General features: G+C 36.6%; 3 protein-coding genes across 5 annotated transcripts; 1 reads left to right on the forward strand and 2 right to left on the reverse strand.

Moving 5' to 3' along the window:
- Positions 1-1,509: 1,509 nt before the first annotated feature.
- On the reverse strand, positions 1,510-7,793 carry pex3 (peroxisomal biogenesis factor 3). Its single transcript, XM_059512395.1, has 12 exons — positions 7,566-7,793; positions 7,067-7,198; positions 6,891-6,972; positions 6,758-6,801; positions 4,190-4,311; positions 4,025-4,091; positions 3,771-3,825; positions 3,473-3,623; positions 3,161-3,231; positions 2,706-2,828; positions 2,414-2,510; positions 1,510-2,321 (listed from the first exon to the last, which is right to left on the reverse strand). Exons 1-12 carry the CDS (start codon positions 7,636-7,638, stop codon positions 2,238-2,240), a joined length of 1,101 nt encoding a protein of 366 aa, XP_059368378.1. The 5' UTR covers positions 7,639-7,793; the 3' UTR covers positions 1,510-2,237.
- Positions 7,794-8,397: 604 nt separating this feature from the next.
- On the forward strand, positions 8,398-11,750 carry adat2 (adenosine deaminase tRNA specific 2). Of its 2 annotated transcripts, none has more exons than XM_059512398.1 (6): positions 8,398-8,555; positions 8,897-9,001; positions 10,337-10,487; positions 10,584-10,690; positions 10,874-10,946; positions 11,033-11,750. In XM_059512398.1, the coding sequence occupies exons 1-6, from the start codon at positions 8,463-8,465 to the stop codon at positions 11,146-11,148; spliced, it is 645 nt and encodes a 214-aa protein (XP_059368381.1). In that variant the 5' UTR covers positions 8,398-8,462; the 3' UTR covers positions 11,149-11,750. The 2 variants fall into 2 exon arrangements, with proteins under 2 accessions (XP_059368381.1, XP_059368382.1); XM_059512399.1 differs by having other exon boundaries at positions 8,897-8,983.
- Positions 11,751-19,907: 8,157 nt separating this feature from the next.
- On the reverse strand, positions 19,908-54,150 carry aig1 (androgen-induced 1 (H. sapiens)). Of its 2 annotated transcripts, XM_059512397.1 has the most exons (7): positions 53,865-54,150; positions 50,468-50,623; positions 43,686-43,787; positions 25,413-25,528; positions 23,500-23,663; positions 22,383-22,440; positions 19,908-20,826 (listed from the first exon to the last, which is right to left on the reverse strand). In XM_059512397.1, exons 1-6 carry the CDS (start codon positions 54,003-54,005, stop codon positions 22,430-22,432), a joined length of 690 nt encoding a protein of 229 aa, XP_059368380.1. In that variant the 5' UTR covers positions 54,006-54,150; the 3' UTR covers positions 19,908-20,826; positions 22,383-22,429. The 2 variants fall into 2 exon arrangements, with proteins under 2 accessions (XP_059368380.1, XP_059368379.1); XM_059512396.1 differs by lacking the exon at positions 22,383-22,440.
- Between the last annotated feature and the right edge of the window lie 17,077 nt (positions 54,151-71,227).

Consider the following 71,227-nt stretch of genomic DNA (forward strand, 5'->3'; position numbering starts at 1 on the left):
GAACATTTCTCAAATTTCCCAAAATTATTTTATGTTCCACAGAAAAAAAAGAAGTCATACAGGTTTGGAATAAAGTAAGGGTGAGAAAATGATGACAGAATTTTTATTTTTGGGTGAACAGTTTCTATAACTGCTTATTAGCTCAGATTCTACCACATCCCTGAAAATCTAGATGACTGTGGAAGTCTTAATTTGACTGACTTTTGCTTTATAAAATAACATTTTCAATAGTGCTGTCAAATCGATTATCATGATTTAATCACATCCAAAAATAAAATTTTGCACTTAAATATAGTGTGTGTGTGTGTTTCTATCTTTATATGTATAAATACACATATACATACATGTAAGATATTTTATATACAGTACATACCTGTATGTGTGTATATTAATACATATAGGGAGTATACACTCATTATGTAATTAAAGACCTTTATTTTGGATGCGATTTACTGTATCGCATTGACATTTCAAATATTATTTATTTAGTACTGCCATTCTGATGAAAAGGTTTATTATTTGTATTATAATTATTTTTAAGAAATAATACTTTTATTATAAAAAGATGCATTTTTTTAAGTGACCATAAAAGACAATTTTATTTGAAAATAAGTGTTGTTTCAAACAGATGATGTTCTTTATATATATATATATATATATATATATATAAGAATACAAAAAAAAAAATGTACAAAAATATTGCGCAGCACAACAGTTTTCAACATTGAATAATACGATTTTCTTTGGAGCGCCGAATCAGCAGATTGATTTCTGAAGGATCATGTGACACTGAAGACTGGAGTAATGGCTGATAAAAATTCACATGAATACATACACATTGATATAAATTTAAATAAAAAAAAAGGTATTTTAAACTGTAATGATATTTCACAGTATTTTTGATTAAATAAATGTGGCCTTGGTGTAAAGCTAATATGAATACATTTCTATTAAAATTAATAAATGAAGACATTCATGATTTCATGGCCATTACATTCTTAAAATTATCCAAATATAATCACAAACTAAACTGTTAAATGTCAATAAGGATTATGCATTATCATGATGTGAACAATTAGCTGTTTATTCTGAATATATTCACTCATTTATTTTCAGTACATTACGTAAAGGGTGGCATATAGTCTTATCCAGTTAAGAGACAAGCTTTTTTTTTTTTTTTTTTTTAGTTATAAAGGAAGTATTGCGTCAATAGGGTTGTGTTTAGTGCAATATCAAACGTCATATGCTACCCACATTTAAGCATCTATTTGGTCAGATATTACTTCATTTCTTCCTGATTTTATTTTTGTACTAAAGTTTATTGTTTGGACCTGATGTGACCTAGTTTGTCAAGTTGCTATGCGCTCAGTTATAGATCTGCGCTGCCCTCTAGAGGAACCCGGGAGAGTTTCAACACAACGAAGACCGACGCCCTCGACGTTTCATTAACTATAAGAAAGCAGTCTTGGTTCAATAATGCTCCATTTTGAAAAGCCAAAACAGCATGCCTTGTTTCCTAATTAAATAATGCACCATTTTAATTAATAGCATTATTACTCACATCATTTATTTACATTCACAGGTCATTTTACAAAAAAGGGGCATACTACAACCTGTAGAGTTTGCAAAACAAAAACGACAGTTCTACAGCTATTCTCATTAATTAGTAGAACCAAGTAAATATAAATGAAAATACCTCTAAATATGTTTTTCTTTTTTTATAACAGTAGCAGTGCAATGATCATGCAATGCTACTGTCCTGGAGGGGAGCATAAATGTGATTTGGTCCTGGAAAATGTCCAGCAGCTGCAACATCAGATTCAGAGATATCCTTTCTGCTATTCACCCTTATAAGTCCATACTGCAGATGTGAATAAGTCATATATATATAATCTTTTATGCTAGCCATGTCGTGGCAGTTATATAAGGAGATTGCTATGCTACAGGAATTAAAATAAATAAATAAGATGCACTAGTTTATAAGAGCATGTAAAAACCTTGGCATGCCTGGCTGGGAATAAGGTAAGGGGGTCACAACATACAGAAAGGACAGCTAGCAGGTCATGAGAAGCTAGCCCATACTGAACACCTGCTAACAACAGAGGACCTGAACACCGATACACACTCGGCTCTCAGAACAGTTTCCCCCGGGTCGATTTTAGGGTGCTGTACATTTCAGTGCTGTACAGCATGAAAGTTTCTTTAAAGTAGATTTGTAAGGAATCTCAGTCCTGTGCTCACTTCTGAAGTTCCTGAGGCGTGCTGAACGTTTCGTACACGTTGGCGGCAAACTCTTTCACCTGGTCTATCAATAAGAGATCCTAAATACAAGAAAACGAGCAAACATTGGTGTGTGGGCAGATTTTATACCACATGCAAGTCAAAATGAGTCGATGCATATGAAGATTCTCACCTGGACAAAGTGACTGGGTATTTCGCTGCATATTGAATGTATCTGTCCGTTGATGATGGGAATGATTTTGGCTAGTGGGAGGCTTACATGTGATAACCTGGAAGAAAAGCATGTGGAAAAACGGCAATGAATATCTTTCCATCACCTATATTGTTCACAAACCTGAAAGGTGATAGAATGTGAAGGGAAGGTGATAAAATGGCTTAATGTGGCTTAATTGGCCAAATACTTTTTGGGGTCACTGTACGTACCTTCCTAAAAAAAAATGAAAAAGAAATGCATTTACACTGACCGGTCAGGTGTGCTGGAGGTGTTGGAGTCTTCCTGTGGGGGTCGGAAAAACTCTGACATGTTGTCTAGGAATCGGATAAAGCCTCGGCTCAAGCAAGTACGGAGTACAGTAGTGAAGTCTGGACTGAAAAATAAAACAAGTTTATCAGCTATCTTCACTTAAATGATCTCTCCTAAACGATTGATTAACCAAATTAGTCTTATCCTATTATTTTTTCTTTTGATAAAAAATGCATTTTGAATCAAGAATCTTTTTTTTTTATACAATAACTCATATAATAATGGATTTCCTTTAAAAATGGCACTTAATGTGTAAAAGAGATAGTTCACCCAAAAATGAAAATTCCATCTGTGGTAACCTGTCCCTTTAAGGTGTTAAGTTCAAACACTTTTGTTTTTTTTTCTTTCTCAATTTTAAAACCTACAGGATTATATAGGTGTTTAGATTTCCCTCACCTTTCAAGCATATCTCTGGTTTCATTTAGCAGCTTTATTGTTGTGACATCATTCTCTGTGAGACCACAAGCCTACATTTTTTTATAAATAAATAAATACAATTAGTAAACAGACACCAAGAAATTAAAAAGTAAATTGTGATGTAATATAAATATGTTTTTTTTCTTATCAAATGTTGATTAAGTTAATACAATTATAGGAATATATAAAAATTATAGTAGTATAATTATAGTAAAAATTTGTAATAAAATTACATTACATATTACATATCTAATTCATAACTAAACAAGAAAATACATGATACATATCTACCTGCGAGGCTAGTGTGTTCTCTTCTTCAGGCATCATGTACCAAGAAAGACTTTTGTGTTTAGAGGAAGCACAGCCCTCCTCCACTAACTGTCTGATCTGACTTAACTGTTGCTCCAACTCTTGAAGGGACAAACTCTGCTTCAGAGACACCCTGAGGAGACATGGACAGCAGTTAGCGATCCTGCTAAATATACAAGAAGACCGACACAACACAATGGCAAACTGCCATGGCAAATAAAGCCACAAATATGGGATGAGTAGATTAAAATTCCTTCATCTAATAAATCACTCAACATACGGTCCAAGAACTTCCTGAACAGCTTTCTTCACCACGGTTATCAGTTCAATGAGCCCTGAAAGGACAAAATTAAGATCACTATCAACTATGGTGGATGTGATCTCATAAACATAGAATTAAACTCTAATACAGATTAGATGCTTTTATTCCACATCAACTCTGGGGACCCACCGGTGGGTCCAATATTGCATATGCCTATTGCCTAATTCTCAAAAAATGGTTAAGTGGTTAAACAGATCTGATACTGTCCTCACCTACTCCAAGAAGGTGTTGGATACTTGACAGATATTGTTGTTGGACATCAGGAGGGGCCAAGGGGGTCTAAAGAAGCAGTATAATAGAAATGAAGTAGAGTTTATGTGCTGTAACATGGTAAAACCAGGTTGCTTTTGCCTTTAGAACACCAAGCCCTGACATACCGTTCCATTCTTTGTCACAGAGTTGTCCAGGTACAAGTAGCCACCAATTATGTTGAGCTGAACTCGGAGTAGCACCACCAGCATGCAAGTGCTGTAAACCGCCACAACGCTGCGGGTAAAACCTGGAGAGTAGAAATCATTGTTTGAGAACAGGAATAGATGAGAGTTTGATTAAATTTCCTCTCAAAAGCCATTTTTACTTCTGTAATGTGACATACAGGTGGATCTCAATAAATTAGAATGTTTGTGAAACTCGTGTATTAAATAAATTCAATGCACACAGACTGAAGTAGTTTAAGTCTTTGGTTCTTTTATTTGTGATGATTTTGGCTCACATTTAACAAAAACCCACCAATTCACAACACATTATCTCAACACATTAGAATATGGTGACATGCCAATTAGCTGATCAACTCAAAACACCAGGCAAAGGTGTCCTGAGCCTTCAAAATGGTCTCTCAGTTTTGTTCACTAGGATACACAATCATGGGGAAGACTGCTGATCTGACAGTTGTCCAGAAGACAATCATTGACACCCTTTACAAGGAGGGTAAGCCACAAACATTCATTGCCAAAGAAGCTGGCTGTTCACAGAGTGCTGTATCTAAGCATGTTAACAGAAAGTTGAGTGGAAGGAAAAAGTGTGGAAGAAAAACATGTACAACCAACCGAGAGAACCGCAGCCTTATGAGGATTGTCAAGCAAACTGGTTTCAAGAATTTGAGTGAACTTCACAAGGAATGGACTGAGGCTGGGGTCAAGGCATCCTTTTCAGATGATAGCAAGTTTTATATTTCATTTGGAAACCAAGGTCCTAGAGTCTGGAGGAAGGGTGGAGAAGCTCATAGCCCAATTTGCTTGAAGTCCAGTGTTAAGTTTCCACAGTCTGTGATGATTTGGGGTGCAATGTCATCTCCTGGTGTTGGTCCATTGTGTTTTTTGAAAACCAAAGTCACCGCACCCGTTTACCAAGAAATTTTGGAGCACTTCATGCTTCCCTCTGCTGACCAGCTTTTTGAAGAAGCTGATTTCATTTTCCAGTAGGATTTGGCACCTCCCCACACTGCCAAAAGCACTAAAAGTTGGTTAAATGACCATGGTGTCGGTGTGCTTGACTGGCCAGCAAACTCACCAGACCTGAACCCCATAGAGAATCTATTGTCAAGAGGAAGATGAGAAACAAGAGACCAGAAAATTCAGATGAGCTAAAGACCGCTGTCAAAGAAACCTGGGCTTCCATACCACCTCAGCAGTGCTACAAACTGATCACCTCCATGTCACGCTGAATTGAGGCAGTAATTAAAGCAAAAGAATCCCCTACCAAGTATTGAGTACATGTACAGTAAATGAACATACTTTCCAGAAGGCCAACAATTCACTAAAAAATTTTTTTTTAATTTTTTTTATTGGTCTTATGAAGTATTCTAATGTGTTGAGATAATGAATTGGTAGGTTTTTGTTAAATGTGAGCCAAAATCATCCCAATTAAAAGAACCAAAGACTTAAACTACTTCAGTCTGTGTGCATTGAACTTATTTAATACACGAGTTTCACAATTTGAGTTGAATTACTGAAAAAAAAAGAACTTTTCCACGACATTCTAATTTATTGAGATGCACCAGTATTGTGAAACAGGACATTCAACTAAAAATATCAGGGCATGAATCAGTTTGATTGTGAAAAGTGGGTGTTCCATTATCCACCAGTATTGAGCCAAAACAATGCCTTATTAACCATTTGGTCATTGCTCAACATTTTCCAATAACCCACAAGACATCAGCAGAAAATAATGATTTATAAAAAAAGTTTGGGGTTGGTAAGATAAAAAAAAAAAGAAGTTTTTAAAAGAACACTGTATTAACAGTAATATTAGGGAAATATTATTGCAATTTAAAAGAGCAGTTTTCTATATTTACATATTTTTAAATATAATTTATTGTTGTAATGGAAAAGTTGTATTGTTTTAGTAGCCATTCTTCCAGTCTACAGTATCACATGATCCTTCAGAAATCATTCTAATATGCTGATTTGGTGCTCAAGAATACTTTTCTTATTATTAAGGCTGAAAACATTTATGCTGCTTAATATGATTGTGGAAACTTTGATTAATTTTTTCAGGATTCAGGATAGAAAGTTCAAAAGAACAGCATTTATATGAAATATAAATATTTGTAATAATGTTATACTATAAAAAATGTAATGTAATAACGTTGTCGGTCTTTACATCCTTGCTGAATAATATTAATTCTTGTAAAAATAAAATAAATAAATACTGACCCCAAACTTTTGAAATGTAGTTTTTAAAAAAAGTGAAATTAAATTGCCATTGCCCTTCCTTAAATTTTAACACACCAAAAACTATAAAAGGCAAAGAAAAATTGTGTAGATTGTTACAGATTGGAAAGACTAACAATTTCTTCCTTTCAAGGACAGATTGAAAGTACACAATAGCACTCAGAATCTGCATTAAGAAAGTAAATAGGGTCCATTTTAATTTCATGTTGACATTAAAGCAAAAAATATGTAATCCTATATATGTAATAATGTAAAGAATCTTATTCAACTCACTAATAATCTTTAGATCCTCCCAGATTTCAAGTTTATTAGCTGGCCTGTGTAGGAAGAAATGATCACTTGTGTCAGTTCTGTTCTTTTATTTTGTAATTCAGATAATCATCTATAATTTACATGAATGACTCACTTAGTCTTCAGCAAAGCGGTGAGGCTCTCTGAGTTCAGGTGATGTATGATTGCCTCTCGAAGAGTGGGGAGCATTGATAACACTACAAAAAAGACAATTACATGTTCTGGGCAGAACAAATATCTCGTTTTCATAACATTTATTAACTGATCATGTCATTCGGTTTTATTTTTTACCTGTCATGTTGCATGTCCTCTGGTTGCTTTCAAAATGAAACTGTCTCCGAGCCTGAGCGATGTATTCGGCTGCCTCTCGCTCCTGCATCTCCTGAATTTTTCTTTGCGCATACTTACTAAGTAGATAGACACCTGGAGTTTGAGAATACATTACAATATAACGTACATGTTAAGAAACTGACATGCAATGTGCCAGCTATATCCAGTGATTTAAAAACTGCATTCTGGGTTAAAATACCCGAGTAAAGATCATATCAACTGTGCCAATAGAAAAACTAGGTGACAGGTGAACTGAGATTGATTAGCTGGATGTGGAAATAAGATCTAATGCTTGGCAACACTGTAATAACATGCTAAACTATATATTATAGCATATTAACAAATTAGAACTACATGTATTAGTATCCAGCTATTAAAACTAGTTAATACACAGTCACACGTAGCTAACACTCTATGAACTATATAAGCATGCAGGTGGTCTAACAGTTGCCCACGTTACCTCCGACAAAAACCCCAGCGAAGATGAATTTCCTCCTATGGCGTTTGATGAAATTCCATGTAGAACTCAACATTTTAAAAACAGACTTTACACTGCAAAAAAAAAACAAACAAACGAAAAACTAGATGGAAAAGCGTGTTTAGACGTAACGCACTAGCTAGCACAATGCTACATGGCAATAACTTCCATTCTCGTGTTAGCAGCACAAAGGCGAACTACAGATAACAGATTGATCAATTGATCGATTCTGCGACAGGTCGACTCGCCGCCCTGAATTGTCCATCCATTATTACGGTCCTCCGTAAACACGTGTGCGTAAGCGAAACGTTACTATTGCAAAAATCTATTAATGCACAGGGGGTGAATAGAAGTAACAGAAGAGAGGAGAGTGTTTTAACCAGGCTAAGGTTTGATCACACAGGATTAAATAAAACATTGGTTTTAATGGGTAAAAGCCAATCTGATGAATGTATAGAATGTAGGTCCAAGGAAGATGTTGAACACGTATTATTGCATTGTAAGAAATATAGGGATGAGAGGATGAGACTAAATCAAAAGATAAGTCAGGTAGGAAGAAAGTGGAATATTGAAGGTTTGTTAGGCACAACAGGAGATGGGGTAAAGGATGCACAGAAAGCAGTTGTACAATATTTGAAAATATAGGAATATATAATAGGATTTAGGTAGTATTTTTTTTTTTTTTTTGATTGATGATATAGTCATGATAATATTTTCTCATGTTACATACTCCTATACAGTAGGTGGCGGTATGCACCTTTATAGTCATGGTTGCAATCTGCCATAAAACAAAAAGAAGAAGAAGAAGAAACGTTACTATTTCCTGATTTATGCTGCTTTGTTTTTACGGTTGTAGATTCGTCGAGGATACTATTGGAGATGCAAGAAGACCGTGTTGAGCTTGAGAAAAGTGATTTTCTGCAGCCATTAGATAGTGAGATACAAACATGGATGTCAAAGGCGTTTGACATGGTAAAACTTCTCTGATGTTTACCGTTTGTTCACAGTATTTACCATGGTAACTGTCGTTTCGTCTCAAATACCGTAGTTACTAAAGTAACGTTGCTGCATTAATTTGACTGTGAAAACTCAATAAAATAAAACGACACTGCCTTTGAAACAAATACGTTATGTATGTATGTATGATTAATATCTAATATCTTCTGAAGATTTTCCACAGTTTTTTTATTTTTAATAATAATTAGTTTTTATTATATTTTGGTTGTCATGGTAAATGTGTATGATGTGTGCCTGCCTACCTGGAAATTTGTGGTTGTTTTGAGAAAGTTATAAACATATAATGTTTTTTAAAGGCACTTGAGGCTCTTGAGAATGGAGAGGTTCCAGTCGGCTGTCTGATGGTTTACAACAATGAGATTATTGGAAAAGGAAGAAATGAGGTGAATGAAACAAAAAATGTAAGTAACTTCACGATGTGCCTAATTATGATAGTTACATTAATCATCATTTATAATGATTGATTTATAATGTTTTAGAATGAATGTTATGGTTATTAGAATTATGTGTAAACCAACAATAATCCTTATTAGATTAGATTAGATTCAACTTTATTGTCATTATGCAGAGTATAAGTACACAGCTAATGAAATGCAGTTAGCATCTAACCAGAAGTGTAAGAATATAGTGTTTTATATACATATAAGTGCAGCGTAAGTGAAGCTGTGATTTACAGAATATACAGTGGAGTTGCTATATACACAGTATTGAGCAGAGTATATACAGAATATAAATACATTAATATAAGCTAAACTAATATAAGCTAATATAAGTAATCCATTACTGTGCTTTGTACAGTAACAACTTTAGACAGTTTACAGTGTAATAACTTGTACAATGTGCAGTCTGTGCAAAATATGAGTAGTGCAATACATGTATGTAAAGTACTGTGACCAGTGCAGTTAGAGAGCAGGTGCAGGTTAGATTGTTGGTGTGGAGTTCAGAAGTGTCACTGCCTTGGGGAAGAAGCTCTTCCTGAGCCTACTAGTGCGAGAGCGTTGGCTCCTGTAACACCTGCTGGATGGAAGGAGGGTAAAAAAGTCCATGGCTAGGATGAGAGGCATCCTTGATGATGTTTCTTGCGCTGCCCAGGCAGCGCTTGTGATAAATGTTCTCAATGGAAGTTAACTGGGTGCCGGTGATCCGTTGAGCAGTTTTCACCACCCGCTGGAGTGCTTTGCCATCAGATGCAGAGCTTATATTAATGTAACTGGCTCCAGTATATATATTCAAATGATAATTGGTCAGTTACTTAATCATATTTTTCTAATCTGTTAAGTTAGTCAGATATGCCTAGAAGATGTGGTTCACAGACCGTGGTGGGAATACACCTCTTCTATGATGGACATTCAGTTTTTGTATTTAAAAGAAAATTGTTATTTTTGTGAGGCTTTCAGTCTGAATATGTAAATGATGTAACTGTTTAGAAGTGGTCAAAAGCAAGTCTCATTGCAAGGCTTATTTTCTTGCAAATGATTCATGATCAAATCATTATACTCAAGATGAGAGGAAAATTTTCCAAATTGTTAAAATTCTAGGAACTTGGTACTGGTGATGCATTTTGAAATTATTTCAAATTTCTCATTTTAATAACCACAGACATCCTTATTTGCCATTGACCCATAAATTATAGTTCCTGTTCTTTTAAGAATTTGATCAATGGTTCTTCCTAGTAGAGCACAGAGAAACTTTGGAATAGATGAAACAACCTCACGTCAGTGTATGCTTTGCCCAAGGCTACTCGGCATGCAGAAATGGTGGCACTGGATCAAGTGCTTGATTGGTGCCGTTTCAGAGAGAAGGACCCAAAGGAGGTGTGTGAACAGACTGTACTTTATGTGACAGTGGAGCCATGTATCATGTGTGCCGCTGCTCTGCGTCTGCTTCGTATCCTTGATTCCAAAATGTAGCCACTTATTAGTTTAGAAAAGTTTACACACACCGTACCATTAACAGTACCACAGCACCTTAACATTTAGACAGACATACCTCTTGTTGTATATGGGTGCAAAAATGAGCGGTTTGGAGGCTGTGGATCAGTCCTGGACATCTCATCAGATCATTTACCACACACTGGAACTTCATTTAAGGTAAAAGAATTTCCAAGTTCAAGTTAAATTCCAGTTGATCCAAAAGGTAGCTAGTTCTTTACATTCTGAAACGTTCTGTGTGGCTAGAATATTTTTCTTGTAGAAGCATTCACATTCCTTTAATTGTAGTCCAGACCACATTGCATATTTTTGCTGAAGCACATGCTTACTTGCTTATTACAGTGCATCGCCGGCTATAGAGCAGAAGAGGCTGTTGAAATGCTCAAGACATTTTATAAACAGGAAAACCCAAATGGTAAGGGAAATCTGTTTAATGTATGCATATTAATGTTTTCATTGTCCTGTTTCTGAAACTGATGTTTTTTTGTTGTTTTTTTTTAGCTCCCAAGCCTAAAGTGAGGAAAGATTTGATCAGTCCTCCAGATGGCGCTGTAGTCATTCAGGTAAAACAAGGACCGCAAGATGACGAGAGCGAAACAATTGCTCCTTTGAGCTGAAATGGAAAATATTTAGACATTGAGACTTTTACAAGACCTTGTCAGTGCCTGGATCTTAGTGACTTTTGATTTTGCCATCTTTATGAGGTCATTGATATGATCTAGTATTTGAGGAAGCACGTTGGCTCATTATCTGGACCACATAGCTCGTAAACCTCCAGGCTTCCTCTTCTCTGTGGCTGGACGCTGAGAGTTGTCTGTTAACAGTGTGTAGAAGCAATAGACTGGGCCTGTTCTGCATTAAAGTGCAGGTTCTTCTCCAGCTCTTGATCTCTCTGTGTCCTTATACAACCCAGAGAACTGGTTCTGAACTCTCAATGATCTCAGTCTTGGGCTCACTAGCAGATGCAGGACAGGTCCAGGTGGAGTTTCCACTTACTTCATAGCCAGAAAATTTAAAGGGATAGTTGAAATTAAATTTCTGTCAGTACTTTCTCAGACTACTTTTTTTTTTTTCTTCAGGGGAGCACAAAAAGGGAATTTTATGAAGAAGTCTTTAAAGAATATATATACCCATTTTTAATAGATTTAAAGTAATTGAAGATGGAGGCTGTCAAGCTTTATAATAGCAAAAAATAAAAGGATCACAAACAAGTATAAAAGTCATCTTGATGCTTTGTGTATATATTTTTGTTTTGATTTTTCTGCAAAAAGAAAAGTCACACAGGTTTGGTACAACACGAGGGTCAACAAATAATCAATCATTTTTAGGTGAAGTTTTCAAAGTTGTTTCCTTAAGTTTGCTTGTTTATTTATTTGTATTTTTTTTGCAATATCTCATGCATACTAACTTGGAAAAAAGGAAATAAATTTTGTTGTGTTAATTTAGTATTATTTATGTGCTGTCATAGTTACTATTGATATTTTGAATCAGAATTACATTCTGATTCAAAGGGAAGTTGTGGCCTAATGGTTAGAGAGTCGGACTCCCAATCGAAAGGTTGTGAGTTTGAGTCCCGGGCTGGCAGGAATTGTGGGTGGGGGGAGTGCATGTACAGTTCTCTCTCCACCTTCAATACCACGACTTAGGTGCCCTTGAGCAAGGCATCGAACCCCCAACTGCTCCCCGGGCGCCGCAGCATTAATGGCTGCCCACTGCTCCGGGTGTGTGCTCACAGTGTGTGTGTGTGTTCACTGCTCTGTGTGTGTGTGTGTGTGCATTTCGGATGGGTTAAATACAGAGCACAAATTCTGAGTATGGGTCACCATAATTGGCTGAATGTCACTTCACTTTTTTATTATATTTTCATTTTAACTTTAGTTTCATTTTCAGTAATTGTATGTGTTTTTGTATATATATATATATATATATATATATATATATATATATATAAAACCATTTAGTTGTTTTTATTTTTTTATTTCCAATCAGTCAACTTTAACCTATTTTGGTTAGTGGCCAAGGCAGCATTTTCTCATTTTGATTTAGTTTAGTCTTAACATCTAATATATCGAGTACAGACCAAAAGTTTGGAAACATTACTATTTTTAATGTTTTTGAAAGAAGTTTCTTCTGCTCATCAAGCTTGCATTTATTTGATCAAAAATACAGAAAAAACAGTAATATTGTGAAATTTTATTAAAACTTACAACAATTATTACAAATAATAGTTTTCTATTTGAATATACTTTAAAAAAAATAATTTATTCCTGTGATGCAAAGCTGAATTTCCAGCATCATTACTCCAGCCTTCAGTGTCACATGTAACATCGTCTATCACATGATCATTTAGAAATCATTCTAATATTCTGATTTATTATGAGTGTTGGAAACAGTTCTGCTGTCTAATATATTTGATGAATAAAAGGTTAAAAAGAACTGCATTTATTTAAAATAAATAAAAAATTTCTAATAATATATATTCTAATAATATATTTTCTTTACTATCTCTTTTTATCAATTTAACACATCCTTGCTGAATAAAAGTATTGATTTAATTTAAAAAGAAGAAAGGAAAAAATAATTTTTGACCCCAAATTACTGACCAGTAGTGTATATTGTTATTACAAAATATTTATATTTTAAAAACGTAGCTTTTTTTTTTTTTTTTTTTTTTTTTTTTACTTTTTATTCATCAAAGTATCCTAAAAAAGTATCACATGTTCTGAAAAAATATTAAGCAGCAGAACTGTTTCCAACTTTGATAATGAATCATCATATTAGAATAATTTCAAAAGGATCATGTGATAATGCCAATAATAATGCCTGATAATCCCAAAAACTCAGCTTTGCATCACAGAAATAAATGATAATTTAAAGTATAATAAATTTAAAAACAATTATTATAAATTGTAATAATATTTCACAATATTACTGTTTTTTCTGTATTTTTGATCAAATAAATGCAGGCTTGATGAGCAGAAGAAACTTCTTTCAAAAACATTACAAATAGTAATGTTTCCAAACTTTTGGTCTGTACTATATATATTTATATTTATTTATTTATTTATTTATTTTAGTGCTGTCAAGGATTAAGCACATCCAAAATAAGTTTTGGTTTACATAATATGTGTATAAAATGTTATATGTGTATAATATATAATGTACAAGTTTGTCCTGTAATTACATATATTTAAGTCATTTACATAATATACTGTGTATATTTTTATGTATATGTATAAATACACACATACAGTAAATATTTTGAACATATATGTTAATATTTATAGTCATATAATTTACATTATATATAAATGTATTTATATAAATAACATTTTGCTTAAATATATACAGGTCCTTCTCAAAAAATTAGCATATTGTGATAAAGTTCATTATTTTCCATAAATTAAACTTTCATATATTTTAGATTCATTGCACACCAACTGAAATATTTCAGGTCTTTTATTGTTTTAATACTGATGATTTTGGCATACAGCTCATGAAAACCCAAAATGCCTGTCTCAAAAAATTAGCATATTTCATCCGACCAATAAAAGAAAAGTGTTTTTAATACAAAAAGTCAAAGTCAACCTTCAAATAATTATGTTCAGTTATGCACTCAATACTTGGTCTGGAATCCTTTTGCAGAAATGACTGCTTCAATGCGGCGTGGCATGGAGGCAATCAGCCTGTGGCACTGCTGAGGTGTTATGGAGGCCCAGGATGCTTCGATAGCGGCCTTAAGCTCATCCGGAGTGTTGGGTCTTGCGTCTCTCAACTTTCTCTTCACAATATCCCACAGATTCTCTATGGCAGGGGTTTTCAAACTGTGGGTCGCGACCCACTCGTGGGTCACGGAATGGAACAAGGTGGGTCGCACAAAGTCACTTGGCTGCAGCTAATTTTGCGTTTCAATGACACACAGACACTAACACAGTTCAGTCTAGGGCTGCACGAATGTGACGAGTGGGGCGGGGCCTAGTGCCATGGGAACAGAGCTAGGCCGGTGGAGTGATTGGGAAATGAGCAACACTCACCGGTCTCAAGAACCACGGAGGAGATCGGAAAGATACAAAAGAGGAGCGATGACAGTGAAGGACGAGAGAGGACCAGGCCTGGGTTTTATTTTGTGTTTGTTTTTTATTTGTGCACGGCAGTCATCCGAGAGGGGCTGTCGCGCTGTTTTGTGTTTATTTGGTTATTAAAACTTTGTTTGATTGTCCGCCGGTTCCCACCTCTTTCCACGAAGGAGTCATCGAGGCGGTGGGCTGGAGTGAGTTCGCCCCCCCCCCCCCCCCGGCAACTCACTCCAGCCCACCACATCGAGCACCCTCGGCGGCAGACTCCTTCGCCCTGCTCGATGGCACTGCGGATTCACCCCAGCGGCGAAGGATCTTCGGCAGCGCGCCCCTCCTTCCTCCCTGGCTTCGGCACCAGTGTAAAACATTAAAATCTTCACAATCACAGGAAGAAGGAGGCGGGAACTGGGAACCCACTCATCACAACGATATAGCCCACCAACATTAATAATGAACTGCAATATCCTTAGTGTGATTTTCAAATTGCAATTAAGTCCGTGTGCGTTGCGTGTTTTGAAGGTCTCAGAGCAATGTCATTAAAAGGTTCAATCGGTCTTTTTTTTACCTATTTCACAATTATTTTAATCTCCAAACTGTTTTAGATAGTTCTGCTTTGCTTCTTATGCTTTTCTAAAAAAGTGTTGGATTGTGCTCCGTTCTCGCCGACACACACGGAAGGATCATGAATGCAACAAAACACAGCAGCGCAGATCACACTTCACTGGAGTGAGCCTGCTTCACGTTTTTATGGACACTACATATTTTAACGCCAGTAAACAAAAATTAAAACTTGTAAATTTGTAGTGAAATTTTCAGTTGTACTCTAAAATAAAATGGTTATTTTTCTTAAATACTTAATTTCTGTCATAAAAATTTTAAGTAAGATTAGGTTTAAAGTAATTTCACTCGTTGTTTTTTTTTTTTTTTTAATATTTTGGTGGGTCGTGAAATATATTACACTTGTCTAGGTGGGTCGTGGAATGGAAAAGTTTGGGAACCACTGCTCTATGGGGTTCAGGTTTAGGAGAGTTGGCAGGCCAATTGAGCACAGTAATACCATGGTCAGTAAACCATTTACCAGTGGTTTTGGCACTGTGAGCAGGTGCCAGGTCGTGCTGAAAAACGAAATCTTCATCTCCATAAAGCTTTTCAGCAGATGGAAGCATGAAGTGCTCCAAAATCTCCTGATAGCTAGCTGCATTGACCCTGCCCTTGATAAAACACAGTGGACCAACACCAGCAGCTGACATGGCACCCCAGACCATCACTGACTGTGGGTACTTGACACTGGACTTCAGGCATTTTGGCATTTCCTTCTCCACAATCTTCCTCAGGGTCCGGTCACCTCTTCTCGTTGTTGTCACACTTTTTCCTTTCCACAGACTTCCCACTGAGGTGCCTTGATACAGCACTCTTGGAACAGCCTATTCGTTCAGAAATTTCTTTCTGTGACTTACCCTCTCGCTTGAGGGTGTCAATGATGGCCTTCTGGACAGCAGTCAGGTCGGCAGTCTTACCCATGATTGCGGTTTTGAGTAATGAACCAGGCTGGGAGTTTTTAAAAGCCTCAGGAATCTTTTGCAGGTGTTTAGAGTTAATTAGTTGATTCAGATGATTAGGTTAATAGCTTGTTTAGAGAACCTTTTCATGATATGCTAATTTTTTGAGATAGGAATTTTGGGTTTTCATGAGCTGTATGCCAAAATCATCAGTATTAAAACAATAAAAGACCTGAAATATTTCAGTTGGTGTGCAATGAATCTAAAATAGATGAAAGTTTAATTTTTATCATTACATTATGGAAAATAATGAACTTTATCACAATATGCTAATTCTTTGAGAAGGACCTGTACATGGGTGTGTTTGTGTGTGTGTGTGTATATATATATATAATGTACACACGCATATATTATGTAAACTTTTTTTTTTTGGATGCAATTAATTGTTTTACAGCACTAGTTTAGATTATTTATTTATTTTTTGTATTGTTTTTAGTTAATAAAACTTACACTTAACAATACTAATCCTGATCTGCACACTTCCACTTTTTCATGAAACTGTTCATGTCATGTTGCGTTTCTGGTTATTAAAGTAAAACATAGCTCATAATGGTTTCTAGACCCCATATTATTAAATTGCCATGTAATGTGTTATTAGTGGCTGGAAGTGGGTTTTCTGTGGGTGCGTATGAAAGAGCAATCAAGTGGGTTTGGAAATAGATGTGAGGTGTCTGAGATGTTTTGAGCTGTCGTTTTTCAAGGCCTGTCGTCTTACATGGCTACAGGTTCTGCTGGCCGAATCATATATTTGAAAAATATCCTCGGTCAGTTACTTCTCTGTTATTGTCATTGTAAGCAGAGAACCCATGGGTTTTATTGTTTTGTGATGAATGATCAGACATTGAGCTCTCACAGCTGGCTTTTTAAATATGACTCTTCTATGCTGATGTTGAAATGACAGGAGTTGTCATTAATAAATGAAAATAATCATTTAGATTCATTGTGTAAATAGTGTGGTCTTAGTAACCGATTCAAAACAACAGAGCGCTGGTCACACACCTGGTAAGCATTTGACAGGTGTTATGCCTTGGCAGCATTACATCATGAGTCAGTGCGAATCTTAAAACAAGCTGCAGCCACCTACGCTCACCCTGTTCAGATGAACAATAATTTGTCTCTAACTCTTTATCCATGGACGGTGTTTCATAAAGCTTCATTCAGCTTTTAATAGAGTAAATCAAAGTGTCTAATTCATGTCAAATCATATTAGATTTTCCAATGTTAATATTTTGTCCGAGGTGAAAATCCTAGGTTTGTTTCATCCCACAGAGGGCTTGGGAAAGCTCACGGAGATGGTTAAGACACTGGGCGTTTTATTCTACAAGTAAGCAAGTATTTATTTTAATTTCATTATTTACAGAATAAAATGATATGCTACATGAAAGTTTGAGACTAGTTTTCTTTAGTCTGAAAGTCAACAAGTATTATTGTTTGTTACCTGTTTTACTTCTTCAATTGGCTTTTCCACAGGGGAAACAGGATATTCAGTGCTAAAAAAAAATGGTGGGAATTAAAAGGATTGTGAAAAGCGAGTTTTGCATATTCAGATGTGAATTTGGATTAAAAAACAAAAAAACTATTTGCTAAATAGCTATTGGCTAACATTATCCAGTTGCCTCCATAGCTCAAGTGCCAAAAATGGAAAAGGAAATTAATTTCAGAGAACATTATTTTGATTTGATAAGTTACTATAACTTAATTTGAATATAACGAAAACATTTGGTAACACTTTATAGTGTTAATTAATAAATTTATGCATTTAGAAGACGCTTTGACTTACAATGCATTCAGGCTATCAATTTTTACCTATCATGTGTTCCCGGGGAATCGAACCCCCAACCTTGCGCTTAATATCGCAATGCTCTACCACAACAGGAACACTAATATTAAATAATTAAACAGAATTTATTGTTCCAAATCTCTTCTGCTCACAAGTGTGCATTTATTTGATCAAAAATAGTCAAAACAGTAATACTGTGAAATACTTTTACAGCTGTTTTTCTGTTTTAAAATGCAGTTTATTCCTATGATGGAAAAGCTTAATTATTAGCAGTCATTAATCCAGTTTCCAGTGTATTTTTCCCTTGGATTCAAAGTTCATAATAACGGCATTCATTTGAAATAGAACAATTTTGCAAAATTATGTCTTCACTTACAAGTACTAATTTCTTTTAATAAAATCACTGAGCCCAGATCTCCAGATGCTAGTGTATGCTAATGTTTTTAACATGTCAAGTGGTTTAACTGAAAACTATAGCTACTCCCTAAAGAAAATCCTTTACTAAACAGTTTGACTTTCTTCTGTGAAACACAATGGATTTTTTTTTTCCTTTGAAAAATGTCTTGTCTTTTTTTGTTCATGATATATTCCTGATATAGAAACAGTTAAAACCTTTTTCACAATATATTATTTTGTGTTCCAAACAAAAAAGGAAGTCATACTGGTTTGGAACGGCATGAAGTTGAGCAAATAATGACAGAACTTTTCCTTATAGTATATTTACAAATTAAAATGTCAATTTTTGTAAAATTGTTGTTCATTTTAAGATTCTGATGCATTAAAGTTAACAGATTAAACCACATTAGAAAGATTTACCACAATAACATACCAATAAATTGTTCACAAGACCAGGAAATGTGCATTAAGAAAGTAAATGAAGCTTCAATGATATGATCCAGAGTGCTAATATATGGTCATTTATAGATGTGTGGAGTCTAGACTGGTTTATCTGTCACTGAGCTGTCCTTCAAATGCATCTCACACACCATTTACACTGCAAAATTCTGCTGTACTCTCCTCATTTACATTTTTTTTTTTAAATTTTGTTAATACACGTTAGGGAACTGTTCACTGTGGTACTTCTGCATGCAGGAGAGGCAGTGTTAATGAGGACACTATGAAGTGTCGTTTTAAAATTAACACTCTGACAGAGAATTTAAACACACACTCAGACACACACTTTCATTCGCTCTCAACATGCCTCTGAACACACACCGCTCCGAAACTAAGTTGTAAGTGAAATATATATGAGAATCATCATGAAATTCAATTGCCAGTCAGTGTGGAAGGTATTCTTCATCTATTTTTTTGACTATTCCTCTGACAATAAAATGCATGATGAGGTGCAAGCATGAAACAGGAGAGTATTTGAACAGTTTTGTCTGAAAAATGTAGATGTGATGATAACACAAAGTTTCTCACTATTGGTTTTCTTTAAACATCCCGAGAGGCTTTGCTCCTCACATTTCTGCTTTTATCGTGTTGCACCAAATTCTTATTCTTTACTATTTGGGACACGTTCTGGACTTAAAGTTGAAAATTGGACTTTTAAGGGGATGAGGTTCAGCGGGGCCTGGTTCTTTGGACTTGTCCATCAAAAGGTGATTGCAATTCCTTGTCGAGCGATCTCCTTTTCCTCAGGCCTGAAATGTGTGTGTTTCTCATTAAAAGAATGTCCAGCTCTGCACAAAGGAATTGTTATGTTTGGGCAACATCTGTGTCTTAAAAGTCGAGGGGGAAAAGGCCAGAGAAAATATAGGACAAACATTAAATCATAAGTACAACAATTTTTCCTTGGTAATTGAACGTTGGCTCTACTTTTCCCACAGAATTATGGTGCATCTGTGTATGTGCTAGCGTAAGGAGAGAAAGAAAATCGCTGAGTGAAGACTGTAGGTTTCAATTCGCTCTTTCTCTTGTCTGGCTTCCTCTACAGCTTTGGAAGAACATTAAAAAAGATATATATTTAAAACTTTATTAATAAAAGAAGAAAAAACAACAAAATATTAGTGAAGTAAACGACAAAAGCTTGTCATATCCATAAGATATGAAACATTACATCCCTTTGAGATAAAAAACACATTTAAATAATAGGTAACACTTTATAATTAGGCTTCATTCGTTAGCATTAGTTTACTACATTAGTTTCATTCTCGTTGACTATTTAATGTACTATGAACTAACAAACAATAAATGAACAACTATTTGTATTTACTAAATGCTTTAAAAACTATATTGTGCATTGTTAGTTCGTGTTAGCTAAAGTTAACGTATGAGAGCTTCTTATAAAATGTTACCAAGTAGGGAAAGGTCAGTTGACAATGTTTGGATTTCGTGCGGTAATATCTGCTCATCTTAATCAAAAACATTTATGGCTTCAGAAACCCCATAAACAACTAATCTAAGTGAATTCTCTTGTGCTCATTATCGTTTGCCATATGCTACTGTGTATATAAAGGTGTTGCTTATTTGTTTTAAAGAGGCAAAGAATGACAAATTCCCTCATAAATCCTCCCTCTGTAAATAAATAATATCTGATGCGAGATATATATGTAATGTGGCTTGTTGAACTGGCTTTGGACACACAAATAGAGCATGTGTGCAGTACAGATCATTCAATGCTCACACAATGCTTGAGGTTCTCTTAAAACATGAATTATTCAATTGCATGTTCAAGCCAATATAGGTCTGTGCTTTTTTTTAAATTAAGGGCAGTAATGAGGATGAGATAAATGTCTGAGGAGACCGAGATAAATATATACTATTGATTTGAACTCCCAACGTCCAACTGATTTGAATTCAGAAGAAGAGAAAAGAGGCAGGGTAACATTTGTGGTGGTCTTCTTCAGTCAGTTTTGGTCTTTTCTGATTCCAGAGTGCCTAGAAAAAGAAAAAGAAATATTGATGACAGTAAATTTAATGACCAGAAATTATATGATGATGGATATTTGATGGATCCCAATATTACAAGAGAGCTGTTTTATTGATTCAAGTGCAAGGAATTGCAAATGTGATATCTCCTTAATATACCTTCTTTAAACAATAATTTAATATTGAGTAATTGACATTTCAGACACTATATGGCCTTTTATTTTATTTATTAATGTGGCGCCAAAGCAGGATCTAACCAAAAGTAACTGTGTAATACTACAGCAGGCATGTAAAACAGTGTACTGTGTGAACTGCATTTTGCTTTCAGAGTCATAATTATCATGAAAACCATGTGTATTTCAATGGTCCAATTAGTTAATGCATTAGGTACAATATTGTTCTAAAGAGAAGGTGTTGAAATGTTGAAGTACTTCTATTTAGCAAGGTTACATTAATTTGGTCCATTTATAAAGTAATAATAATAAGCAATGTTTAATGAGCACCCAAAGGATCATTTGACATAGCTTTGCTACAAAATACATTTTAAAATATATTAAAATAGAAAACATTTTAAATGTAAAAAATATTTCACAATATAACGGTTTTTACTGTACTTTTTTTCTGTATTCAGCCTGGGTGAGAATAAAAGACTTCGAAAACCTTGCCGACCACACACTTTTGAATAGTATTGCATACATTTTTAAATATAAATACACTGTTAGCTAATTATCTAAGGTTACTTTATAATTATTGTTTTATTGAAATGTTAAAACTGTATTAGTATAATGTCTGTACAAATTCATTGAGATTAATAAATGCTGTAAAAGTTTGTGACACCAAATGCATTAGCTAACTATCCGATTATTATAAAGAGTTGCCATTAAATGATCAAATTAAATGTATGTGGTTCTTGCCACTTCAGCATAATTTGTCAGATCATTTAAAAATATACTGTGCATCCTGAAATATTAGTATTTTCTTAAACAGTATTTTTCTTTTAATATTTTCACTTTATTTTTTGGATACTACAGTGACATATTCAGGATCTGTGATCTCTTGGCAACTGATTGTGCATTTCATCAGAGAATCAGAGTGAAGAACAGCACAGAGCATTAGTGACGGATGTGTTCATGGTTAGTTTAGCTGGAGGGGCTGTCGGAGATTACGGTACTAATGCTTTGGACATAAGAGGGGGATCTTGTGCTGAGGATGAAGGGACATAGATTAGCTCCATGGGAGGGAGCCTGAGGTGTGTGTGTGTGCTGCTTCGGTGATTTGCAGGTCAGTGTCAAACAGGTGGGAGGAAGAGAAGCCTTCGCCGTCTGCTGCTCTCAGACTGCTCACAGGCTCATCTGCTGCACGCTGCCTTTAGCGGCACTACACCCACGATGCACTGCTCCCAGTCTATAGCACTAACAGGTGGAGCGTGCGTAGGTGCATCAGGAAGCTAAGCGGGATGTATATGTACCTGAGGGAAAGTGTATAATGTCTCTAGCTACTATCCCGGCATGGGTTGGGGAGCATTTGTAATTAGACATATAACCATACAACACGCACAAACTCACACATGTAGCCAGTCAATGGTGGATAATATGCAAAATCAGAAAAACAGTCATTCCAAACCTGTAGAACACAAAAGGATGGTGTTTACACTGCTCCTTTCCAAGCAAAAGTGAGCTAGGAAAAACTCAGTAACACACTATAGAATAATCTATTTGGATTGTAAGGTTTTTATCCAAGTCAATAAATGTATGATGTAAAAGCATTTGCATATTCAAATTTGGTATGCTGTGAGTCACTGATCGGCTTATAGTAGAGATTGTTATTGGTTGATATTGGATTTGCAATTGTTAATGCTCATTGCTTTATTTTTACCTTTATTTGCCATCATCTAACAATCACTAAAAGTTCAATAAATAAATAAATATATGATGTCCAGGTAAGTTTAACTTGGATGATCCAAAAAGATCATAAAGGTATTGCTTAATTCCTAATTTTGATTTTCGATTTTATATGTTTTGGTTACCTTTTAACGGAGGGACAGGGACCTCTCATTAACAATCTCTTAATTTGACTTTTGAAGATTAACCAATGATTTATGTGTTTGGAATGGCATTAAGGGAACTAAATAAAAAACATTTGGGTGAGCTATCCCTTTAATAAGGCCTTTAGCAATCTTAAATTAATTAACAATTTTTCATACTCTACATCATACGTTGTGATACTTAAATTCACTTGTAACATTTTAAATGACTGATTTTATTTTTAAGTCTTTTAATCATTTTAAATATTTTTTTTTTATTATTAGACAAAACTGTATAGAACTTTAATATCAGCCATTTATTAATATTGCTAATATCAGCCAGATATTAATATTGCTAATATCAGCTATTAATATTGTTTGTTCCTCACAATAAAGTCTTCATAGGGCTTGGAATATAATGCAGTTATATGGACTACTTTTATGGTGTTTTTTTTTGTCTGAAGAGGGTGACAGAATAATGACAGAATAAAAATTTAAGAAGATATTTTGAAAAATCCCATCGACCTCCATAGTATTTTCTCTGCATAAGTCTATTTAGTTACCTATACCTTCCATAGTGTTCCACAGAAGAAAGCAATTCATAAAGGCTTGGAACGTCATGAGGGGGAGTAAATGGCTGAACTATCCCTTTAACTTACTCTTTGAGGAATCCCAGATGTAGTTGTTCAGGATTTCTCCCAAGACGTAGTAGACGTTGATCAGAGCCGTGAGGCAGATGAAGAAGAGAATTCTGGCCATGGGCCCGATGTGCTCCAGCAACGGATAAACCCACACCCCCGTCATGCTGTGCACCCAGCACATCCTATGAGAGCGAGACAGAGAAAATCTGTTACCTCTGCACCCCTGATCTGTCTAATGTGTTTGTCCTTCTGTCTGCTAAATCCAGCGCTTGAAAGGCTGGAGAAGCAGTCACCGCTCTGTCAATGTGTCTACCATTCATGTCTGTGAATGCTAGACACTGCTCTTTTTGTTACGATGCGGCGCTGCTTAAATTCTTTCTTGCTGGAGTAATTTTAATGCAGTCACATGGTTATAATCTGCGGTCTGACAGCCTGCTTATGTAATGGATTGTGCCTGTTTAATCTACTCCCGCACTCATAACCTTAGCTTTAATATTTGATGAATATTAAAGAAGGCCCATCTACCTACTTTTCAAATGGCTTGTTTTCTCAGCCTTGTGAGTGTCCTGTGAAATGGTGTGTGTATATAAAAGCTGTCTCTGGAAGGTAATCCTCATGTGAAGCTGCCTATGGATTTAACAACTGCAGGCAAGTCTTATTCCCTGACTAAATAAAATGCAATGCCTAATCAGCTTAATTTAGGGAAGGGAAATAAGACAGAGAGGTGTGTGCTGAACATCTTATACTTGAGGTGATTTTGACAAAGGCCATGCTGTCAAACTAGTTTAGTTTGGCTCCAAGGACTTTCTTCATATTGCCAATTAATCTGTTAAGTGCGAGACTAAATAAATCCTTGGCTGATTATTTTCCATAGGTTTCTAGGGCACTGAAATTGGGGACATGTCTACAAAGATAAATACTTTATTAATAATTTTTGTAATAAATTACATATAAGGCACTTTCCATGAATTGTGTATAAAACGGCTCAAAACTCTTAAAATATGTAGTTTTTATTTCCTAAAAAATTATTATTGATAATTATTATTAATCCTATTTATTATATTTTTCTTTTAATATTTATTAATTGTTGTTTTTTTGCGAATGTGTTATTTTCTAGACAAAAAGCCATTATTATTATTATTGAGAAATTAGTAATATTTACTTTAATTTATTCTTAATTATGTATTAATTATTATATGTATTATGGCATCAACTAATATTACATTTATTAATAAATAAACTATTAATAAATACATTTAATAAAAATTAAATACATGATTTGTTGTTGTTTTTTAACTATAACAGAACATGATGTAACAGAAAAAATCCTGGTTTGTTTGATTTTATTTAATTTCTTTGTTATCTTGCAAAATAAAAGCAATTAATAATGAGTTCTTCTTACACAATATATTTAATAATAACAAAAATAATAATAATAGTAATGATTGTTCTTGTTGCTGCTGGTTTACACTAAACCAGAATGTCTAACAGGGTCACAGGTTTAGCCTAAAGCTAGTTGAACAAATGTTGTCTTGTAGTCATTGACAAAATAGTATCTTTTATAAAGGGACAAGTCAAAGTCTCAGTTTTAAGCGGGGATACAGACGCCTTTTGCTGGGGTCATTTCACGTTAGGTGATGGTTTACATGGGATTTGTGCCTCTAATGCTTTTACAATGTAACGGGAGCCCAAAGTTTACACTATTCGTGGAAAGTGCCAGAATTCAAGCAAATTAATTACTATGCAGAAAGACACAAGGGAATGATTTGGAGGTCAGGAAGATCAGGTGACCAGATGGAATCTTTCTTTTGACTGACACTGTGCTAGAACAATGCAAAGCCAGTTTCCCCTGATCAAATATCTACAGGGAGTCCTTTGTAAATGAGCCCAGTGTAATATTAAAAATGACTGTGCTGAAAAGAGGCATTTACCATACAACATATCCCACGGCAAACATGCACACCGCGAAGAGTCCACAGGTCCTGCTGGGATATCGATGGTGTGTTGTTCTCATCTCAATTATGATAAAAGGAAGAACTGTTGTGTGCTGAAAAGGACAGAAATAGATCACAGTTAGCTTTACAAATGGCTCTAAAGCATAAAAAGATTACCGCAGTGTCGCCAAATTTTGGTTGGCATGCTAGCTATCATTATTATATCCATTAATACCATTATGTAAGCCAATACAAACACTTCAGGTCACGGATAGTAGCATAAAGTTAGTTTATTGTTTTTTTTAATGTAGAGCTGAACATCTGTTTGATTTTTATGAAACTGCTACCATGTGCATTGTGCATGAGAAAATATTTAGGCTGAGGTTTGTTAAAAGTTGCAATGAACGCTGACATAATGCACATTAAGTCAATTTTAAAGGCTAATCATTTTAAAACAGACATTCATCATGTACTTAAAGTCATCGTCTGCTCACTTTCATGCTGTTTCAAGCCTGTTTGACTTTCTTCTTCTGTAGCACTCGAAATAAGATATTTTGAAGAATGTTGGGAACCTAACAGTTTTGCATTTTTGACCACATAATGGAAGTCTATGGAAGCTGTTTTTGCTTCAGAATAAAAAAAAATCATTAAATAAAATTCTCACAATTAGTTTATTTCTCTCAATCTAAGGGTGAGTAACTAGTGACAATATTTAAAATAGTTTTGGGTACAAATACAATCCCATGGGCTCCTTCCATTGCATGTTCAGTTCTTCTGTTTGTCACCAGGTGGCACCCTTCTTACATAGACACATTCAAAACTCTCATCCACTGCAGATCTTGCCTTATTTGACCCCACGTCTATGGTGGAAACCGCATCCAAAGGAAGACTTATGAACCTTACCGAAATTACATGATATGTTAATATTCTGATATTGCTTTTAACATGCCAGCACAGCTCTTAATGAACCCCCTTTTGCAACGCATAATCATATTTCCACACTAAATAAAAAAACAACAGACCACATTTAATGGGCTTTCCCTAGATATGTGCATGCCAGCCCTCATAAAGCTCGGATGCTGGGTGTTTAAGTTCATCTCATCAGATCGGCAGGTCTGAACTTGTCTTTGACAAGTGTGAGGATGAGATGTACAGTCAGTGAGAAAGCTGCTATTTGTGTGTCATTCTATGACTGAACCCATGATGTGCTAGATACCAGTTATGAGTCACATTACTGTTAACCAAACAGATACTGTAATGCTCAAGAAAGCGGCCAATGTCAATCAAAAGTCATATAGGAAGGTTAATCAGCTCTGATTCACTGTGACCCAGTTTTCAGTAGTTGGTGTTATCACCAGTGTTGTTAAGGTTTTAAAGGCCTCACTGTAAAAATCAAGGCTGTGTGAAGCATTGAGATGTTTTTGAGTCTTAATTAATTGTTCCCTGTAACACAACTGAGTCGAATTTGCTTGTTTACTAAATGGAAAATGTCCCATATATAGCCAATATACATCCATGTCAGTGTCAGTGATGCTGTAAGGTCAAGCAATTCTTCTATCACTTCCTCCTTGTAAATCTAAGAATTTTATAGCATAGATAAAGTATAGAATAGTTTGGCACCTATCACTGTTATTGAGGTTTGTGTGCAAAGCACCGTGGGCTATGTGCATTCAGCTGAAACTTTTGCACATAATGTCTTTGCTTTGCCATATGTTCTCTTCAGAGGTTCCTCAACAGTAAGCTGCTTCAGATAAAAGCATCTGCCAAGTGAATAAATGTAAATGTAAATACTACAGAACTGTTTTGTCATTTGTAAGAATGAAATGGAAACATGCTTTATAAAGTAATAAGTTCTAAAACAACAAAAAACACATAATAATAACAGCACATATTAAGAACAATAATTAAGACTTATAATATTGTGTGTGTGTGTGTGTGTGTGTGTCTTTTTTTAGCAAGGATCTATTCAGTAATTAAATTCACCAAAATGTACTTTTACATTGTTACAAAACATTTCTATTTCCAATAAATGTTGCTTTGAATAAATGAATAAATAAATGAATAAATAAAATAAAATCTAAATCTAATAAACTTTCCAACATTTAAAATAAGAAGAAATGTTTCTTGAGCACTGAGTCAGCATATTAGAACGATTTCTGAAGGATCATTTAGATTGTACTAATGGATCGTGTCAATCTAATCGGATGCAGTTATTATTAATTATTAATACCACACACCCACACAATAGAAAGACAGAGAAATCCATAGCTGCAATGTGCCTAAGTACACATCCAGACAGACAACTTTTCCTGTTTTCTCAGCACCGCGAGTGAAGAGTTTTTTTTTTCAAGACTTGTTGAGATAAAACTGGTTTTAAAAATGTGTCGCAAGACCCCTGCATTCTGCTCCGAATCAAGCTATTTGTGAACACAAGAACGCGTCCTGTGTGAATGAGCATGCTCCTGACTCATTCTGTGCAGTCTGCTCTCAGTACGTGTGCTTTGGCACACTTTCTACACTGAATGCAAAAACGTTAGGCTGGGAAATTAAGCATTCACCTAGTGCAACATTTTTTTTATTATGTTTTTGTTTATTATTAATATAAATCAATTAATATTATAATTACTTAATTAGGATTAATCATCTAAATTCATGTTCATTTAATTTTACATTCAAAGTTGAATAATGTAGTATAAAATGCGATTTCTTTCTTTATTTAACAGTGAAGTGATGTTGGATACTCTGTCTAATCTTTTGTGTGTTTTCTGTTCTTGTGTGCATGTGCACATCTTTCTTCACCATAATAAAGTTTCCTGAATCATTCAGTGTCCTCAGATATTTACCGAACATGCTTGCGGCAAGTTTGAGAGATTCAGAAAACATTTTCATCTCTTTCCAGAAGCTAGTCAGGGAGTCAAAGTTGGCCGAAACTAGATGGTTATTCTGTTCATTACGGTGATTACAGTCTAATTGCTATAATGTCAAACCTCTGCAGGAAAAATAAAGAACGTATGCTTCTTGGTGTGGAGATGTGTCCTAGCATGCATGTAGCGCTGAAGTATTCTCCAAGGAGCTTGCTCACCCACACACGTTCCATCTAACAAATCACAGTGCCCCGCTATTGAAACCCCTCATGATCTGCTCAAATGCCTCTCAACCTCTCCAGACTGATCTTGAGAGACTTGTGGCTGTACTAGAGCACTTGTGCAGAAACTAGCGTGGGTTTTGAAACGGCATACCAATAAGAGAATTGTAAAAAGCCAAAAATATATATTTATATTAAAAAAGGCAGCCAAAATATATAAAGGGACACAAATTTAGGCTTAATTTGTTCATTTTTTTGGTAAGCTCTTCATAAAAATTTACCCTAGTGGCTGGTGCTTTTCAAAATGTGTTCACCAGCTCACCAAGTTTGAATTTATTTGATAAAAATATAGTAAAAACTGCAATATAGTGAAGTATTAACATTTACATATTAATATTTAATATATTTATATATCTGTGATGGTAAAGCTGAATTTTCAGCAGCCATTACTCCAGTCTTCAATGTTACATGATACTTCAGAAATAATTCTGAGATAATGATTTGGTGGAACATTTCTTCATTTCTTATTAACAGTTCTGTAGCTTATTATTTGTGTGGAAACTGTGACACATTCTTTCATTCATTGAGGAACAGAAAGCCCAAAAGAATAAACTATCAATATTGATAGGTTTCATTCATTCTTGGTGATTAAAATAATAAAAGTATATATGTGTGTGTGTGTGTGTGTGTGTATGCAACTACATAACATACAGTACAGACCAAAAGTTTGGAAACATTACTATTTGTAATGTTTTTGAAAGAAGTTTCTTCTGCTCATCAAGCATGCATTTATTTGATCAAAAAATACAGAAAAAATTTAATATTGTGATATATTATTACAATTTAAAATAATTGTTTTTAAATTTATTATACTTTAAATTATCATTTATTTCTGTGATGCAAAGCTGAATTTTTAGGATCATTATCAGATGATCCTTTAGAAATGATGATTCATTATCAAAGTTGGAAACCGTTCTGCTGCTTAATATTTTTTCAGAACATGTGATACTTTTTTAGGATACTTTGATGAATAATAAAAAAAAAAAGCTACGTTTTTAATATATAAATATTTTGTAATAACAATATACACTACTGGTCAGTAATTTGGGGTCAGTAATTTTTTGTTCTTTCTTTTTTTTTTTAAATAAAATCAATACTTTTATTCAGCAAGGATGTGTTAAATTGATCAAAAGTGATCTTTTTAACCTTTTATTCATCAAATATATTAGACAGCAGAACTGTTTCCAACACTCATAATAAATCAGAATATTAGAATGATTTCTAAAGGATCATGTGATAGACCGGATGTTACATGTGACACTGAAGGCTGGAGTAATGATGCTGAAAATTCAGCTTTGCATCACAGGAATAATTTTTTTTTAAGTATATTCAAATAGAAAATTATTATTTTAAGTTGTAATAATATTTCACAATATTACTGTTTTTTCTGTATTTTTGATCAAATAAATGCAGGCTTGATGAGCAGAAGAAACTTATTTCAAAAACATTAAAAATAGTAATGTTTCCAAACTTTTGGTCTGTACTGTATATAAAAATCTGTAAATATAAAAATTAATTTTTTATTGATAAAATGATTAGTAAATGTATAAGTTATTCTTCTTCATTATATAGTCATTATATATCTACTGTTACATCTAAATAATGTAGTAAAAGTACAGTTCTGTGCTGGATAAAGTCTTTTCATTAAATAACATCACTAATTAGTGTTCATTTTCAAAGTTTTTAGGAACAATACTGTCCTCACAAAAATGCATTCTTGTATATACTCCATTATAAGAGTAGATTATGTGCATTGGATGAACAGGTGATATTTTACTCTTTTATTCTGTACTATATTAAAATGTAAATGACACTGACCCTACACGGCCTCAGATACAAACCACACAACTATTGCTTCACTTTCTTAGTTCTTTCCTTTTGACTATCTCCATCATAAAATGAGTCTCTCCCATTCTCTTTCACAGGCATAGCTCAGGCTTGCATCTGGGAATAGAGTTGGGCTTGACCCCATCTTCACATACATTAGTGTCTGTTTCATTGGTAATAATAATAAACATAACCTCACATGTAATTACGAGTTGTGGTTATGGATGCACAACTGCCAGATCTCAGACCAAACAGACTAAATTCGGGAAAGGTGAGACTAAGAAAGGTTGAAAGGCTGTGGGTGCAAAAAGCCAAAGCAACAACAACAGTCCTCTGCTTGATGATCACACGTAATTCATTGTGATCAGTGATAAGCTATACTTTAATGCTCACTGACACTTATAGTTATTTCATGATATGGAGAGCTATAGAGGAATAGACTCACTGGCAGAAACTTTGCCCAAACATTCCAGTTCCTGGAGTCTGTTAAGCAGCGCTGTTTCTCGTTTTTGTCTTCTGACAGTGGTGAGACAGCATAGGTAAGGATTTCACAGCTGTGTCCCAGGTGGGATTCAACCCAACCCTCTGTGGTCAAAGTGTCAAGGCTTCAGCTACTGCCACATTAGAGTTTGGCTGCAGTCTGCCACTCTATACTCAAACCAAGGACATAGATTGTCATTAAGGGAATAAAAATATATCATGGTGCAGCAATCTGATAGTAGAAATCAATGCATCCATTATGGAAATGTAATAATCAATTATGTGTTACTGATGCCATCTCAGATTACTTAGTTTCTGAGTTTGGATTTCTGCATCATTCATAATAGCCTGCATCCATTTGTTGTAGCTTTCTTATTCAATTGTGATTTATTTAAATATTTATTAATGTGTATTCTACAATATTTGGATAGTATACTTAGAATTCTATTAAAAGTGGCATTAATGTATAGTTATTACTATACATTAGAAATTACAAGATTTTGAAATATTTTTGAAAGAAGTTTATTATGCCCACCACATCTGCATTTTTGTGTTGTTGCTAAAAATACAGTGAAAAGGTTTTTTTTTTTCTTTTAGAATTATTTTCTACTGTAATATATTCTAAAATGTAATCTATGAATTTCCAGCAGCCATTACTCAAGTCTTCAGTGTTACATGAACCTTCAGAAATCAGTCAAATATTCTGATTTGGTACTTCAGAAACATTTTGGTAACACTTTTTTAAAGGCTTTATGTATAATCATTATACATGGTTATTAAAGTAGGTAAAATGCATAATTATTCATAACGTACATTGTAATAAATTACATCTTGTTTTAAATAAATATTTAAAAGTGTAACAGTTTTAGAATTATTAAAACAATTATTCAATAATTAACAATTATTAATGAGTTTGCTAATAATGAAAATGCATTAAGGTGCATTACAAGGCATAATTAATGCTTTTATAATGAATTATACATAAAGGTTTTAAGTAAAGTGTAAACAACATTTCTTATTATTTCTTATCATTTTTTTTTAAATAATTCTGAATAACATTTGTGCCACTTATTATTTTTGTGGAAGCTGTGATATAATTTTTCAGGATTCTTTGATCAATAAAAACAATAATAACAATAATAATAAATATTGTCTTTACAATCACTTTTGGTCATTTTAATAAACAAATAAATGTATAAAAAATATATATTTTTATATAGTTCCCAAACTTCTGAATAGTAACGTACATTTTTGTTGTTTGTTGTAAAAATGTACAACAAAAGTCATTGCAGGGGTCTTTGCTAAAAAAAAGGCAAAGCGTATAGAATTTAGAAAATATTCCACAACAAAAAGGCCAACAAAAGTGCTCTTCTTGGAAATCGATAGTGATTATTATCTGCGCAAAGAAAGCAGAGTTGCTCTTTTTGAAAACGCAAGACAACTATGATTAATGGGAAGTCATATCAATACACACACTACAGCTTGTTTGGAGCTGCGGATAGAGTTACTTGTGAGAGATGAGCCAGTTGGTTAAAGGCACATGATTGGGTTTGCGCTGCCGTCTTATCACAGTCCAGCTTGCCCTGACCTGTCACAGCGTCCGAACCCTGTGGAATCTGAACAGAGATGTGCGAGCTAACCGTGCAGCGGGCAGCCTGATAGCAGGCTCACAGAGGATATAGGGTGACAGAGAGAGTGCTCCCAAGGTCGGGTGTTGGGTTTCCCTGCTTATAGTCTCCCAGGCTGGTTACATACTCTCCACAGCTCCCAGTCGACAAGAGCTCACATGACCTCTTAGCCCTTTTCCCCTTGGCAGCCGTGAATCCCCACTAAATAGCACTCCGAGCTGGTCTGCACACAGACGCCACCACAAGGAGAGCCTGTTTAGGTCCCCACTCAGCTGGATGGGTATCAGTAGATTTGGCCTGACGGTGCATTTTTCACCACTGAGGCGAGCTTGAATGTGACCCAGACTTGTTTTAATTTAGCATGTGTTTGTGGGTCCCTGTCTTAATTTAACATGGCAGCTCTCTTTCTCTGACCACCAGGCCGAGAAGCTCTTGGAGTCTTGTGGTTTTGGCCAGCATGCCTGGACTATCTGTGGAAAATCCCCTCCAACAAAACAGCACAACTCACTCAGAGGACCCTGAACTATAAACAGGACAGGCCTTGTCAAACACTCGCAGGATTAACTCCATATCCTCCTGTTTCACTGAAAGAGCCGCATGCACTTCAGACTGATCAAACACTCGCTCTGTGACAGCAGAATGAATGGAGAGGTAAAATTACCTGGGTACAGAACGACAGATGTAGCCTTTTTATGACCGTTACACAGAAACTATTTGTAATTTTTTTTTAAGTAGATGATTGTTAAACTGCAAAAATATGTATTATGCCTGTATTTTGATAGGCCTAAAAATAATCTTAGAAAAAAAACATCATCTTATTGTTAAAGTTATTTATGGGGTGTCTTAACAATAAAATGAACAATAATCATTATTGATCATTTATATGCAGAAATTATTTCTAAATGTTATGTTAGTAGTAATCAACATAATTGGAGTGTTATTGTTATATATTCAGCGTCTTAATCATAAAATAATCATCATTGAGGTCGATATGCAAAAACAATTTATAATTATTATTATTATTATTATTATCATCATTATCTTAATTTAGTGTTGTAATAATAAAATGAATAATAATAATCACTTAAAATCAATATACTGAAACAATATGCATTTGTTTTAAAAATAAATGGTCATACTGCAAAAATGCAAATTATTATTAATCAACATGCGGTGTTGTAGTATTAAAATAAATCATTATCATCATTGATAATCAATATGTAGAAATGATTTGTAGTGTTATTGTCATTTATTCAATGTCTTTAATTATAATAATAATAATTATTAGTTATTCTAATGAATGATGATTTTTGCTGCAATCGACTGATCATTTAGTGATAAAAAAACAGCAATTAAAAAATTACAAATAAAAATGCAATGGACTTTTTGAATTTTTGTTTTGCCCTATCTAAATGCTAAGCTACATTTCTCTGTTTAAAATGAAGGGCTGTTATTTATTTATTTTTTAAGTAAGTGTTTATTCAAAAAATACTTTGTTACTTAACCTAAAAATATTATGGATACTTGCTCCATGATAGCAGAACAGATAGTAAGATAGAATTACTGGCCAAAACCTATGAGCCCTCAAGTTTTGTGCAAAGACTAAGTGCAGAAGACTTTGTGTGTGAAGCACATGATGAGATTTCACAAGTTCTTTATGCACCGCTGATCACACTTCACTGGCAGCCTGCTATAGCAAAACTGGTGTGAACACAGATGTTTCTATGCGCAAATGAATAGCAGGGCTTACTGCCTGCTCTGCTGTCGAATACACTCCAAGAGTTCTGTGCTAGAGACGTTTTCCAGCACCTCTGATGTGAAAACTTTGTCAACAATGGGCAAGAACGCAAACTACGAAACAGCCATCTTTCACTGGGTTGAGATGGGTAAATATTTTCCCAGTTGTTAAGGATGAGCTAGCGAGCCAGCTATGCGCTCGTTTTAATGACGGGTTTGGATGAAGGAACTTCACCTAGTTACTTTTCCAGGCTCAACATGGCAACTCAATCATGAGTGTAAGCGTGACATCGTACACCGCCATACCGTGAAATATTAGCGTCTAGAAAAACGGACCTGCAATTATTGATCTTTATAAAGTAATCCCCCAGCACTTAAGAAAACCAAAGGAAATAGCTGAACAGAAAACACTTCAAAAGATGATTTTCCCGTAGAGAATCAATATCATTGAACATAGTAGTTTTTTGCTTCTTTGCACCAGTTGTTCAAGAATTTGGGTTTGTTCTGTGAAAACCCAATATGTCTCTTGGTCTTTGCGGAAAAGCACATCTGTTTCCTCTGCACCGTGTAAAAACCAGCTCAGACCACATAGAATCACACTGACTGTCAGCTGAAACCTCCCGCTTCACCTTGATGATACACACATGCACGGATTTAAAACAATTCACTGCTTTTACTCAAAAAGGTCAATGTTAGGCCTCCACCATTGATGATTTTATAGAGACTTTTTGATTTCTATTAGTGTAATTATTAGCTTATCTCAAGCCAAAAAAAAAAAGTCAAATGTAAGTGCAGGATATTTTTAGTTAAAGTATGAAATAGATAGCTCTAGTTTTATGCTTCAAACAAGGGAAGAAATATTGCCAATGAGGTAAGAAAAATATTTTTTCCCCTGCCCTATTAGCAAGATGTTTTTTCTTTCTTGTTTTAAGCATGACCTAGCTAAAGTTAATTCAGTTTCTCTCAAAACAATCTTATTTTACTTATAATAATAATTATAATTTTTATTATTATTAAAAATAATATGCAGTTTTAATTTTTTTTATATTATTAAATATATTTCTACTTATATTATATTATATTATATTTCTACTTATATTATATTATATTATATTATCATAATGTATGATTCTTTTCTGCCTAATAATCTCCCTAATAATATGTGACCCTGGACCACAAAATCTTAAATCACATGGGTATATTTGTGGCAATAGCCAACAATACATTGTACGGGTCACAATTATCGATTTTTCTTTTATGCCAAAAATCATTAGGATATTAAGGGTGTATTCACACCTGTCTTGTTTTGTTCAATTGCATCGAACTCAAGTTTCATTTCCCCCTTTGGTGCACACAAAACAACTGCACAGAGACTCGGTTTCAGTCCAGTTCCAATCTAATTCTGGTACGGTTGAACGGATAAACCAATAAATGGATGACTTTAGCACGTGCGTGGTTTTGCTTACAATTTCTGGTTCATTTGCAAAAATGGCAGTGTGAAAGCGAACCACACCGAACAAAAAAAATCAGCATTGTATTTGGTCCAAGCCAGTAAACTACCGGACTTTCCTGCTGTTAATAACACCCTAAGTAAAGATCGTGTTCCATGCAGATATTTTGTAAATTTCCAACCATAAATATCAAAACCTAATTTTTGATTAGTAATATGCATTGCTAAGAACTTCATCAGGACAACTTTTAAAGGCGATTTTCTCAATATCGTTTTTTTTTTTTTTTTGTGCACCCTCAGATTTTATATATTTATATATATTTATTTATACAGATTATAATGTTGTCCTATCCAAACAAACCATTAATCAATAGAAATCTTAGATTTTTTTGGTCCAGGTCACATATACTGTATCAGATGAACAGTGGAAAACTGATGAACCTCTCTGAAATAGATGACCCTAAGCAGTAGCATTAAAAATCTAAAGTAATTTGTCATTATTCTTTCCTGACGTGCCGATGGATCTGGCAGGGGAGAACAGTTAAAAATGATCGTAATATGTATTTTTTTTTTTTTGTCTCTGTTGCTTGTATTTTTTTGCTTGATAAGAGGCAGTTGTGTATTTGCGTTTGAAACACAAACGCTGAATTCTGCTGGCGGTCTCTAGGGGAGATGATCTCTTGTTATGACAGGCTATTTTGGCTCAGAACAGCTGGCACAGCTGCAGGGATGCTCTCTGGCAAGCGTGAATACAGTGCTGGCATGATGTGGCTTTTTATTTCCCTGTGCCAAGAAGTATGTTGGTTTGGTAGCTGCTCTTTGGCCCATCACACGACAGGATGCTGATCTAGGCTTAATTTGTCCCTCAACACACTAATGCAGAGCACTGATCCCGGTTTAATTTCCTCTCCATCACAGCTCGCTTTAATTTACTCCATAACGCATTAGAATCTAATCTGACCATTGTAATCAGATATAATCAAATTGCATTTGCGAAAATCCATCGTAAGATGTCAAAGCCCTCAGATGTGGTGTGTCTTTTTGGTTTTCAACCAAAACGCAACAGGTCTTTGATAAAACATCAGGATATTATAGTTTGTTTGACTTCACTGTGCTGAGTTACTTGCAACCAACCGTCATTGCATAAAATGGTAGCACATTATGTCCTCTGTAAGTAGCTGGAGGCTTGCCAGACAAAACAACCAGATCCCTCTTGTCAATCTGGAGCTTTAAGTGAGTGAAGGGGTTGCCAAGCAAAAAGATAACGCTAACCTCACAGCACACTGAAAGAGAAAACAAGAGCAGATGCTCAATAATGCCACATGGCATACATGGTTAAATCACAAATGAGGGGAATTTACAGAGATGCTGTCATGTTAATAGGCTTTTTTTAGTGTTCTAACATGCACTCGTGAGCAATGCAGCTTTTTGTATACACAGATACAGTCTGTCTTTATTGGTATCATATGGAAGCTTGTTTCCACTACCACTGAAAAAAAAAAAAGGTAATTGCCACTTTACATATCATTATTCTAATTTTTTCTCACAATTCCAAGTTTATATCTCAAAATGCTGACATTTTTCTTCCAATTCTGTGAAAAAAATAGTGAGATGATAAACTCAGAATCATGAGATAAATGCAGAATTGTAAGATGAACGTGCAATTCTCAGGAAAAAAAAGTCAGAATTTTCAGATATAAACTCCAAATTGCAAGAAAAAAAGGTTTGAATTAAATTAAATTGAATTGTGAGTTAAAAAGCCATAGCATGGCAGAAACATGCAAAAAAAGAACTACGGGATAAAAATTCAGAATTCTGAGAAGAAAAGTCTGAAATGTGAGTTATACCTCACAATTGCAAGAAAAAAGACAAAATTCTGAGAAAAAGTTGCAATTACTTATTTTTAATATATTTTTTTTCTATGGCAAAAAAAAAAAATTGCAAGATGTTAACTCAGAATTCAGCGGAATTTTTTGCATGAAATAAGTCAGAATTTTGAGATAAAGAGTTGCAATTACCTTTTTCATTTTTCTTTGACAGAAACAGGCTTCCATAGTATCTAGTTTTATTTTGAAATTCAAATAATTTATTGATTTATTAATAATGTATGTGATCTTAGTTTATATTAAAGCAATACAAATATTTCTAATTTCCCATCGAGTTGCACTATTTTTTTTATCAGTGTTTAGTTTTTTAGGCCAGCCAAAGTTAATATAATATAATATAATATATATAAAATAGTAAATATACAGTATAATATTATAATATAATATATAATGTCTGGTATCATTTAAACATGTTTAACAGTGTAATCATATTTATGTAAAAGTTTCAAGTTTATAATATACTGTGTATACAAAACTAACACTGAAATAATTTATTAGTTATTTTTATTTTATTTTATTTAGTATTGAAGTCATTACACCAACCCCCCCATTTTATTTCACTTAACAAAATGGTTTTCTTTCAGTTTTGGTTTTAGTTTTTTGTTAACAATAATAACACTGACCTCTCCCTTATGTTTACCAGCACAACCGCTGACTGCACTACACTCTCTGCAACAATACTGAGCTGCTTTGTGTTTCTCAGCCAGGCTGATATAAGATCAAAGCTCGCGTCCTCCAGTGATGCATGAAAGAATTTGCTGGTAAATGTTCTATAGAAGATGACGGTGGCACTCCACTGTGAAAAACACCACAAAAAATGCTGATTTATTTAGCTTCACTTTACTTCATTGCATACGAGGAATGGCAAGCCACGGGACAAAAGATTTTGCAGGGAAACCTCAATGGCCATAATGAAGGGGAGCCTTGTTTTAACATGTCATTAAAATGATTCTGCATCTTACAGCAATCCGGGGAATTACAGTCTGAGCTTGTGCGCGACCAGTCCTCAAGTTGGCGATGACCACCAGATGGCAATCTGTCAGCAGCCTGAGATGTTTTTGCATTTATGGAGACTAATACTAATAATTCAATAATGCACTTATGAATCAGGGTCTGGGCGCTGTAGGTGATTACTAGCCTGCATAAATTGTAATTTCTACTATTCAGACAGACCTTTTGGTTTGTATCCTTGGCCAGTATGATAATTGATGGGTAGTTTGCATCAAGTTTATGGGTGCTGAGCCAGAATAATATTGAATGTAGGTGTATTTTATCATCATTTACTCCACTGAATTGGTTTGGACAAAAAAAGTTGAATATTTTCAGTTTCTTTTCCTTTGTGTTTCACAGAAGAAAGCATATAGGGTTTAAGAATTACATGAGGGCGTACTGTATAAATGATGCCAAAATTTAATTTTGGGGCAACTCTGCCTTTTAAAATTAATTCATTTAGCTGGTATCATTTAAAAAAGTTTAACAGAGTACAATTTTTCAGCACACTCTAGTATTATTGATATCTAGTTGCAATTTCATGTTAAAATAATTTATTAGTTATTTTTATTTGATATTAGTTAGTACTGAAGTAATACAAATGTTTTCAAGTTTCTTATTTATTTGCACCATTTGTAGTATTTTTTTTTTTTTAGGCCAAATTATTTAGGCTTCTAAAGTTAATATGCTATTTGATAAAAAAATTAATAAAAGTATACCAGGTAGCACATTAACAGTTATAAAGTAAAACAGAAAAAAAAAACTAAACTGAATACATAAAATGTTCATATAAATAAATAAATATATTTTTAAGTGTGTGTGTGTGTGTGTGTGTGTGTGTGTGTGTGTATATATATATGCTGCTACACTTCAAACTTTCATTAGAAAAACAAGAACATGAGTGCAACAAAAGTGCAAACAAAACCAAAAAATTGCTCACTTTATACCTTTATCTAACTGTAAAGTACGCATGTGCTGTATTTCATACGATGCATGTTGTTTTTTTGTTTTGTTTTTAAAGTGTAAAGGGCCGCAAAGCCTGAAAAAAGTCTGATTTACTCTGACATCTGGTTCTTATCCTTGCGGCATCCTAAAGACGGTCTGGGCAATACCATTGGTTAAGCAGAAACTAGTCTGTCTGAGGTTCCTCTGACAGTTGCAAACCCAACATGTTATTAGATGCAGAGAAAACACCACTGGAGAGCATCAGGAGCCCGGATCAGTTTAGCACAGCCACGGATGGTGACATTGATCGATTTCAGTCACACGGATGTATTTCTCCTCTCACTCGGAAGATGGATTCTTATTACTGTAAATGGTGAAACACTTATCCTCACAGTCTGAACAACATACTGGTAGTCGCAGCAGGAGCGTACAGTTAGAGACCATTTTCGGAGGACAGCACTCTTCAAATTGGCCTGTGGGCACAGCTATTTTCTACTCTAAACAACATCCCACAAATCCAGCAGAAGGAATTGTAGAGAAATGCCACAGACAGGTTGAGAGACAATTAATTTTAAAAAGCAAAGTCTGCTTCCTCTCAGTGTGAGTTTTTCATTACAGGCCAAAAGAAGCCATTACTGACCTATAGTGCTTAGTTAAATGGGATCCTTGCGTAAAAATCTTTCTCTGTTGCAGCGACGGATGTCTGTGAAAGTTTTGAAACTGTAAGTCAGTCATAAATATTGATTGTCTTTGAACTTACTGCATGATTAATTAGCCGAAACCATGTGCGTTCAAGGTCACGCTGTGGAAAAGGAATTGCCGTGTACTGTGTTTCTTTCCTCCAAACAATAGCAGTGTGAATAAAGGAGTGACAGAGGGTTGTTTACCACAGGCAATCAGTCATAAAAGCCCCTGTGCACAATGACCTGTTTCATTTAAAAGCTACCTGCTGAATTATATATGAGGAAAGTTAAACGCTCAGACCGGGCGTTCTTCTCCAGAAAATACCTTCATGTGGGAAGTCGGCCTCTCTGGGTCTTTTGTACTTTTATTTTGAGATGTACAGCGGTGGTGTCTTTTCTAAGCAGGTGTAAGATGTTTATTTGCGGTATGCGTTTGAACATGGGGGCTGCTCAGCGGGAGGCCACTGGCATTAACATAAGAGCAGCAGAGAAGGGATTATTGTCACAGATACTTTGACGCAGGTAAACCGCCTCCCGATGATGTCATGAAAGTTTAGCAGCGGCTTCTTTAAGTCTTTTTGAAGTGACTCTTGTTTGATTGTTATCACCACATTATGAGTCCTGACAGGCTTTGCCAAATATACTGCTGACAGCTTCAGAACAGGGAAAATGTCCTTTCCCTTTCTCATTTTATTATTATTGTTTAATCTTATTTCTGTTTTTGTTTTTTCATGTTGCTTCCTGTCTGCACCAACAGAGACAAAGTTTTCAAATTCTAGTGATGTGATTAATATTTGCAAATATTTGCATGTGTCTACATATATCTAGAGAGTCCCTGAACGTTTCAAAGGACTTTTGTAGCAATGAGCTGCATGCACCAGCAGAAATATAAATATGTCTAGTGTGTTCAAATGAATCGACTTAAAAGGAGCAGTTGTACAGTCAGAGCAATTATAGTTTATTGTGGCCTAATTTTTAGGGAAGCTTTGAAAAACAGCTTTGCTCTCTCTTGCAGTGCATCAAGGTGTAAAGGATTCATAAATGCCCTGCTGTGAGTGTTTCAGTGGTAGGCACATGGGATAAAATAGAGATTTGAAACTCATAATTAAGATTACAATATATTTTTTTACACAATAACTTGATCATTAGGCTACAATAAAACATAATCATATAATTGTAGTCTATTTAGTTAATAGAAAGTTAAATATTAAATTTAAATATAATAACAATTTTATTATAAAATTTTTAATAATAATAATAATAATAATTATTATTATTCCAAAGCTGTTTTGCAGTCTAAATGGTCTTTATTTATTAAACATATTTTTCATATTTATTTTTTAAATTATAATTTTAATATTATAATTTGTTAATTTATAAATTACTTACACTTACTTTTAACTACTTAAAATACTATAGTTTCAAGTATTATTATTATTATTATTAATGGTAGTTGCTTTGCAGTCTAAATAGTATTAATTTTAAATATATAGTTTTTTTTTTTTTTTAATACTTTAATTTTATTGTTAAAATTTATGTAAATAAATTCATTTTATAGTTTAAAAATATGTTATATCTCTTTATACTTAGTTGCTTTGCAGTCTAAATGGTCTTCAGTTTTAAATATATTTTTCATATCTATTTTTTTATATTATAATTTTATTGTTATAATTTTAGTTAATAAATGAATTCAAGAAAATTATGATTATTATTATTATTAATGCAAAGTTGCTTTGTAGTTTAAATGGTCTTTATTTTTTAAACATATTTTTCATATTTATTTTTTTATATTATACTTTTATTGTTATGATTTATTTTAGTTATTTAATTAATTGCATAATTTGAAAGAAAATGTATTATTATTATTATTATTATTTATGCAAAGTTGCTTTGCGGTCTAAATGGTTTTCATTTTTCTAAAAGATATATTTGTCATATTTATTTATTTTAATTTGAATATCTGTAGACATATCTGTCACATTTATAATATTTGGTATAAATGCTCAGACCTCAGCTCAGACTCGACTTTGTGCCTAAAAGTAACAAGGCTTATTCACTGTTTTTTTGTCAGAACATCCAGTGAACAGAAGACAGTTGCCATAGCAGCATGGGTAAACAAACAAATGTGGTACCATGGAATGCTTCAAAATATTTACAATGGAGTAACCCCTTTCAGTCACAGGCGGGATAGTCTGGAACTTTCTGCATAGCACAAATTGTTTTCAGATGGAAGGTAGTTCTCTCCCGTGGGTCAGTCCTCAGCAGCACAACTGTATTTAGATCACAAGACCTCCGGTTTCTTCACTGGCTGGAGAAAACCATTGTCCAAATGCTTTCTTCATTGAAAGCCTTGAATTAAGGATGATAAACCAAATTTAGATTTTTAACAGCCTATAGTGTTTGGGGTTGAACATTTTGTTGATCTTGCCATCCTTACAATGCATGATCACAGTTTTTATCATTTGCATTGTTTTTTCCCTGTGAACAGAATAGACTCTCGACTCATTTTGGGGCCACCGTCAACCAAAGTCGTTAAGGAAATATGAAGAAATGAAACGTACATTTTTAACACATGCCTAATAACCAAACCTAAAAATCCTGTACAGTCTAATGTGTATTAATGGTGAATGTTGAAAGGTTTAAAACCCTGTGGAAAATCCAATTGCATGTGATTTCATAATGCCCATTAAAAATAGAGACAATTTCTGATTAGGCTCAAAGGTTATATTCCTGTTGATTAATAACCGAGACACGTTTCCCTAGCAACCGCTACGTGTGTTGTCATTGGCCCCGGGCTATACCCAAGTCAACCGAATACATCCTGTGATTAGCGACGACTGAGACATCCAACCACATTTCCAGTAATAGCCTCATTCTGAGTTATTGTTCCTATCAATCTATCAGAAGCCTTTAGGTCCCAAAACCTCTTTCGTCAAGGCCACTTGAGCAGATTAAAGAACAATTCAATATGGAAACATTTAGGTTATTAAATATCTCTTGTAGAGTCTTTTCACTTCTGAAGATACATTAATGCTGTATTCGTGACAATATGTGGATGTAAACATTCTTGCCATCTGTTGCCAACAGTCACTTTTGCGATTTTGCTACTGGAATAACACACTGGCTTAAAATGCTGTCACACTTAACATCACAATTACCTGTCAAAAAAACAAGACCTGCAACTTGGACCCCACCTTGAAGGTTTTGTTCCACCTGATTGAAATGAACGTTTGCACAACGACTAGCATTTCACATCTGACGTCAATGGAGCTCAAGAAAAAAGAACAAAATGTGCTTTTTCTTTTGATTCTGTTTGAGAGTGATCTATCTATCTATCTATCTATCTATCTATCTATCTATCTATCTATCTATCTATCTATCTATAGACTTATAATGCAATTGTTCATTTAGAAAGACATTTGTAATGTCAGTGATTTGAATCTGGCAAGCATATTTCACAGTCTAGTCTAGAAAGAAAAGAAAGCAATTTTCCACTTACCATGCCATGGTTTAGCCACTGAGGTATAAAGTTGTCCAGGAGTCTTGGATATACCAAATCTCTGTCATACACGTAAAGCGTCCAGAACATAGTCACCACAAACTGCAAACCAAAAACAAAGAAAATACTGATAATGAATCACAAATCACAAAAACAGAGAAAAAACACATTCTGTCACCATATTGAATGTTGTATAATATATATATTATATCTTTTACCTTTTTTTAAGTAATTCCTAAATATTAATGAAATGTGTAGAGTATGTGTGGTATGTGATTTTATTTACATTGCACACCTGTGACTGAACAGTTTTCTAATTTCAGTGGGTTTTTTGTGTTTGTCTAATGCTGCAAATACAAGGGGCATTATTGCAGGTTTCCACAACAAAACTTGCCCAGTTGCTACTCAAACAATAGTCCCAAAATAGCTCAAAACTAGGCCAATCGTGTTTTGAGGGGGGTCCCCCCCAGTAAAACTCATGTTCTGGGGTGTAAAATACTTGTTTTTTGGCGGGGTTCCCCTGGTAAAATTCGCATTTCAGGGACTAATGTTTTTGGGGTCGCTTCAACACGCGAACATGAAAAACAACCCATGGCAATAATGTAAAAGTAGCCCAGTTTCACTGGAAAAGGAAAGTTGTGTTTTTTTAAAAAGTCATATCACCAACTACTGGCCTGGCATGAACAATACAGCATTCATGGATCAGTGGTAGCTAGGGGTGTAACGATTGACTCGTTTTCTCGATGCATCGATTACAAACCCTGACAATTCATATGCATCGATCTTGAAACATGATTTTTGAATCGTGAATCACCGATCTTGGACAGTAATAGATTCAAAACGCTAAGAATCTAATGAATCACGATTTCTATAGCGATTCAATGCTTTCAAAATATATACACATTAAATTACTACACGCACGAATTAATCGAGACCTTGAACAGTGTTCGTGCCTCTTATCTGTCCTTCATGTGCTCCACCGTTTACCGCCTGAGACTGTCACAGGATTGCGCTCATGCTCCGTTCGTCTCTGACGTGCGATCTATAGGACTCGTGGCCAGTAGCCTAATAATACAGTGAAGTAGTTTTACTTTTCTGTAGTTTGTCAATGGCTCTCTGCATCTTACCGGTGGCGTTACCTGAGCAGTCGAAAGCTGTATTTATTGCATGGACGGAGCAGAAATGTAAGTGTCTAAATCATAAGTACAGTTCCATTGAATGATAAATGATTAACCCATCCAAAGTGCACACACACGGAGCAGTGGGCAGCCATTTAAGCAGTTGGGGGTTCGATGCCTTGCTCAAGGGCACCTAAGTCATGGTATTGCCGGCCCGAGATTCGAACCCACAACCCTAGGGTTAGGAGTCAAACTCTCTAACCACTAGGCCACGACTAGTGGTTAGTCATTAATGCTGTGGTCTTGTAAATGACCACAGCATTAACAACGACCTTGAAATAAGAGCGCGAGGTTTATCTGATAATCAGATGCATGAAAGTAGCATTTGTAGCTTTAGCAAACAGACATCGGGTGAGTTTTCTCTCAGAATCATTCGCTGATGGAGAGGAAAAGTTAGCTAGTCTACTGTAGCATTTTATTCTGTGAAAATGAGATGAAGACGTTTTCACACTGAAAGAGAAGTGCTCGCGCTCTCATAGACGCGCCAGGCTTTATCTGCAGCTAAACTGAATAAAAGCAGAATGAACTGATGAAACGTAAAAAAAAATCCCTACAATAAATAAAATTTATGAATGATGCAGAGCTAATTGACATATCATTTATTACAATACAGAAACTATAAAATATATTTTCTACCTTATTCTGAGCAGAAAATTAAAATAATTTCTAATTAAATGTAGCTTAGTATATAAAACAATCATAAAATTGCCATTAGGAAAAAAATATTGATTACAAATGATTGATTATTGTCCAGCAGTGTATTTGATTTCTTAAAGCTAATTAAAAGGAATAAAAAAAGAAGATAATTCCTTGTAAAAAATAAATAAAATAAAAATAATAATAATTATGATAATATATAGGCTACATACATAAAATTATTGCATTTGACATTTCTGTCACTCCTGATATGATGGCTACGCCCCTGGTGTGACAAAATGTTAGTCTATACATAATACTCTTAAAGCTCTTTTTTAAAATCTTGGCTTACATACATTTTTACCTATGCCATGTTGCATCATTAAACTAGCATTTAACAATGGACAAATTTATTTTATTTTTTTCCTAACCTATGGTTCTCTAACCATAAATGTTGCTGTAATTTGCCCCCTGACTAAGCATTTAAATAATTTAGGGGAAACATTTAAATAATCCTGTGAATGCACTTTAAGAATGCAGAACCAACAATACTAAAGCTTTTTTCCATGATTATATGATTCAGCACAAAACAAGCATTAGAAAAGTAAATACTTCTTGTATGTTATCAGATGCTAGCCATCTTAATTATCAACTTTTCTGAAATTATATAAATGAGGAAACTGCAACTATTTTTTATCTTCAGAGACTTATAACTTTTTAAGACCTCTCACTCCCTGCCATGACTTAAAATTGAGCCCATTCCTCACCCCCAGATTCCCAGCAGGTCTTCTGGCAGACTGCCTCATGCCGGCACATCTCATTATGCCGAAAAGTCTCACTTGTCTAATATCCTCTTTGATTCGCAATCTCTACGCAAAACCATGACAAGCACAAAAACCAGCCATGAGCACAACTAACCAACACACAGAGCTTATATTTTCATATCAGCGTACCATAATTAATCCCTAAGAGCTGACTTCTTTTTTTCTTGCTTTTATCCAAAACTTACTTGGAGCTACAGATGTCTTCTGTGAACAAGGACAGTGTTAAGATGATGAGGACATCACACACGCTGTTAAAAACAGGCACGTTGGTGTGGAGCATGCAGGCCTCGTGAAAGAGCATTTGAAGTCCAAGGCTCTCCGACGAGGAATTTAATTTCCCTTGCTGTAATCCTGAACTGCTCAAACGTATTTGCATTAATGGGCCTCATTTATGGGCGTGACAGATTTCTGTTTGGTTTGGGTGTCTCCGATTATTTTGCAGGATTCTTGTTTCCAGTAAGAGCTTGGATGATGGTTGCCGTACCCAAATAAATGGGCGGCAAAATGAGGATATACCTTGTGAAAGGGAACTGTTGTGCTTTTGAAGCATATTTCAAGTAAACGTCGGGCTTCATCTTGAAAGCGCAAGTTAAATAAGTTCATTGCTGGACAGGTGGTTTATTTGGATTTGCCCGTTCTCTTTGGGCACTGCGGATAAACCACATAACAAGCTCAAAACCTTCTCTATTATACAGCCAAGCTAGCTGGAGGCCCCATCCCTAGGCCTGACATACTGTTTCCATCTTATTTTAACATAAGAGCGGATGTGGCCATTTGTAAATTGAATGTGCAAGCCTTCCAGTGTCATCAACTTCCATTTATTTTAGCTGTACACAAATAGGCTATCATGCAGTTTGATATTGCAGACTGGTGTTTGTTATCATTTTAATGTATTATCGTAATCATAAACAGACTGGTTTGTAATGCAAATAGTTTTAGTTCTAGTTATTTTGCTATAGCAAGTCACATTTACTGAAAACAACTTACTTCTGTGTCGCAAAATAACGTGGATAAGGTCGTTCACCAAGAAATAAATATATACTATAAATTTATAAATTTATTCAGTATGCAGATGAGTTTGTTTCTTCATCAGAACAAATTTGGAGAAGTTTAGTATTGCATAACTTGCTCACCAATGGAACCTTTGCAGTGAATGGGTGCCGTCAGAATGAGAGTTCAAACAGCTGTTAAAATTATCACAATAATCCACAAGTAATCAACACAACTCTACTCCATCAGTTAACGTCTTGGGAAGTGGAAAAACAAATTCATCAAGATTAGTTTTTTTCTTTCAACTAACTTAGTCCTCTCTCCATGATATTGCTTACAGAAAAAGTGGTCTTGTCAAAAATGCACAAAGATCAGGCACCATTTACTGTACAAGTGAAAACAGTCCAAACAGTCCTAAACAAATATGTTGATGCATTTTGAACAACAGGGGGTAGACTTCTTCATTGGAGGAAGCAGTGTTATGGATTATGGCCAGAAGCAACAGTTTAAAGTTAATTAATGATGGCTTTAATGATTAATTTGTTCATCATAAACATGCAACGTTTCACACACCAAGATGTTAATTGATGGACTGGAGTCATGTGGATTACTTGTGGATCATTGTTATATTTTTATCAGCTGTTTGGACTCTCATTCTGATGGCACCCATTCACTGCAGAGGATCCGTTGGTAAGCAAGTGATGTAATGCTAAATTTCTCCAAATCTGTTCCTTCATCTACAGTGCACCTTAGATGGCATGGAGTTGAACAAATTTTCAGCAAAGTTTAATTTTTTGTGAACTATTCCTTTAAGCAGACGACAAAAAATGTGATCCCATTGTATCATTGAGTCTATCATTGAGTGAATATCAGCGAGACACATATACCACTAATAGGTGGCAGGAAATGACCTGGGCTAAGGCTAACAAAGTAGGCATATTACTCAAACACACCAGAGCCTGTTTCCCAATATTAACGTCAGCACTAGTAATGCTCATTGTGATGATGGCTGTAAGCTGAGTCTCATGCCCAGCTCTTAGACTGAGGGCCAGGGCTAGGGCCAAGTCAAGCGTCTATTTTGTGTTTGTATCATGGCTGTCTGGCTGCTAAGTTTTTTACAAGCTTACAAGGAAGCCTCCTCTGTCTGCCATCTCGTTAAGTCCCACTGAGAATCTGCAACCTACAAATACCCCACAGAATGATGCAATGGTCAAAGCTGTAAGTATCTTTATGTAAATGCAGCCTTTGTGAGCATTAAAAATATCTTATATTCTAAACATTTGACCTGTAGTGTATTTGCACACTATAGAATTATTTGTGCATTTTTACACTCTGCTTTATGTATTATTTAGCCATATTAGCCATTTATTTTTAGTGATTCCTTGCAATGTATAAGTGGAATGCCTGTCGCTTTCATTAAAATTAAATGAGCAGAGTCAATTTTCTTTCCACTTAAGGTTTAAGTCACTTTGACACTGTCATTTGACATCTTAAACTCCCTACTAACATTGTGCCATGCAATATTAAAAGCTCTTTAGCCAGCCAGAGACAAAGCAAGACATTTGTGATCAAAATTTAAATACTTTCCATGCAATTATCTGATGGTCATCACGGGCACACATACACACACACACACACTCGCAAAAAACAGAAACAACATAGTGTTTCCTACTTCACAGGACAGGATTTTATTGCATAGATGATTTTGTGGCAGTGCCAGATAGATGACTGGGCATTTGCAAAACAAATAGGCTCTACATTTAAGACAATGCGTATTGGTGTCTGTAGTCCCCTTATGCAAAGCAGCACGTGTGGATGTTGCCAAATATAGCTGTATATGCTAAGATAATACAAATGCTGTCTGACCAGACCTGCAGGCTCATACCTTTTGTACCTATTTTTCACCTATTGTACCTTTTTAAAGAATCAGATCATTCAATTTTTTGATAGTTTAAATACAGATCTAAACGTAACTAGTGTCTATTCTGCCCTACAAAGACAAGACACATCGACCTTTTGTACTGGATTGCACAATATAGGCATATTAATCAAAAGTGACCGTAAATACATTTATAATGTTACAAAAAATATTTCTATTTCAAACCTAATGACGTTCTTTGGAACGTTCTACTCCTGAAATAAAACATATCATAGTTTCCACAAAAATATGACGCAGCACAACTGTTTTTGACACTGATAATAACAATAAGTGTTTTTTGAGAGGTAGGCTACATCAGCATATTAGAGTGATTGAAGGATCGTGACATTTTGCTTAAAATATATTCAAATAGAAAACACTTACATTGCAATAATTTCCCAGTATTAGTGTATTTTGATCAAATAAATTAAACTTTGTGAGTTTTCAAAAGCTTTTAAAGTATACTGTATACTACTGATAGTTGTCTACAAATGTATGAGACTGCAAAGTTCCAGAAAATTAAACCATTGGTCAGGCATATGCGGCAAGCTGTCTTTTACCTTTGGCACCCTCTACTAATATGCTCTAAACACAACCCTCCTTTCTTAGATCCACTGAATGATTACTTGAAACAAGGTTTGAATAGTTGCCTCTGTTTTTCTGTGGTTTCAGACATCTTAATGTCAATGGCATGTGGGAGGGGACGGCAGCTTCAGACAAAGTATTGCATTCATGTTCCGTTACTGTACTGTTTTTTTTTACTTTCCCACACATTAACAATGGAATTTAATGGCTCAGAATTTATGGTAGGTTCACACACTTTAAACTAACCGCACTGTAAGTCACCGCCAGCAGCCAATGACTTTTGCTGATTTTCCGAAAAAAAAAAAAAAAAAAAGAAATGCAACGTTTGCATACTTATAGAAATTCTGAAACTTTTCCAAACTTTAGTTTGAATGCTAGATTTCTTTGCACAGTAATAATTTGGATAACTTCATTATTTCACTTTAAAATTGACCATATTGGTGTTATTATTCAATTTCAATCCAATTTTCAATGTTGATTTTAAGCACTGATTTTATCTGAACGTCAACATATTATCACTGAGCCAGCAGCACTGCTCACAGTCTCCAGATGTAGATCAAAATTACAAAAATAAAGAGTATTACTATTTTTATAGATCTCAGACAGTGTACATATGCAAAACAAGAAATCTGATTGGTGGTTTATACATACCGCACCAACAGGAAAGGCCAGAACAGCCATCATCCAGTCTCGTAAGCTAATCAGCTTCCTCAACTGTCTCTCTTGCTCCATACTGGCACTGCCTTTTGTCAAAAGGCTTGAGAGGTCAGTCAGGACACACACTCCAAAGAACACCGCCTGAATGACCTGCCATGAGGAATCGTAACACACTGGTTAGGAAAAGGTAATGTAGTATATCTTGAAGAAATGGGACACGTCCCATCAGATTTGTAAATACAACTTCTAAGAACAATGATGCGCCATTTTGACTTTTACATTGTGACAAAGACATTGTAAAATAAATAAAAAGTTATTTTAAATTGTAACAATATCTCAGTATAACTTTAAAGATCTTAAGATTTTTAAGAAATTTCACAATGTCAGAAATTAGTGTATATATATTTGATAAACTGGGGTTGTGTGGATTATTTGTGGATTATTACAATGTTTGTAATCAGCTGTTAGGACTCTCATTCTGATGGCACCCATTCACTGCAGAGAATCCACTAGTGATCAAGTCATGAAATGCAAAATTTCAGATAAAGATTTTCATTTTTGGGTTAAATATTCATTTAAGCCCTAACTGAAAAGAGCAGGCAAAATTGACTGAGTTGTAGCTTGGTCCATTTTTGCTATAAATAAATAAATAATATCAAATTTCAATGTGTGTGTGTGTTTGGAAGGCCTCTCATTGACATGTAAATCAAAGCTCTCTTATAAAAGGAACACAAGAGGAAGTTGAAGGGAAACTTGATGAAAGCCATGCATTCATCTTTGGTTGTCTCAAAATAGAATATGAGTATTTCTAAGCACCATCATTTTCCAAGAGCAAACAAACTCACATCACAGGAAACAGAACAATATACAGATACAGTTGACAAGCTTTCAAATGTTACAATGCATGACAGGCCGCAAGAAAACTGCCACTGGAATAATTTAATACACAACCTTACCCACATAACCTATTTCTCATGTTAAGCTAATGAGTCTTCTTTTTTTTGCCCATTTTCCATTAGTGAGCATTCGTGATGAGAGTGTTAAGAGATTTCTTTGACATTAATTTAAGATGGAAAGACATTATGGAATTATGAGGGTTTCTTTATTATATCTCCTCCACAGAAATCCAACATGCAAAAAAGTCTCCCATTAATGCACTCTTTAATATTTCATTCCTCATTATCTTTCTGCTCCTAAATTTGTTTCCTGGTGTCTGAAGACATGAGAAGCCCCAGTAAGGCTTCATATAAATGTTCGATTTATCCAAAACCAATCTTTTATTGGAAAAGTCTTAAATCCCTATTACCAGCCAACTAAAATTTGATCTATTTTTCTTACTCTACCCTCACTACTGCTTTTAATCTTTGCTTTAGCTGAGCCTAAAATTTACGTTCTTCCTTTTCTCATATCATTTGAGAGTTAAAAACAGCCACGGTGCAAGTACATGAAGCCAAAAGAGGCATAAAATCATTTATTAGTTATACAAAACCTTATTTTGTGCTTATAAACAACCACAAGGATTTCTGGACTGAGACTCAAGTCTCCATGAAATCTAGTGAATTGCTTGTCTGAAGCTGGGAATAATAATAATAATTGGGCTAGGAAAACCTCGGTTTTTATCAAACAGTAGACCACTACAGTATACTGCAAAAAACATACTTTTTCCAACCTTGTTTGTCTTAAAATCAAAGATTTTATAATTAAAGTTACAAAATGTTTGCAACATACTGTAGCAACTGCTCTCCCAGAAATATAGGCTGCCTTTCATTACAGTAATGCCACACTCTGAAAAACTGTGCATCTGTGCTAATTAAACTCTGCTGATTAATCCACGGGTAACTCATTGTCAGATCACTGAAAGCTTTCGGCCACACTTGACCAGGCACTTTATGTATGACACTGAGAGATCAGTTCTATGCCAGGCTCCTCAAGTTCCTATTGTGAGAATGGAAAGCCAAATCTAAACTCCTGTATTTAATAATTAAAGAAGCCTGATGAAAACATAAATGGCTAAAATCACAGTCACTAGAATGGTAGTTACTTAGAAGTGTTAATAAATGTAGCAATGCTACAGTGGAGTACATCAGTTGTGGATAGTGAGTGCAAGTATTTGATCCAGACGTACTTGCATTTCTTGTGCCAAGATGAGATAATCTGCCTCTCAGAACATGACATGTGTTTATCGTCTGTTCTAATATTAGTTTCACACAGCCTCATCATCCAGGTTCATTACGGCAATGCTGTGAGTGGTGTCAGAGGTCCTTAAATGCTGTCAGAATTAATCATTATACTATTACACAAAGCAGTGTGAACAATAAATCACTTCCCTATCTCTTTATGGTTGTAGGTGAAATTAAGTCAAGTTTTTCTGTGCTTATAGACAATTAAAGAGTTTATGAATTAACCTATAACTATCATCACTTTGTTTTTAGGTTACCAAAACTATTAAAATAACTATATTGTACATTTATTTAATGTGCAATGAATGAAGGTTTAGGGTACGACTATTTTGGCAGATAGGAAACTAAACATTTTCAAGGTTCTTTGATGCATAGTTTTCAGTACAAATAAATGAAAAAATCTTACTAAGCTCACAGTTTTGCACAATAGTTTTATATGTTAATTGTAGTACGTTTACTAGAGTGCACTACAATTTCAAATAAGAACTAAGGATTTTGTGGGGAAAAAAGTATTATGAAACAGCATAAGGTTTGAAAAGCTTCATCCACAATACTCCAAACACATCTGCACAGAAGATAACTGTGCATGAGATTACTCCCAAACAAGAAAGAAGAAAAAAAAGGCGCAAACAGTGCACTGGAACAGATGTGTAAATGTGAAGTGTAAGAAAACAACTTTTATTGCTATTAAAAATCACAGTTCGAAAAAGGGGGAGAAAATGGGCTGTTTATGTGGAAAACATGAGTCATTGGCTCACAGACTGTCATAACAGTCAGTGTGTGTGTGCGTACATGTGTGCGTGCAGTTGCTGGCACCTAATGTGACCTGCATTTACTTGAACAGACTGGTCTCTTATGGTGCCAGAACCAAAGAAAAGGATGTTTCAGTTTATATATAAAAACTGTAAATGCACTCTTTATTTGTCCTCCTATGAACTGCTCGTAATTCTGCACAAGCCTTCAGAAGAAGATTCATTATACATGAGGATGTGAGATATGAAAAGCATGACATCATCATTAGAGATTTAAAAAGTCATTACGTCATGTGATTAAAGATTTATGATCCCTAAATATGACGTAAGGCTATTTGTGTTGGAGTTTGGACTCTGAATCTGCATATTTCAGCATAACAGGGGCCTGTCTAATGCATTATGGACATGTCATATAAATATACATCAGGCAATGCATGGGAACGACGCACATGCACTTACCAAATCTATGAACGTAAGAAACTTCCAGCTACCGCCGTATGTTTGATGCGCGGGCATGTCTATGGCTTTGTAATTGCAGAGGATGGAAAAATAAGAGAGGAGTATCGCTACTCTGAGGATCTGTGATGGGATGAGCGCCATTTTCCTTCCCCCGTCGTATTTCCGTCTCAGGAAATATCCTGTTGACAGAGGGATGCGGTTGTGCGGTGGGGAGGAGGAGACGATGGTGGAGGCGGCGGAAGTGCGAGAGAGCTTGTTGCTATAGTAACAAGCATCGCTGTCCGTGCTGTGCTGTGCTGTGGTGCTGGTCTTGTGTCCGCGCATGCTCATTGTATCGAGACGCTGATCAGCACCAGTGCTGAGCTTTGGGGTTTTGTTTTGTTTGTTCTTTTCGCTTGTCTCTCACTAGGGTAATCTTTTTCTGGGTTTGTTTACTGTCCTAATATAGCGCAAAATGTTTAGATGGAACATTTAGTCTCTATTGTAGATCATGTTGTCACACTTTGTAGTCTGTTTGCTGTTTACCAGAGAAGGCAGTTTGTGTATGTTCATAAACCAAGAAAAGAAATAAGTTACACAAATGATTGCAATTTCCATCGTTTTTGGCTGTGGAAAAAAGATGCAGTTAATTTCCCAGCTAACAAAAATATGTTCTAAGACCATTTTGCTAACATTCCAATGTCCAGTGTTTTTTCTTATCCAATGTTTATGTGTGTGTGTGTGAACACTTAACATTTGAACACTGTTCTTTTTATTTATCAATTTTATTTATTATGTATCTTTTTTATTTATCGAAAAAAGTATAACAGGTTCCAAAAAACATTAAACTGTTTCCAACATTGATTATAAACCAGCATATTAGAATGATTTCTGAAGGATCATGTTTCACTAAAGACAGCTTTGCTTCACAGGAATAAATTGAATTTTAAAGAACATTAAAATAAAAAACGTCTCGGTTACGTATGGTAACCCTCATTCCCTGAAGGAGGGAACGGAGACGCCACGTCGGTGACCGACGAATATGGGATACCTATCAAAGCGCCATGGGTGCTGCCCCTTCCAGTGCCCTGTGCGAGCCGCCTGCGCCCCTATTAGGTGTAGGCCGGGGCTCAGAACAAGTAGCTCCACTCACCATTGTCAAAGCACTACCTCACTGGGTGAGATTGGATAACACTGGGAAAACGTACCCGGTCCGCTTGGAGCCGGGACGCTGCGGAAGCCCCATCCTTCCTGAAGGAGGTCTCGGAGGCAAATACACATATAGCATCCGTTTAGGAGTATACGGAGAAATTGGAGGTGATTAGAACCCTCTTGGGAAGGCAGAAGTCTGCTGGGGAAACACGGGCTCTAAGGCTATACCGTGGACTATACACATATGAGTACCACTTAGGTCTCAATATGGAACCCACCCTTCCATGGTTCTCACTGATTCATCATGAAGGTCTGGCGCCGGATGTTCCGCCGCGTCCAGCTGCTTTGGGTGATGGAGGATCTCAACAGGGTCTACAATACGGACACTCTGGAGCGGTTTAAGCAAGCTGACACTAACCGGGGCCTCTCCGTGCCACTACCCGTTTGAGGTGAGAACACAGGAGGATACTGGCTCTACACGAAGGCTATAGAACCTAGCGAACGTGTTAGGGGTCGCCCAGCCCGCAGCTCTACAAATATCTGTCAGCGAGGCGCCACGAGCCAGCGCCCAGGAGGATGCAACACTTCTAGTTGAGTGAGCTCGCAACCTGAACGGGCAGGGCACACCCTGAGCCTGACTTTATGGGGAAGTCGTGGCCTAATGGTTAGAGAGTCGGACTCCCAATCGAAAGGTTGTGAGTTCGAGTCCCGGGCCGGCAGGAATTGTGGGTGGGGGGAGTGCATGTACATTTCTCTCTCCACCTTCAATACCATGACTTAGGTGTCCTTGAGCAAGACATCGAACCCCCAACTGCTCCCCGGGCGCCGCAGCATAAATGGCTGCCCACTGCTCCGGGTGTGTGCTCACAGTGTGTGTGTGTGTGTGTGTTCACTGCTCTGTGTGTGTGCATTTCGGATGGGTTAAATGCAGAGCACAAATTCTGAGTATGGGTCACCATACTTGGCTGAATGTCCTTTCACTTTCATAAGCCAGGGTTATGGCATCCACAATCCAGTGGGCCATCCTCTGCTTAGAGGCGGCACTCCCCTTCTGCCGGCCTCCGTAACAGACAAAGAGCTGGTCTGAGGTCCTGAAGCTTTGTGTCCAGTCTACGTAGCACCTTAATGCTCAGACGGGACAAAGCAAAGCCAGGGCTGGGTCTGCCTCCTCCAGGGGCAGCGCTTGCAGGTTCACCACTTGGTCTTTGAAGGGTGTAGGGGGAAACTTGGGCACGTAGCCAGGCCGGGGCCTCAGGATTACCTGGGAGTCAGCCGGCCCGAACTGTAGGCACGAATCGTCGACCGAAAATGCATGCAGGTCCCCTACCCTCTTGATGGAGGCCAGTGCAAGCAGGAGCAGAGTTTTCAATGAAAGAAACTTTAGCTCAACTGAATGCAAAGGCTCGAATGGGCCCTGCTGTAGTGATTTAAGCACTAGAGACAGGTCCCAAGAGGGTATACAGGGGGGCCGGGAAGGATTTAACCTCCTGGCCCCTCTAAGGAACCTGACGATGAGGTCATGCTTACCCAGAGACTTCCCATTCAAGGGGTCATGGTACGCAGCAATAGCGGCAACCTGGACTTTGAGGGTGGAGGGAGACAGCCTTCGCTCCAACCCTTGCTGCAGAAAGGATAGCACGACCGCAATCGGGCATCTTCGGGGGTCTTCTCGGCGAGAAGAACACCACTCAACGAACAGGTTCCACTTCAAGGCGTAAGCGTGTCTCGTAGACGGTGCTCTCGCCGAAGTGATGGTGTTCACTACCTCTTGGGGTAGGTCACCTAGAACCTCCGCGTCCCGTCCAGGGACCAGACATGGAGTTTCCAGAGGTCTGGACGCGGTTGCCAGATGGTGCCCCGTCTCTGAGTCAGTAAATCCCTCCTCAGAGGAATTGGCCAAGGAGGGGCTGTCGCAAGGAGCACTAGTTCGGGGAACCAGGTCCGAGTAGGCCAGTATGGCGCTACTAGCAAGACTTGCTCCTCGTCCTCCCGGACTTTGCACAGTGTTTGTGCAAGAAGGCTCACTGGGGGAAACGCATACTTGCGTAGGACCCGTGGCCAGCTGTGTGCCAGTGCGTCCGTGCCGAGAGTTCCTTCAGTCAGGGAGTAGAAAAACTGGCAGTGAGAGGTCTCTGGAGAAGCAAACAGGTTGACCTGAGCGACTCCGAACCGTCTCCAAATCAGCTGGACCGTCAGGGGATGGAGTCGCCATTCTCCCGGGAGCATTGCTCGAGACAGCTCGTCGGCTGTACGATTGAGCAGGTCTGGAATGTGAATGGCACGAAGTGACCTTTAGAACCTTCTGACTCCAAAGGAGGAGGTGGTGAGCGAGTTGCGACATGCGACGGGAGCGCAGACCACCTTGTCGGTTGATGTACGCAACGGTCGCAGTGTTGTCCGTTCGGACCAGCACATGCTTGCCTCGTAAGAGACCTTTGAGACGGTTCAAGGCAAGTTGTACTGCTAGCAACTCTAGGCAATTGATGTGCCAATGCAGCTGCGGGCCCGTCCAAACCCCTGAGACTGCATGCCCGTTGTACGTGGCCCCCCAGCCGGTGGTGAAGGCATCCGTGTAAACCACAGCATGCCTGGAGATCTGCTCTAGGGGCACCCCCGCCCGGAAAAATGCAACATCTGACCACGGACTGAGGGTTTGGCGACAGGCCGGTGTAACTTGGACCCGGTGAGTGCCACGCTTCCACGCCCACCTCGGGACTCAGCCATAAAGCCAGTGCTGGAGCGGTCTCATATGTAACAGGCCGAGCGGTGTAAGTGCCGCCGCGGCCGCCATATGCCCCAGGAGCCTCTGAAAAAGTTTCAGTGGGAGCGCTGTCCTGCCCTTGAACGTATTCAAGCAGGCTAGCACCGACCGTGCACGTTCCTCTGTGAGGCGTGCTGTCTGTTCGACCGAATCCAACTCCATACCAAGAAAAGATATCCTCTGCCTCGGCGAGAGTTTGCTCTTCTCCCAGTTGACCCGAAAGCCCAGCAGGCTCAGGTGCCGGAGCACCACATCCCTGTGCTCGCACAACTGATCTCGAGACTGTGCTAGTATCAGCCAATCGTCTAAGTAGTTGAGTATGCGAACACCTTGCTCTCTGAGGGGAACGAGAGCTGCCTCCGTGATCTTCGTAAAGACACGGGGAGACAGGGACAGCCCAAAGGGCAGGACCTTGTACTGATATGCCCGTCCTTCGAACGCAAACCGCAGAAAAGGTCTGTGGCGCGGAAGGACGGACACATGAAAGTACGCGTCCTTCAGGTCGACCGCTGCAAACCAATCTTGGGGACGGACGCACCCGAAAATGCGTTTCTGTGTCAACATTTTGAACGGTAGCCGATGGAGGGCCCGATTCAAAACTCGCAGATCCAAGATCGGTCGTAACCCACCGCCTTTCTTGGGTACAATGAAGTAGGGGCTGTAAAACCCTGTCCTCATATCGGCTGGAGGGACCGGTTCTATTGCGTCCTTCGCCAGTAGGACTGCGATCTCTTCCCGCAAGACAGGGGCATCGGACGCTTTCACTGCAGTGAAGCGGATACCACCGAACTTGGGGGGACGCCGGGCGAACTGAATCGCATAGCCGAGGCTGATGGTTCGCAGAAGCCAGCGAGACGGGCTGGGTAGCGCTGACCAGGCGCTTAAAAACCGTACAAGCGGGACCAGCGGAACCACAGCCGTATCCACGGTGGGGCAGCGAGGTGGAACACAGGGACCCAACTCGGGCGGCTTGTGAGCAGGCCGGAGTGTGGTGCGAGTGTGGGGTGCAGCTGAATCTTCATCCGACAGCTCTCCCTCCGATGCTGAGATCGACATCCGGTCGGGGGGAGGCCCACTGGATACCACTGGTACGCTCGTTGTAGAGGGCCCAGCGCGTTCCGTGGGTTGCTCCACTGGATAGGAGGTGCAAGAGGAGCGGTGGTCCCCAGAGGGTTGGTTCCCTGCGGGGTTTGCCACCACTGTGACCCTCAAACCGCCCGAGCCACTACCGGAAGTGGACCTCGTCTGTCCGCCAGAACTAGCCCCAGATCGCGGCAGAGGCAGCGGGACTCCGCCCCCCTGAAGGTAGCGGAGCCTGGTTCGCAACTCCGAGATGGTCATCTTCCCGCAATGGGAACAGGACTCATCCACGAAAGCCACCTCAGCATGCTTAACGCCCAGACACGTGAGGCACGGGTGAAACGGCATCCTTAAAAGGACGACCCGTCGTCTTTAAAAAGACGCACCCGTGAAGCTCTTTTAGAGAAAATTTGCTCTTTTAGGAAATTGCTCTTTTCAGTGTTGAGGCGCACTGGGGAGATGGCCGCTTGCCACACGACAGGGGATAGTGCAGCCTGAAGTGTGCAACCCACTCGATACTGGAACGACCGCCGCTGTAGCGCCGTCCCGCCAACACAGGAAGCTTCCCAGAGCGTGCTGAACTCGCAGTTCACCGTAGACACAGTTCAAGGTAAGCAGAACGACACTGTCGCTCGGCTTCGAAGCGAAAAGCTGGTATGCATTGCACCTGCTGCTCTCTTATACTCACACAGTGATCAGCGGCAGCTGGATGCAATAATTGCATGCCAATGTGCATTGGCTCGTTTAGTTTACACTCAAAGTAGATTGGTCTATCGAAGCGATATCCCATATTTGTCGGTCACCGACGTGGCGTCGAGAGTGACCGACTGAAAGGGAACTGTTATTTTAAATTGTAATTATATTTAATTTTCTTTTGATCAAATAAATGCAGCCTTGATGAGCATATGAAACTTCTTTGAAAACATAAAAAATCTTACTGATCCCAAATTTTGGGCATTGTATATAATATACATGCTAAAATATGTGTATGTGTGTGTACACATATATGAACATTAAGGGAACATTCCATTTGATCATTTATCATTTTTATCATTACGAGAAAACCTATCGTTACTGAGATGGTTACCTTGTGAAAACGTACATCTCCACCACTTAATTTAAATATATATATATAAATATATATAAATTATAATTATTATTAATTAAACTTTTTATTTATTTACATACTTACCAAGTATAGAAGCATATGAAACATAAATAACCCTTTCACCACCCCACTTCTGAGCAGTTTGACTGTAACCTATAATTGGCCATTTGAGTCCATCACTGTTTGAGAGATGTCAGACCGTAGCAGACAAAAATATTTGCCCCTGTAAAATCTGCATTATGATACCTTACAGCAGCCAAAGAGGTTTACAGTAGAAAATCCTGTGCCACAGGCACACAAATGATTCCCAGAACTAGCCATTTAAGAGGATGGAGGAATGAGGATTAAAATACTATGCCTGTCTCCACTTGAAGCAGCATTGCAGGGGCTAGTGTAATTCCTGTGACCTGAACTATACTAGACTAGATCTCTATAGGACAGGATGATTTTATTTTTTAAATCAAGGGATAATATGCATAATGTACACAATTTTAGCTGTCACATCTCAAATAGCGTTATGAAACTGGAAGCTTTTATGTTTGGACTTACTGTCACTCACATGCCATATTATCTCAGCCAAATCCACTTATTAACAGCGTGTTATTGCTTTTTATATCTTAAACAAATCAGGTCACTGAAGTTGATGTGTGTAAAATCCTTTTTTCCCCCTGAAATATCCAAAACCTCATATTTATCTAACTTGACCTGAGCCCCATGAGCAAAATGAGAAAATGCGAAGAAAATATAAGGCATCTCGACTGCTGTGCAGGCTCTTCACCTACCATGGGGTTTCGATGGGGTCTGCCAGAGTGCAGGAGTGCTCCACAGTTTGTGGTTAGCTGTTGGGAATGTGCATAAGTTTCCAGAGCTGAGATACTTGTTCACAGTATGTGCACTTGAGTGAGATACATGTCATGTGCATGTGGTTCTAGATGAGTGGGTCCACCAGCAACCCAAAACTTCATCTCTTTCAGTTGGCCCCAAGACTCTGACATGCAAAGCTCAGATTTCATGTGCAATACATGTGCAAGAGTAGATCTCAGTGTGTTTATTAGTATGATACAGTGCCAAAAGTCTTGAAAACACAGATTAGGCTCCCCATTTCACACTTGAAATACTGCACATGCTTGCTAAGTAAATAATATAGTCAGTCAGGCCAGACAGTCTGTTTTATTTTGCTTTTGGTTTTCTTGGGGTTTATTTTGCGATAATGGCCAGTTGACTGCACATTATCCTACTTAATTGTTATATGTCTCTATCTCAAATCAGTCAACAGCCTACACAAACATCAAATTTCTACCCAGGGGCGCCCGAGTCAATACTGTTCAGGGGGCCCAGAAACCACAGCAGCACTCCTTGAAACCATAGCTCTGGATTAGTTATTGTAATATTAATATGATACGTCACATGAATAAGCAAATAGAACCCATTATTCCAGAAACATTCTTTACGCAAATACGCAAGTCTTGGTCAGCAGTTGTACTAATTTAGCAATAAATTCTATGATTTGCTGGCCATTTGCTTGCGGATACATTCGCATACTTCTATAGGGCACACTTTTCACACTTTAAATGGATTTTTCTTCTTCTTTGCATATTTGCCGTGTCATTGTCACTGATTGGACAAACACAGCACGCGATAGGTTTAGATAACAAGGCTCAATTGCTGTGCATTCTTATAGACTGCCAACTGTAATGTCAAGATTTTGGACTATAAAGGTAAGAAAGAAGTGGTATCTTCATCACTCCAACTGATGCGTTTTCCATAACCATTTGATATGTTTCAACCCAAACGTTAAAACAAGTGTTCATACAGCTCGCGGTTTTTCCCTGACTAAAGCACATGAGTATGAGGCCAGCGATTGGGTGTCTGCTGCTAGGCATTAAGCCTTACCATTCTAAAATCACATTATTTTAAATTGTACATGTTTTGTTCGGCACCGCAACCTGGGGTTAACACCACAAAAGCGACTATAACCCTGTCCCAGAGCAGGGTTTCATAATGGTTAAGGTTAGAAGGGATCCAGCTGTGGCTAGAGGCATGCACGCATCAACATAGCATAATTTTTGTCACACTGTACAACAATAATTACTGTTTTTACATTATTGTAAGGGGTAGGTTCAGGGCTGGGGTAGGTGTAGACATTAATAAAACACAAACTAGGTAGAGAAAATTATTTATTGTCAGTTACCTGCTGTAGCTCCCTTCAAGTCACAACCAAAGAAAAAAAGGTTACTACAGGTTAACCATAATAACCACAAATAAACATGGTTTTGTTATACTAACCATAGTTTAACCTGTAGTAAAACTGTGGTTATAGCCTACAAATGGAAATCAGTATGCCACAAAACATGGTTACTACATTTACTATAATAAAATCATGGTTCATTTTTGTTAGGGTTCTACTAGGGGTTAAAAGCAGAGTTTAGAAGGATGATAACCTGGGGATGCTGTATAAAAAGCCCGTATGTTTCTGGCTTTATAATCAATTATGCTGTCTACAATAGATGGACAAATGGACAAGAATTATCATGACTGAGTTATTTTTGGAACATTCTCACACTGAACATTCCAATTAATCATTCAGAATCACGTACACCAGAGAGCCACATAAAACTTTATATTATTCAAGTTTATCAAGTAATACAAGAACAAACGTGTGTATAATGAATTATATAAAGAAATACTGCCTTTTGTAAATGCAGTAGGAAAAAGCAGTGGACTTCGGAGAGGCTTGCTGAGGTGATGGACTTGTGGCTTGTGTGGCTGGCCTGGTATGATTTCTATATGTCTCTTTCAATTTTCTGTTAACTTAAGAAAGTTCATAGCCTAGCTTATAGCCAATAAATGTGCAATGGCAAACCATCATTCAACCACATTTGAAAAGAGTTTAAGACACTGAACCGCAAGTCTTAATGCAGTTCACAGACGGCACGTAGAGCAATATATCTGTCTTTTGGATACATTTATGGTTATGGGGGGAAAGTCATGCTAATCCCTTTCCCTTTTATCAATCTCTAGTCAGATCTGCTACAAGATCCCAGGTAATCAGGTTGAGTTGCCCTTATGTACGTATACCAGCATGACATTGTAGCAAATTGCACTGTAGCACCCTATAAATAGTCTATCAATGTCTCATTAAAATGTTGTTTTGTTTACAACAGTGTAATGCTATAGACCAAACACTGGTGTTTGGACTTGTTTGCAGACATCAAAGTCTGCCCAATCAATCTAATGACGAGAGCGAACGCACACATGTGCCCGCTCACCCGCCTCCTGCTTACCTTTGTCCTGCTTCTGCCAATTAGATGTCCCTTCTCAGCAACCTACCAATCTAATCCCGCAGATAATGAGGAAATATTATTCAACCATCACAATTGCCTCCAGATTCAAATTTGGTTTCATAACTGTCCTACGGTTAATCAAAAAACGTCCACAACGATTATGAGCTTTTTGGATGAAGTTGGCAGGACCGCAGGAGGTACAGCGGTCACATTGTTCTCACTGAGAGCTCAGGTATTTAGTGTTGTGCACTAACTATTCCATTTCAATTATTGCATTTAAATTGATGTAGCGGACAGGACACATTTCAGTTATAAGTAGTGAAATTCTGTTTTCAGCACTGAAAAAATGAATGTTTTTGAACACGACTCAGCAGAATGATTTTTGAAGTATTGTTAATGGCTGCTAAAAATTCAGCTTTGCAATCATAAAAAATATAATAAAATAGAAAATAGTTATTTAAAATTGTAATCACAATATTACTGTCTTTATTGTATTTTTGACCAGTAAGTGTTTTATTGTCAATAAGTAAGATTTGAAAGGTTGCCATTAGCTTCAAATATGAATTTTTCATAACCTTGCAGGTCTGTATCCTGTATCTTTCCTCTTTCTCATTGCCCATTTGCTTCAGAATGAATGATGCATGTGGTGAGTTTTCTAATTGTCCCTGTGGACTTCGAGATTTGAGTGTTGTTTACTGTGCCGGCAGCTTTCATCATTATCTTGACAAGCAATAAATGATACAGTGTGTAGACTATATAAAACGCTCACCGAAAGCAGTGGGGGTTTCCATAGTCACACCACACATTTCATATCATTACCGTTTATGGTCTCCGGTCACAGTCTGTCCAAATATACAGATCACACACACACACCTGCAGAGTTATTTAAAGCACAAGGTGTGTATCTATCCATAATGGAGAGGTGTGAAAAGACAGATGGCCGATGAGAGGTGTGTAAACACTGTACTTTCACTGGTTTAGAGATAGAAAAAACGTGCAGAAAGCGCAAAAATCCACCATGACAGCATAAGAGCTGGGCAAACAGAATTATGAGCAATAATAGCACGCAGATGCTTTTGGATGTTACGACTGAATGAGAATAACTCACCTCCTCACGGTGAACTATTTCAATTACCTGTTTGCAACAGGTTACTCACCAGACTCTTGTTTAGAAATAAAGCCTTTTTTATATGTATTTACTGGCTTTTATTTTAGACTGTGAATCAGTCATTCAGACTGTTAGACTGTTGACTGAAAGTGCAAATAAATTATTCAACTTTTAAATTAAAGGAATAGTTCACAAGAAAAAAAATTGCTGCAAATATACTCACCCTCAGGCTGTCTAAGATGTAGATGAGTTTGTTCCTTCATCAGAACAGATTTGGAAAAATTTTGCTCCAATGGTTCCACTGGAGTGAATGGGTGCCGTCAGAATAAGCGCTGATAAAAGCATCACAATAATCCACAAGTAATGCAATTTATCCACAAGCTGTGTGTTCGTAATAAACAAATCCATCATTTAGATGTTTTTAACTTCAACCCGTCGAATAAAATACAAGTCTACTCTCCATAATATTGCTTTCTCAAGTCGTTTAGTCTGAATTAGGTAAGAAATATACACAAATCAAGCACTGTTTACAAACATTCTTAAACAGTTCTAAACAAACATGTTGGTGGATTTTGATGTAGGAGGACAACAGGGATGGATGTTTTCCATTGGAGGAAGCGTAATTATAGATTATGGATTAGATTATATTTAGAACTCTCAATCTGATGGCACCCATTTCCATTGGTGAGCAATTTATATAATACTGTATTTCTTCAAATCTGTTCGAAAAAAATAAAATAAAGTCATCTACGTCTTGGAGGGCCTAAGGGTGAGTAAATTTTTAGCAAATTTTCATTTTTGGATGAACTATTCCTTTCAATTTTGTGTTATCTGTGAAGAGAGATATCATTTTGGGATCTTAGAATCGCTTGTGTGGTCCTGCTATTTTCTTGTTTTATATCAGAGTCATGGATACACTGTTTTCATTGAATTAATTTAGTGTTCAGCCAAGAGTGTTATTTTTATTCATTGATGTAGACTTTTAGAATATATCAGCAGTCATGCTTTAATGCGACTGTGTTGTCTTCTATTAAGAGACTTCATTTACATAACAAGCTTTATTCATTGATGATATTCAGTGGATATAATTGCATTTAACAGACAGGCTAAAGTCAAAAATAGGCCAGTGGCTGTGAAAACAAACGTTTTGATTGTGAGAATGATGTCCTTCCTGATCTGTGGGAAAACATGAGGACAGAAGCCATGTGTGCCAAGTACACCGTGGAAAACCTGTGCTCTGCCAGGCTTCAATGTTTTACCGCTTTCTGTCAGTTGTTGACTTCAAACACAGAGCTTCAGTCTCACGGGATGGAGGAGTCTGCAATCACTGTGCTTTTATCTCATGAAAACATGTTAACCGCCTTTTTGCAGGGGCCTCTGTGTGGTCTCCAGGGTCCTGGCAAATGAGATAGATGTTCTGGAGGATGAGAAAGCACACACTGAAAGTCATATTGACCATGATAAAGAAAGTAATTGAAAGGCACCAGTGTACTCTAAAGCTAGAGGTTTACCATGCAGTTAGGGGTCAAACTAAATGCTAATGCATGGCATAGTACCAAGTGGCAAATTATATTACATGAAATTAGTAAAATGCTATATTATTTAAGTTATCAAATATTTTATTTATAAACACAATGATTAAAATTGTGGGGGCGGTAAGACTTTTTTCATTCTCTTTATTTTAAGATTAAAAATAAAAGCAATAGTATGTTGAAATAATACAATACCTGTTTTCTGTTTAAATATACTATTTTAAATATAATTTATTCTTGTAATGGCAAAGCCGATTCAATATTTTTTAATGTCATATGATCCTCCAGGAGACATCAAATATGCTGATTTGTAGAAACATTTCTTATTATCAATATTGAAAACTTCTGCGCGACGTAATATTTTGGTCACAGTGATTTTTTTCGTCTGATAAATAGAAAGTTCAAACAGTATCAATTATTTGAAATCTTTTGTAACCTTATAAATATTTTATGTCACTTTTGAGCAATATAATGCGTCCTATAAAAATATGCAAAAAAATAAAATATATATTTTATTTTTTTACAGTATGCCTCTTTTTACAGTATGACCGCCATTGAAAATTACCTTTGACACCGATTTCCAAACTGCTATATTTCAGTATTTCAAAAAGATAAAATCGTAGTACCTGAAAAAACTAAACAATAAAGATTAATTTAATGACACTGTTGATGTTCTTTCAACAGATATTAATTTAAGATTTGTGATTCATTAGAAAGCATGTCAGGTAACATCTTGTCACTGTACAAAATAATGAATCATAGCGGCATTCTCTTTATAGTCAGCAGACCCAACAAAGAAGTATTCGAAATGGTATGGACTCTGAGGCTTCAGGTGTGTCCACTCGCCAGGCCTTTGTCAGTTTTACAGGTGGTTTTACAGCTTAGGTACACGAGATGAAAGGAGTTCTTTGGCAAGGATTCACACATTAGTTGAACAACCTAGCACAGACAACCTGACCTTTGTCAAGTGTAACATATTCTTATGTAATTTCCTGGCAATGCTTTACGAGCAGAGAGAAAGCTCTGGGATTCCTGAGAATGACATTTTGCTGAGTACGAGGTTAATCACAGGGATGTGAAAGCCGCACAATAGTCACAGATTACCGGGGGTAAAACTGGGAGTGAAAAATGGAGAGGTAGATCCCTCTGTTTAAGCTCTAGCAGGATGACTGCTGTTGAAGCAATATTACACCATGTCTACTGGAGAAGCAGATACAGCCTTGGGCTATATTCCTCTGTGTCATATGTAGTATATATATATATTATATTATATATATATATATATATGAATGAGAGTGTGTGAGAGAGTGTACGTGACTTCTCTCAGATCACTGAAGTGTGAAGACAAGTGGGACTCTGTGTCTCAAAGAAAGCGTGAGGAAGTTTCCTGATGTCTGCTTGTTTTGACATCTTAATTATGAGGCTTTGGATTACCTATTCATTAATAAACATTTCAGAAAGGAATAGCAAGTTTAAGCATTTGAAACAAAAAAATAGATATATAAATTTATATATAAAGCAGTATATATATATATATATATATATATATATATATATACACACACACACACACACATATATATATATATATATATATATATATATATATATATATATATATATATATATATATATATATATATATATATACACATACACATACTGTTCAAACTTTTGCAGTTGGTAAGATTTGTAAAAATTGTTGAATAAATTCAATGCATCATGTACTGTATTATATGGTTATATACAGTTTATATATATATAAACATATATATCTAACTACTTGTCATCCAAAACTGGATTAAAGGTACTGTAGGTTAATAGAAAAACATCTCAGAATGAGTCAGTCATGCTCTTGCTAATACCAGCACTTACTTCTGATTAAATACACACACACAAATATGTACTGTACATGCAAACATTCACAAACAAAGAACTGTTTCACAACAGCATGTACATATATAAAGGTCCTCACTTCATTGCCTTGATTCTAAACAATGAAGTATAAAGCTACTACATCTGTTTTAATGTAACATTTATCATATATATATATATATATATATATATATATATATATATATATATATATATATATATATATATATATATATATATATGAAGTATATAAATGAAGATGCGGAAGAGGTGGTTAAGGATAAAAAATATGTCATGGGAGTTATGATTTGCTTCTAGGAATGTCTGGTGATCACTTTCTGGGAAATAAAAGTGCATTGTGTTTCATGACATTCAAACATATATAATATCATGGAGCAGTGTTTTTATCTGGTCCATTGATAGTTAGCTCTGTGCTGCTGGGAACACCCTCGGTGTCCTTGAGAATATGACTTTGCATGCTAAATACACACAGACACCTGCACAGACACTCATGAGCAGCAAACGCCAACCAGTGCAACAAGATGACTTGATAAATGTTGATGAAACATACCTTTTGGGTCAACTGCAGACATTTCCATTTCCTCTTTATTTCCTTCAGGAGAGCACCTATGACTGTGATGTCTAAGCTCGTCTGGCAATGCTGATTTATGTCTGTGCGCTGTCAATTATGTTTGAGTGTCTCAGATGCTAGTGATTCTTTGGGGATGTCCTTGCTGAAGCTTACAGAGGAGCTCCCTATTGCCAATGTAATGGGAACTCCAGGTCACAGCTGATGTGATCACAAGCTCCTTAAAAGAAACGTAAGCCACTCTAACCTAGCCAGTAATCCATTTAACACAATACAGAACAGATGCACCACTCCCAGCAAGACAAACATGCACAATTCATATCAAGATCAGGACCTGATCTTTCCCTTGATTTCGATTGATTTTATAGTAAGCTAATGATAATTTTTATCTCCTACCCCTGAACTAAAGCCTCAAACAAGCTATTGTTCATTTTGGTTTTCCTCAATGTATAAAGTAATGTAGGTTTTGCATATGTATGTATACCTTCAATGTTTTTCCATCCTTACGAGGACATTCAGTCCCCACAACATAGGTAAAACCTAGGGCCTCATTTATATTGTAAAGCATGCGCATGCTCAGATTTGATCTTAGAGAGTGTGTACTCTTAAATCCATGCCAATGCTCACATTTATAAAAACTGGTTTTGACGTGGAAAAGTGCACAAAATGTACACACTATTTCTTTTCAGAGTATTCTTGTCATTCAGTTAAGAGCAAGTTAAAAATTATTATTTAAATATATTTCATAGATTTCACATCTGAAAGAGAGGCGTACATGCGTTTTCTGTGCGTACATTCATTCTATGAATCACACGCACGCATATTTGAGAGAAGACTGTAAGATCAAATTTAGGATGGTTTCTGCACAACATGTTATACAGTAAATGAGGCCCCTCATGCACACACAAGAATTGAACAGTAGTACGTTTATAGAGCTAAGAAAAAATATATATAAATAGTAAAAATGAAATGGTTTACTTTAACAGTCTATCTTTATTTGGGGCCAAACAAGGCCTATACGTACACATGAACAATGACCATGTTTACATGTATATAACTTTACACTTCTGGTTAAGCCTTTACTCAGAAAAAGCCTGCATTTTGAGGTATTTAAGTAATATTGGAAAGTCATTTGTCAGTTGTGTGTGTGTGTGTGTGTGTGTGTGTGTCTGTGTGTGTGTGTGCACTGTCAATGATGCAGAGCTAGGTGTCTCTATATTTACTGCCTACAGTTCTTCTTTCCTAAACAATGTGTCATACAGGGAAAATAGGTCACTGCACTGCAATTTTAGAGTAGAAAAGATAAAATTTGATGCTGCAAGAAGCCACATAGGTTGTTGATGATAGCATCTAGATCTGGATACAGATTATAAATTGGAATTTGTGATTTAATACTCCTCAGGGCATTTCAAATTGGTATCTTACCCTATTACTCTAGTGTTGTGCAAGTCAAGTAGCCCTGATGCATCAAATCGCAGGAACACAGGACATCTGTCGCGGTCTGGAGTCAGAGGAGCTCGTTCTGGAGAAATTTTACCAAGCGAGTTCCCTCCTCTATCAAGACAAGGAAGGGCCTGCCTGCCTGGCGGCCAGTCTCGGTCAACACAACACCCCCCTTCCCCCCAGCCTCACGGGGACGCGCGCTGGGGGATCCGATGACGTCACATTCACGCTGACACACGCGCGCAGATTCCCTGTCTCCTTCTCCCTCTCTTGCTTTTCTATTCTGGGAAGCGACGCTAGGAAAAACCCCGTCTCCCCCCCAAACGAAGCGGACTAACTCACTTTCATCTCTTCCTGAAGCAAAGACGCACTACATTGTACTCCAACACCTGGCGTCTGCAGCGTAGTCGTTGCGTCACAATTCGAATTGAACTGATATTTCGTGTCAGTTAGAGCTGGAAGCGTCAGTGGCGTTTGACACTCTTTTGGAATGTTGTGGGCGCATTTGAAAACGTTCTACCGGTAAGTTCTAGTCTTGTACACCTTGTTCTTAGAATGTCAGGCAGTGACATTCTTTTGAAAGCGCGAATAAGTGAGAATGAGTTGCGGATGGGTCTCCTCCGCTTATTGAGACATGTGGGGAATACCCCGTTTGCCTGGTTGGAGATAGTGAATATTGCGTAATATCCTAAGGAATTTGCACAGCTGCTGCGAAAAGCGAGATAAATCGCTATCTGGAGAGCGAATGTCATTAACGTTGAAGGGTCTGTGCTGTTTGTGTTGTTGTAAACCGTTCGTTTTTTCCAGCATGGGTAATGTTGTGATCTGTATTTTCATATACACACCGCCTGTGCGCGTGTATGTGTGTGAGCAGGAGAGAAGGTGGGTGGGACTTTGGCTCGTTCCGGGAATGTTCCATGACGCGCTCTCAGTCAGTGAAGGGCCCCTTTAGGGAGACTCTCGACACGCGATTGTTGCTCAAGCCAGATGGCACCTGCTATAAAGTGACCATGCTATGATAGGATGGAACATTTATTTATTTATTTATTTATTCAATGTGGCAGCATATATTGCATTAAAAATACAAACAAAATAATGTTAATGTATTAATATCTATTTTTTTTTAAACTTTCCAAATTGACAGCTCTAATACTGTATTTGTTATTTTTTATGCAAAACACACATACTGTATACATACACACATAGATATACGAATTAAAAATTTGCAACCAGCAGTTACATGTTTGAGCTTTGAGGCTATACTACTATTATTGATAATCTAATATAATCCCAAAATGTTAGGTCATATACAGTTTTGCAGTGGACATTTCTAATATATACAATGATTTTCTTTTTTAGGGAGCATTTTTTTGTATTAATGTTTTATATTGATGTAATTTTGTGAACCACAATCTCTTTTGTCATTTACCTTTATGCAGACACTTTCATCCA

Source organism: Carassius carassius, chromosome 27 (assembly GCF_963082965.1).
Source record: "Carassius carassius chromosome 27, fCarCar2.1, whole genome shotgun sequence".
Lineage (NCBI taxonomy): Eukaryota > Metazoa > Chordata > Actinopteri > Cypriniformes > Cyprinidae > Carassius > Carassius carassius.

What these genes read in the sequence shown, in the direction of transcription:
- pex3 (XM_059512395.1), bottom strand. Translation starts at nt 7,638, where the DNA reads ATGTTGAGTTCTACATGGAATTTCATCAAACGCCATAGGAGGAAATTC. An exon ending in ACCGCTTTGCTGAAGACTAA is followed by an intron (nt 6,802 to 6,890) that starts GTGAGTCATTCA and finishes CTTCCTACACAG; the next exon opens with GCCAGCTAATAAACTTGAAA. An exon ending in GGAGGATCTAAAGATTATTA is followed by an intron (nt 4,312 to 6,757) that starts GTGAGTTGAATA and finishes TCTACTCTCCAG; the next exon opens with GTTTTACCCGCAGCGTTGTG.
- adat2 (XM_059512398.1), top strand. Translation starts at nt 8,463, where the DNA reads ATGCAAGAAGACCGTGTTGAGCTTGAGAAAAGTGATTTTCTGCAGCCA. An exon ending in TGTCAAAGGCGTTTGACATG is followed by an intron (nt 8,556 to 8,896) that starts GTAAAACTTCTC and finishes TGTTTTTTAAAG; the next exon opens with GCACTTGAGGCTCTTGAGAA. An exon ending in TAAACAGGAAAACCCAAATG is followed by an intron (nt 10,947 to 11,032) that starts GTAAGGGAAATC and finishes GTTTTTTTTTAG; the next exon opens with CTCCCAAGCCTAAAGTGAGG.
- aig1 (XM_059512396.1), bottom strand. Translation starts at nt 54,005, where the DNA reads ATGGCGCTCATCCCATCACAGATCCTCAGAGTAGCGATACTCCTCTCT. An exon ending in TGGCCTTTCCTGTTGGTGCG is followed by an intron (nt 43,788 to 50,467) that starts GTATGTATAAAC and finishes TTTGGTTTGCAG; the next exon opens with TTTGTGGTGACTATGTTCTG. An exon ending in GCCGTGGGATATGTTGTATG is followed by an intron (nt 23,664 to 25,412) that starts GTAAATGCCTCT and finishes TCGCTCTCATAG; the next exon opens with GATGTGCTGGGTGCACAGCA.